Here is a 71921-nt window from a genome sequence, read left to right as displayed (position 1 = left end):
ATATAGATTATTAAACAGGAAGTTACGGCTTTTACCAACCATAAGCAACTTTGTGGGCGAACTTCCATCCACTCGTCTTTCTTAACCAAGTGGCGACACCATTTCTGTTTGTTTGCTGCTGTTCTTTTAACTTATCAATAAAAGCTTCCCCACAAAATTATGAAAGGTTGGTAGAAGCGTACCTTCTGTTGTACAATCTTTTTTTTTCTGTATTTGATATTGATATAGCATTAAAGGGTACAATAAATTTTAATATCCTTTGCCACACCGGTATAGAATGAGATTGCACTTACCAGTCCATGGACCACTGACTACAGAACCCTATCGCTACTGGTGTTTGTTATAACCCGTGGTGTGTTGATATGAGGGCACAATAAATGTGCCTTTGACAGTAGAGTGGAGTTAATAAGGTTGGCCCATCAGGACTGCGTGACATGCTTTTCTTGGGTTCCAGTACATACACGACTGTAGTTTGCCTCAATAGACCAATACTGTTTACAAACATTTAAATCACCTCTCTTTGTTAACAGCACATGTCTCCTTCTGAAAACCAGGAAGTTTGCTTCCAGACTAATTTGAAGTGTTTGATCACAAAAGGAGTTAAGTCTGTCCTATAGTGTCACTTTAAGATATTGGCAGTTACTCCTGCTAAATAAAGAGAAAATAGTGAAAAGATATTGGATAGTATTATCTTTAATCATAATTATTATTATGGGGACAATCCCAAGCATAATCCTTGTCATGAAGTTAGTGAGGTATTACTGCAAATGTTTAATTTTGCTCTGTTTCATGATGGACCTACTACTTTGAAATAAAAAAAAATAAAAAATAATAAAATGCCGGGTTTTTTTAAATCAAATTCTTCAAGTTGTTTTGTCTTGTACAGCAACGCGGTGGCGATGATGCACTTACGACAACAGAGGGCGTTATACACGAGAAACGCTCCATCGCTTAGCGAAAAGTTCCAGAACTTGGACAGTCTTGGGGAATGCCCGCACGGACATACCGGTAGCTATTATTGATTCATGCAAATTGCATTCAAAATATCAAAATGCACTGTGGAGAGCATGCACATAATATGGATGGAGAAGCTACACAGGTCCTTACAATTAAATCGTGATGCCAATTGCCCAGCAATATATACCAACCATCCTCGGGAGGCTAGAACATTCAGCCCACTGGCGTCCGGCTTAGGTCTGCATAGCTCTAGCGGCTGATCTAACTGCATGCTACCCATTTAAAATTTCATTTATTTTTCTCTGATACAGGAGAATCCCGTTATAACGAGATCGAATACAACGAGAATCCACCTATAACGAGATAAATAGTCAGGTACCAAATAAATTTGCGTGTTAGCTTATGGGGATTCGGAATTCCGGTTACTGCGAGATAATTTTCGGGCATAAAAACAAAAAAAAAACAAAAAAACAAAAAACAAAAAACAAAGACGAATTTGTGCGGATAAAGCGACAACTTTTTCTTTTGGAAACCGAACTAAACAACGCAAAATCACGCACTATTTCAAAACCAGAAAAGGTTAATTCTCCGTGAATTGTCTGAATCATCGTTGCGTGCAAGCAGAGACTTACATCTGCCAGTGCCAAACAGAACGCAATCAAGGTGACGCGCCGCAAGTTCACGAAGTCTCGAATCTTTCCGAGGGCCGTGATGGAACAGCATCGGAATATTTAGAAGCTATTGCCTTGGCTATTTATACCCATATCACAAAAGCTACAATTCTAATTAGCGTTCTTTAAAGGGGATGGATATAGTAACTGATCAGTGGGAATCAGTGGGAATGCTGGGGGAGATTGTTCCAATCCTTGTGGGATTCATTTAAGAGTACATTATATCTATTGTTGTGTGAAAAGTATTTGCTTCAGAACGGTCTCATATTCAAGTAATGTGCAGTTTAATGCCCCGTTACTGTATACAGGCATGCTAACCTGGAAACATTAAACTGCACATTACTTGAATATGAGACCATTCTGAAGCAAATAATTTTCACACAACAATAGATACGTAATGTACTCTCAAATGAATCCCACAAGGATTGGAACAATCATCCCCAGCATTCCCACTGATACCCACTCATCAGTTGCTATCCATCCCCTTTAATGGCTTAAACAAGATAAAATTGTGTACATGTATTTATGTATCCGGAATGTTAAGTTAAATTTTTCCCAAGGTACGTAACGGGAGTATCCTTTACTGTGAGCGGCAAAAGCAGCGAATTGTAAGTTTTGGGAGAAATTTTGAACATGTTCAAAATTTCTTTGCGATAAGAAAAACTGGTTGCAAATATGAAAACTGTTTTCGAGTTTGATTGCACCTGTTACAGAGCCTTGAAGAAATTTAAAATCTGCTATTATTCGCTGCTTTCTCAAACATTACTCGCTCAGTTAGATACCCATTTACGTAACTTTGATTATGAGAGAAATTGAATTAGATGTCAAAATTAAAATACGATGGGGTCGTATGCTAAAATTTGACTTAACTCAACTCTCGCTTATCGAAATACAATTACTATCTATTTCAGTAGATTTTGCAATACAGTACAGTACAGCCATTTCTTTTCCACACGCCCTCGCTCCCTCTAGCTCACTTTCGCCCCCTCTTCCCTTCTCGCTCCCCGTATTCTAATACATTTTCGCGGGATTAAATTTTCCCAAAGCACCTCTGGAATTCAATGGAAAGAGTTTAGACAAAAGCTTTCACGTGCATTTCATTTTCGCGAATCTTGGCTCATTCGAGAAACTTGTGAAATTAAAGTGCTCATGAACATGCCTCTCTTTCTTTCACCCTCCCCTATTATGTATTCTCGCCCATTAGATGCAAAGCCTTTACCATTGTTTCAATTGATTTATAACAGTGTATGTTATATATCCAGATAATCTACGTGTACTTATTTACCACTGATGCACTCTCCGTGTTGGTTGTTTACAATGTTAACACTCATAACCAAGGGCGTACCGAGGGGGGGGGGGGGGGTGTTTTGGGTGTTCAAACACCCCCCTTTACCAAAAGGGGGGTGTTTAAGGTGCAAACACCCCCCTTGGGCAAAAGGGAGGTGTTTGAGCTATTCAACACCCCTCTTCAGCAATGCTTAGATGTTGACAAAAATGAAACAAAAGCTGTCTTTACCGCTTTTATTTCCGTTTTGAATTCCGCCTTTCCTTTCTTTTACGTTCATTTTCTCTCTCTCTCTCTCTCTCTCTCTCTTCCTTGTTTTAATGTTTGTGTGGATGATGATATACATTATGGAGTTACATAATACAGAGGCGGATCCAGGAATTTCTTAAAGAGGGGGCGCGTTTACAAAATTAAACGGGGGGGGGGGGCGCACGCACCCCTCCCCCATTTTTTTTTTATTTCTTTTGTTTCAACAAAAAATAAAAGGGGGGCGTGCGCCGGTTGCGGTCCTCCCTGGATCCGCCCCTGACATAATATCATACGCACTAAAGAACTTGTGTACAGTACGTGTTAATACTACGTTACTGCACCGCGCGCGAAGCTGACGCGCAAACAGTAGACATTCCCGATCCCTGCTTTGCTTTCTGACCGAATCGCGAAGATACATTGCGCATAATGTTCACCGTTTACCGGTATTATACCGTACGCGGTACCGTAAATTATTGTGTATGATGCGTAATATTATGTGTGTACAATGCATGCTGCGCTGCAGCCTATTATAGGCACATTGCATGCTAAGTCAGTAGTATCAACTACCAACAGTGGCGTATCTGGGGGGGGGGGGGGGGGGCAAGGGGGCACGTGGAAAAAAAAAAAAAAAACGAGAAAAAAAAAAGAAGAAAAAAAATCTCGCCCGGACGGGGGGAAGGAGAATGGGGGGGGGGGGGGGCAGAAAACCAAATCAAACAAGATAAAAACAAAACATGAATTCCATGAATTCCATGTTTTGTAACGCTGAAATATAAAAATTTGCGGCTCGCTCGCTGCGCCCGCTCGCCAAAATTTATCAAAAACAAAACAAAACAAGAAGAACAAAACGTAATGATGACGTGGAAATATAAACATTTCGGCTCACTCACTCGTAGTAATTCAGAGTATTTTTCCAAGTCCTAGTTTGTTGGCATAAATGGTTATCTATGAAGCCGTCACTATATCTTGATTAGAATATTGTAAGATTTAATAACCAAAAAATGACAAGAATTCCATGTTTTGTAAGGTGAAATACAAAAATTGTCGGCTCGCTCGCTGCGCTCGCTCGCCAAAATTTATCAAAATTTATCAGATTTTATATCACCCTCAAAAAAGAGCCCTTTTAAGTGCTCGAAAAAGCATATCAAGTGGACTTTTTTTAAGTCCCTACCGGGATGGGATTGGGGTTGAACACTGTTGGTATAAATCGTTATCTATAAGACCGTCACTATGGGCCGAATGCATAAACGCTAGCAATTGCTTGTGCTAGCCTTTTACTCGAATCCGTATGCATAAAAACAAGCAATTGCTTGCAAGCAGAAGCTTTTGCTAGCAAGCACAAGCTATTGCTTGCTGCCCACAAGCAATTGCTTAGAAACCAAGCATTTGCTTAAAAACGTATGCATAAAGCATACCATTTGCTAGTTCTTGCTAGCAATTGCTTACGATTTTCCAAGCTCTGTAAAATGAGCTTGAGCTTTTGCTTAACCGGAACGTTCCCTTTTAAGTATCATTTTCATATTTATGAAAGAAAGACCACACTTGTGAAGGAGTGGTATAAATCTACAAGAAATTACTCATAAGTAGTGTAAGAAACTTTTTCATTTCAACAACGGGAATGTCCAGTGGTTAGCACGCAAAATGTCATGAAAAACAGGCAGGATGTCTGACTTCGGTGGAGAGCGAGGAGACCTCTCTCCACGTGCGATCTGGCAGATCCGGGCTGCTGTAAGCTGCAGTGATGGAATCAGCCAGTAATACATGTGTGTGTGTATGTGTCTGTGTGTGCATTCATAGCTCTTCTGCTATGTCAGGAAATGTTTCCACACACACATGCCCTTTCAAATACATGCTGCCACACTCGCCTTTGTTCTTGTGTTCGCACAGGCGTGACGTCCCTTTTGTAGAAAACGCAAGCAATTGCTTGTGCGGGACAAGCAAAAGGTATTGGCATAAGCAAAAGATTATGCATATGGATTTAAGCAATTGCTTGATCTAGACCTTTTGCTAGACGAGCTTGTGCTTTTGCTTGAAGCAATTGCTTACAAGCAATTGCTTGTTTTATGCATTCGGCCCAATATCTTGATTAGATTGTCATTCGAAGATTTAATAACCAAAAATGACAAGAATTCCATGTTTTGTAAGCTGAAATACAAAAATTTTCGGCTCGCTCGCTGCACTCGCTCGCCAAAATTCTTCAATATCTATAACATTTAAAACACCCTCAAAAGACCCCTTCTATATAAGTGCTTGAAAAAGCACATAATGTGGACTTTTTTTAAGTCCGTACCGGGATGGGGTTGGACACTGTTGGTACATTGTTATCTATAAGGCCGTCACTATGATTAGAATTGTAATTCGAAGATTTAATAACCAAAAATGACAAGAATTCCATGTTATGTATAAAGCTGAAATATAAAAATTTTCGGCTCGCTTGCTGCGCTCGCTCGCCAAAATATATCAAAATTTAGGGTAGCCTATACATTTAAATCACCCTCAAAAGACCCCTCTTAAGTGCTTCAAAAAGCATTTATCATGAGGACTTTTTTAAAGTCCCTACCGGGATGGGGTTGGGGTTGAATACTTTTTCAGAAATTAGGGGCGCAATTTTCGCGCTTGCCACGGGCGCCGTTTTCCCTAGATACGCCACTGACTACCAAGTACAGTCAGTATAGTAGCCTACTGGAAGCAGCAAGCTCTGGAAGCTCTGGGAGTAGCAAGTTACTTGCTACTCAATGTAATTAGTAATAGCACATGGACTTGGTTAACCTTTAGTAATAGTAGATATGAATCTTTTCAATGACTGAAAGTTAAAACTGAAAGATAACTGAGTGTGAGTCTACAAATTGTGGTTGGATGACTATTGCGCCTAAAATTCACTAGATATCTAGGTCTAGGAACAGTGGCGTAACTACGGGGACATGGGGGGGGGCACGTGCCCCCCCCCCCCCCCCCATCCGCTGATTAAGAAAAAAAGAAGAAAAAGAAAAGAAAGAAAAAAACCTACGAAAATGGTAATTCAAGGGTTTGTAAACTGCTTTTGAATCGATATGAAAGGATGATCAAGAAAAAAAAAGATATTTTTCTAAGATTTCTTTTAACCATATAATTAAAGAGGTATAACATTGTTCAAAAAGCCCGGAAACGACAAAAGATTGTGATTCAGCGTGATTCCTGGTTGGCATTTTGAATACAAGCAGGATATGCGCAGTGTACTCAGAATATCGGAATGGCAAAAAGAGTCGCTGCAATGTTGCGCAATGTTTGATAGGTTGTACACATTTGCTATCAAAGCTTGATCATTGATTTTGCAGTGTTGCTTTACATACTAGTCTATATTAAAATGCCTTGCATTGCCAATAATAAGACTTGACCTTGGCTATTTCCTAACTTTTCCATCTATATGAAACACACACACTCACAAACACAAACAAATTAGGGGATGCTCTATATAAAGTGCAGATTTTGGACATCCTTCTCCCGCTTGGTCACTTCGACGCCCCCTCGCTGGTCATACCTCCCCCAATCATGAACATAAACCGACACCATTGACTACCAGTGGCGGATCCAGGGGGCGCACCGGGCGTCCCCTCCCTCCAATGCGAAAAAAAAATATACATGTAGCTACAAACGACAGTTTTTGGACGGTAAAATGTCAAAATTTTCAGGCTCGCTCGCTTCGCTCGCTCGCATTTTAACCGTAATGCCATTCTCCTGATGTTACTGCCAGTAATTGCCAGCAGTTGCGCCCGATGCGCCCCCCCCCCCCCGAATTTCCAAAGCGAAAAAATATAGCTACAAACGGCAGTTTGGGGACTGTAAAATGTCAAAATTTTCAAGCTCGCTCACTTCGCTCGCTCGCATTTAATCGTTATGCAATTCTCCTGATGTTGCTGTCAGTACTTGCCAGCAGTTGCGCCCGGTGCGCCCCCTCCCCTTAATTTCTAAAGCGAAATAATATAGCTACAAACGGCAGTTTGGGGTAATGTCAAAATTTTCAAGCTCGCTCGCTTCGCTCGCTCGCATTTTATCGTTATGCAATTCTCCTGATGTTACTGTCAGTAATTGCCAGCAGTTGCGCCCGGTGCGCCCCCTCCCCTTAATTTCTAAGGCGAAAAAATATAGCTACAAACGGCAGTTTTGGGACTGTAAAATGTCAAAATTTTCAAGCTCGCTCGCATTTAATCGTTATGCAATTCTCCTGATGTTGCTGTCAGTAATTGCCAGCAGTTGCGCCCGGTGCGCCCCTCCCCTTAATTTCTAAAGCGAAAAAATATAGCTGCCAACGGCAGTTTGGGGACTTCAAATGTCAAAATTTTCAAGCTCGCTCGCATTTAATCGTTATGCCATTCTCCTGATGTTACTGCCAGCAACTGCCAGCAGTTGCACCCGGTGCAACCCCCTTAATTTCCAAAGCAAATACACACACATATATATATATATAATATATATATATATATATATATATATATGTACATATATACATATACTATTATATATAGCTACAAACGGCAGTTTGGGGACTGTAAAATGTCAACATTTTCAAGCTCGCTCGCTCCGCTCGCTCGCATTTAATTGTACAGTTATGCAATTCTGATGTTGCTTCCATGAGGTGCCCCCCCCCCCATGTCTTGACCCACGGTACGCCACTGAACACCCCCCTCTAAAAAATCCTGGGTACGCCTATGCTCATAACCGTATAACTATGTATTTTGTATTTTCATGTAGAATGATGTTTGTTATTATTCTGCAGGGCGCCTTCGGAAAGCAGTTTTGCAAAATTGAACAGGCCAACCATGCTGTACAAACTAAAATAAAGAAAATACATACATAAATATGATTTTTATGGGTTTTGTCTTGTTTGTTTATTTGGTTTTTTTGCTTCTATCAATTCAATTTGAGTAAAGTATTTCATTTTCTTTATATCAGTTGCATTTCTACGAGAAGGTAATTATGTATGTTGTATTGTCTTCTTTTATGGTATCTGCTAGTGTGGTAAAAAGAGACCCTGGCCTTACTTTGAAAAAACACGTGTTTTTCCTGAATGGAATCATTTAATCAGACTCTCTTAGATAGGTAAAATAATAATCAAAAATACAATATAAGTAATAATGATAATAATGATAACAATAATAACAGCAATATTATTATTATTATCATTATCATTATTATTATAAGAATAATAACATTAATGATAATTAATAATAATTACAATAATAAAAAAACAGTCCTCGTAGTTATCCAAGCATTGACTATGACTGTGACATCATTACAGAGCTCACAAGAAACCATTTGAACTTTATCGTTAGTAACATTTTATTCATTAAGACTTTACATTGACCACAAAATAAAAGAAAAAAGGAAATCAAATTGTATATCATACGCCAAAAAGACCAGGGTAAAAACACGCCACAATGGAAACAGAGTAGATACTGACCCAATCACAATACTATTATGTGAACGTTGAATGATTCTGATTTGAATTATTTCGAGTTCCTAAATGCTTTTACAGTAATTATTGTCTGCCTTCCTTGAAAAGTGATGAAAATGTACACTCTGTTCTGTATAGACTCTTTATACTATATAATATGTATTCCTATTTTTAGCCCGACTTATTCCCGACGAGGCAGCTGCGTTGATTGGTAGATTTGTAGGCGTTGTCATGGTAACACCGTTTCAGCAGCACGCAGCTCGTGGTGGAGTTTCATCGTGAGGTGCAATAGGAAACAATGTCGACTGGCATGGGCAATATTTCATCACTATCCTCCTAAGCTAGGTTTTTGAGTCAGGAGAATAATAATATTTTCAACAGTTTTTCTTCGTTAGTGCAGAAGAGCACTAACAAACCTGGGAAAATTAGTTTACTGAGATAACGGGCTTTGATTGGATGAATGGGTACAACGTGACACTCAATTTTATTCCCATGAATATTGCACGATCGTGCAAATATCCATACATTTTTACATGTGGAATTAATTGTTTAAACGCCATTTATTTTTATTTTTTATCATCATTTCTTTTCTACCACAAATAGTGCAAAACTTGCCATGTACCATACTTTAAAGATATTCAAATGCAACATGAATGTTTGGTTGGTTATTACCAAATAGCTATCTGCCTCACTGAGACCAAAGGTCTTGATAAAAACAAAACTTCACCTCTGCTTACAATAATATATCTGCCCTGCATTACAATCAAGTAGTGTGCGTTCTAGATCACGCACTATTTACATAATATAAGTGCCAGGTCAGTATACACAGATAATATATACAATACAGACACATTCCTCGATAACAGGTACACATACAAAAATATAATAGTATAGCTTACAAAAATATACAACCCATTATTTTCAGTTTATGTCACAAATCTCCAGTGTCTTAGTTACTTTCCTTGACTACTTTTTTTTCCCCTAACAGGTTCACCTCTCCCCTTTCCCGAAGTTCTTCAAATATTTTTGGAATGTAAATATGAGTCCTCCTTTCACAATCAATTTTACTACTGAAAATAGTTTACTCATGGTATGAAAGTTTTATCTAATCGTATCGTAATCCGATCGCAATCACGTGCGCGAGAAATAGACGTGGAGTTGTGCTAAATATATGCGTGATGATAAAGTATGTGAGAGATATTTTGAGGACAATCGGAAACTATATGACATGAAATACTATCCACCGAGAGGAATATGAATATATAATGTTCTCATGACTATGATGGCAGATTAAGTCATCAAATTGAGTACGTATCAATTTGACCATGCATGTATGTAAATCACAGCTTGTGATGTTACATAGTTGTCATAACTTGTCCTTGTTTGTTTTTAGTTTGATTCTGTGAAGAGACTGGTTATTTATTTCGGGAAAAGTGCGAATAATCTATTTCAATTAAAGCTAACTGTGATAAGACTAGCCTGTGTATATTATGCAACACGTATAATAAACCGTCACCTGTACAATAAACGCCATATGCGACTTTATTTTGTTCGTGTATACTGCGCTTGGCGGGAAAATGGTCATTCGGTTGCAAAGCATCATGGGAAATGAAAGTGTTTTTCTTCTTTATTTGAACAAATAGAAGAAAACAAAATTCACCGACAGTAACAGAATTTAAAGATGACTACATAGGCATAAAAATATCAAACATGACAGACATAATTATTCAAATCATATTCACTAAGAGATAGTTTCAGCGCTATAAAGTCGGTTTAATCCCATCATATCCAGAAGTATATCATTATAGTTTGAAGCTTATAGTGAAGGCTATAGCAACATTCCACAAAGTTTATTTGCGTTTACGTTGAGGACTGCTATTTTAGGGTTGGAACTAAGATTATCTTGTGTGGTGAAATTTAGCTTGTCAAGAGGAAATTCCTGAAATGCATATCCTTCAATTACTATCCAGTTTAAAACATATTGTGTAGGTAGCTCCACTCCTTGAATTACAACATGAATCCGGAAATGACGACACAAAGGGCATGGTTTACGAGTTTGCCCAAATGTTCTAGCGCCTACGATAACATTAGATGGGATCTCCCTCTTTACTCACCTGTCCCCATGAAACAATATGCCTATGGAGTCGATTTTGTATTAATGAAGAGATAAAACAAGTGCGTCATCTAAAATTCCTGTCCTCTTCATGGATTTAAAAATGATTTGAAAACAAAATGACCACTTAACGTCGATAAGGATGACGTCATCAAGAAATTGGTGTAAGTTCAAAAGTATTGTGTCGTCGGTTTTTCTTTTTTTTTTTAAGGCGAAAGGAATATAAAAGAGTAAAATGATAATAAAACGCCAATTGATATTACTTTTAAAGATAAAAATTGTGACAGTAAAATCGAGAAACAGACAATAATCACAGGTGGATTGGAAAAAACAAAAACAGGTTTCATCACGTCACTAACTACACGACAACTAATAAATTAGGTACAATGCCAGAAAGCAAAACAGCATAAAACAAATTGAAATACGCGAAGTATGATACCATTCCCTCGTGCTATACGAATTGCACATTCGATGATATATCGCTGCAGTCATTACGACTGTATGCGTCATATTTAGAGAAGCTTTACTATGTGCAGCTAATACATTAAAATTGAGACAAAATCAAATCGCAGGTCTTGAACACGGGTGGTGTTTCACGCGCGACTTAATGCTTACTTAATGGAACGCGGAGTGACATGGATCTAATCCGCAGAGTAGTCCTCTATCTTTACCTTTAATCGAATAGTTCAGTCCATTTTAAGCACGGGTGGATTGCATGAAGTGTGCATTGTAATCTAACCCCATGTCCGCGTGTATGGCCTTAAAATACGCATCACCTTTTGTTGCTAATTTGAAATAGACATAACGAAAGTTATTATTCACGTGAGTATAACATTTTGGAAAGTTACACTTGCAGCACATTTTCAACAAAAAAAAAAAAAAAAAGACATACCACTACAATCTTCGAATGCTACGCTAAGGTTTAACAGCAACAAAGACGTAAAACCCAATTTGATTACAATGAAAACCCGCTCGAAAATGACGAAGTCATTTTTATGAGTAAGTCGAGATATTGCAAAATGTAGGGTATATCTTTAATGAATGTGTACTATATGCAGTTTCCGTCTGCTTTAGTATATGGATGTATTTCAAGAAAAGAGAAAACTGTCATAAATTCATTTTGTCTAAATAATTGAATTGATACTATCTAGTTACAGACACAGAACAAGGGCCAATACTGACTGTGAATTTCCGTCTCTTTTTATGTTTATATACTTGCTTGTTTACCAAGATACATATTTACAACTTTATTTCAAACAATATCTAACATTTTCAGTTCGAGCACAGCCTAGTAGCAAGTAATAGGCGATAAGAAACCCCGAATAATGATAACAAACATATAAAGTGGAATATCGCAATTTTCTTCTTTTTTTTTTGACCATTTATTTTGAAGAGCGCCATCACCGTGGGTGATCCTGACGGACTGTTTCTTGTCGGCGAAAAGTGCAGTGACCTCTCCTTGGCGAATGCCCACTTGACATCAGTTGACCTCAAATTACGTTGGGTTTATTTCCTTTTGTTTATGCCTGGGTGAGAGAGAAGAGATTGAAGAGGAAAGAAACACGGTGCGTAAATACCGGATCCTGTTTGAAACAGCGCCCTGAAGTGCCCTGATCTCTGTAGTCATTCAGGAAGCATCGAGGGGCATTGATCAGCAAGATATTTCATGTTTACGTTTCTTTTGCAGTGTCGCTTAATGGACAAGTGACTTATAATAGTGTGTAAATACAGTTATGGATGATTTTGTCTCACGACTACGTTTTGCGGCTGTAAACAGACTTTCCTGTATAGATTACTGTACTTCGTTTATAAATAGGGTATAAATGCATGCATAAGAACGAAAAAAGGGCAATGAATATAGGAGCTACAGTCAAGCCTGCCTTAACGACCACCCGTATGTAAAGGCCACCTGCCGTAAACAGACAATTAAAAATCATTCACCCAAGAGAAAAGAGATATGAACGACCCTGTCTATAGCGGCAACTTGTCTACAACGGCCACTTTTTTCGTCTTCCTTTCCTGGCCGTACAGGTTTGACTGTAGGCCGATATAAAAAAAAAAGACACAAGTAAAATGTATAATTAGAGAGAGAGAGAGAGAGAAAGAGAGAGAGGAGAAGAAGAAAGAATACCAATATCGGTAAGCAATAAGCAAAATCTTTCGCTATAAATGGCAGGCCCACAGCGACACATCTTGCCGGAGTTAGTGTGTGCATGGTATAGTGAGGATAGGCCGTACCGTGGCGGATCCAGGGAGGACCGCACCGGGCGCACGCTCCCCCCTTTTGTTTTTAGTTGAAACAAAAGAAATAAAAGAAAAAACGGGGGAGGGGTGCGTGCGCCCCCCCCCCTTTATTTTTGTTAACGCGCCCCAGTATCCGCCCGAACCAGGATATATGACGAGAGAAGTGTAATCTTGTAGGATATCAGATAAACTGAAGTAATAAGTCAAACACATACAGACACACACACACACACACACACAATCATGTCGCGCGCTTATACTGTAAACACCATCACCACACACATACAGTCATACTCTACATGCGGTGCAGGTGAGTATATAGGCCTATTAATAACTCACTTTGAAAGTAAAGTAGGCTATAATTGAAAACGGCGTAGCTAATTGATTATGAATGTTGATTTTGCTTAATGAGGTAAAACGTGATGAATTGAAACGGAAACTACAATTGAGACAAATGAACATCTGTTCATGTGTGAGATTAGTGCTTTACACGTTGCATGATTGAAAAAAGGGCAAAAAAAACAAACAAACTATAGTATAGAATGATGAAATCAGTGTTAGCCTTGCAATGAAAATACATACACTTTAGAGTAACAGGAGGAAAGAAAATCAATCTATAGTTAAGTTCTAATTGTTTAGATGGTATATGGATAATATGATCATTTTCGGCAGGTGTATGATTATAATGGTGGGGATGGGGTGGGGAAAGGAGGGGTACATTAACTTTATCAGTTTCTCTATATTTCGTTACAATGCATAATAGTATACGATTTGCAGCTGTATTATGATGTGGTTTATATCATTTCATTGCCGTTGTATTGTATGCTAATTATTGCAAAATGAAACTGACACATTAGCAATAACCGAGTGTTAAATCCCAATACGGACACCACAACAAAGTATTGCTTCCGAGAGTAAAAAAGAACCGAGATCAGAGGGACTTACCATTTTGCCTTATCTCGTGTTTGTGGTGGTTTTTTCTTAGTGTTTAGTGAATCCCTGGTTATCCATAGCGTATTGATCCCCAACCATCGGAGGCTGTTGGCATATTAAAAAAGAACGAACATTTTTTGAAGATGATTTCTCCCCAAAATAAGAGATTCAAATCTTATCATCGTTTGAAATAGTCAAATTTAAAATGATTAGATTTCAGAAATCCTTGAATATTTTCGAATTTATGATAATTGTAATTTCTCGACACTTCTTGAAATGATTATTTAGTAGATATATTTTTTGTTACGGATTAAAACTTGAGTATATTACACATAACTATTCTATTCTATATTCTATCATACATAGAATAGGTGGAAATGTTATAACTTTATTAAGTTAATTAAACTAAATTGAAGTTACCGAAAAGGAACACACGAACATCACAGTAAGTGCCTATTAATGAGTGATGTGACTTACATTTCCTTATATATTATCCTGTCATAGTATTAGCCCTGGTCCCTAAGTTGGTTACTGATCTCGGAATATACAAGCTTTATATTAATCACAAGTGTTGTATGAAATAGATACATAAATGAAATGATCTTGAAAATTTTAATAATTTCATATCAGCGAAAGACTCCTTTCTTTTTTTGCTTGAAGCTTTTCCTAAAAATCTGCATTTGTTTATGATTGATTCCAAAGTCACAGATGCAAAATGTTAGCATGTAATTTGCTGACATTAAGCAGATTTTGTGTTTGGCAGCAAAAGGGTTCCTACGCCTATTATTAGATTCTTGCTAATCCATATGATTTTTAGTGATACACAATCTTGTGTCTCGAACAGCTTTGATTATCGCTAAAATCAGCTTCTACAAAATCAAAACAATATATCTCTAGGGGGTATATTTCATATTGCAGGCTTACTAAGCGTGTCAGGCATTTTGTGGCAATTGGAAAAATTGAAAAAAAGAAGATGTTAAACGCATGCGCAGTAAGCTCGTTAGTTCTAGGGTTTAAAAAAAAAACGGGGGTTGGTGAAATATTGGTCATGTTCGTGCAAGATATGAGAAATGATTACTGGTGATATAATGGCAAGGCAGCGATTAGATGTGTCAAATCTATCTATTTTTCAAATTGAAGTTCCGCACGTTTTTGACTTGGCTTTAAAAAACAACAACAAAGACATTGATCGCAAAATGAGTAATCCACCCGTGTTAAAGGGACTGTACAGTACTGGATGAGGTGGGGATTCATATTTTGAACATTCCTAAGTGAGATAATGAAAAACCTCTTATGAAATATGAAAGAGCATGTAATATTAAGAAGAAATCAACGTTTATTTGATGAAAATTGGTTTTTAAATGGCTGAGATATCCAAAAAAGTGCTAATAATAAAAGGCGACATGCCACAACTTAATTAGGATCTCTTTGTTTCACCTTGTTTTTGGATATCTCAGCCATTTCAAAGCCGATTTTCATCGAATAAACTTTTGATACCCCTTAGAACTGCATGCTCTTTGACATCTCATAGAGTGGTTTCTGAATATCTCGCAAAACGTTAAAAGCTCAATCCTCACCTCGACCAGAACTGTACACACCCTTTAAGTTTAAATATGTGTGATTAAAACTGTCGCAGCCCAGAATCAAAATAATGATGAAAATAATAATAATAATTATGATGATAACAATAATAATTACGAAGGACGGGATAATTCTAATCAGAGCTTCAGTAATTTTCCATGTTATGTAACAAGTGATGAAACAACCGATTAACTGGCTCTAAATGAATGTTTGAAAATGGCGCTTTGCCCATTTTGCGATCAGAATCTTCAAATAATCATAGCAAAAATAAGAAAACAAAACAAAAGCAAACAGAAAGCAGTGTTAAAGGAATGGTATTGCTTGTTTGAGACGGGAATTCAGGTTTAACTTTTTGCGAAATATTTAGATACAACTTATGTGAAAATAAAGAGCATAATATACAATTCTCAGAGAAACTATCATTCCTCATCAAAGTTTAAAAAAAAAAATCCGTTTGGAATGGCTGAGACATCCAAAATCAAAGTAACACAAAGCGATCCTATCATAAACGATGGGTCCCACCGTTCATTATGATTGCTCCATTTTGGATATCTCAGTCATTTCAAAACCAATTTCCATCAAATAAACGTTATATCCCTCTTTGAATTACATGCCCGTTCATATTTCATACGAGGTTTCTCATTTTCTCGCCCCCAAAAATGCAAGAAACCTGAAGTTAGGTCTCAACCAAAACTATACCATCCCTTTAAGCCTCAATCAACACTATACGATCCCTTTAGCCAATTTGGCGATCAGAATCTTCAAACATAGTAGGCCTACAGTGGACTCCTGTTGTAACGAAATCCTCGGAACCGGCAGTTTTCTTTGGTTATATCGAAATTCCATTATAACCGAACAAATAAACAACAACAAACATAGAGCTGATAATGTTGCAGTCTGAACTTTTACTTCGTTGTAACCGGAATTTCGTTGTATCCGTGTTCGTTATAATGGGAGTGCACTGTATAAGAGAACAATTATAAACACGACACAAAATGGTCTGAAAGGTTGATTTTTTTTTTCTTTTCATCAAACTCAAGTTTGCTCACCTCAGCATCGGAGTTTGGGAAACAGGCGATGATGCAGCCAACGAGTGATGCCATCATGGCCAGGGTACCACAGAGCAGAATGGCCACCAGATTCACCAGCTGGATGGGGGAACGAGACCACAGTAAGGAGGAGGAGGAGGAGGAGGAAGAGGAGGAGAAGGAAGAGGAGGAGAAGGAAGAGGAGGATGAGGAGGAGGAAGAGGAGGAAGAGGAAGAGGGGGAGGAAGAAGAGGAGGACAGAGATGAGAAGGAAATTAATACACATGAAGACTTATAACGAAAAATACAGATATCTAACGACTTCACGAATAATACTATTTGCAATTAATAATGATAACAATCTTAAAATGAAAGGGAAACTATAACAGTGACAATAATAAAAAGAACCTAATACTAATAATATCAGTATTATCATGCTGTTATTATCATTATAATGACAACTAGTTTATGTGGTAACGTCATATGCCACTATAAATTAAACTTTCTGCTAATGACACTGGTATAGGGAAAAACAAAAACAAAAACAAAAATCTCCCTCTTCATACCATATTGTCGTCCTTGAGGTTATCGAGCACAACGCTCCGGAAGAAGTCGATGTGAGCCCACAGGGTGATTCCCACGATGGCTCCGGAGATGAGGAGGCTGATGAGGTTGGTGAAGATGGCCGAGCACATGTCCTGTAGTCATGGAAACAAGGAAGACCATCATAGAAGGGCGTGGTCTTCTACAAGAGCAGCTGGTGTATCGATTTCCAACTATAGTATAGTGCTTATTAGGACATTTCGTGCAGAGGGGGAGGAAACTCTTCAACAAACACAATATAGGAATTTGCTACGGAGACTAGTCTCGTTTCCAGACCATCTGTCATAATTATCATTCTGTCATCTGTCAGCATGCACCGATTCTGTCGGCACTAATTTGCTTCAAAGAATATCAACGCCCTCTAACGACGAAAGAAGTAACAGGTTGAGCTGCGTGGTCGTGAAAAGGCGCTCCGTCGCGCGGTGCCGTTTCGCCGCCAAGGAGAAGGCATTTGTGTAAGGGACGAAGGTTGGAAAAAAAAGAGCAAAAAAATCTGGCTATCACACCATATGGAGAGCTTGCTTCCAAAAGGCACCGAAAGGCACTAAATCCATTGAAAATGATGGATTTAGCGCCTTTGGAAGCTCTTCATATGGAAACAGGAAATAAAAGAAAATAAGGGTAATGATTCTTGATGATACATACCCACATAGATTCCGTAGCAAATCTTGACGAAGGAAATCCGAGCGTAACATTCCTAAGTGCAAAGCAGATGAGCTGTAAGGACGAAGGGGGGGGGGGGGGGGGGTGGAGGGGAAAAGACGAAGGGAAAGGAGAGAGAAACAGATTAATGGTTGTGAGAACTTGAAGTCCAAAACAGAGATGCGTATAGCAGTGTAAGACACGGTGTGTAATGATATACACTGTAAAAACATCGGTGTTAGATTTAACACCACGGGTGTTAAATCTAACACCGATCACACTTCAATAAAGGACCACACCCACAGGTGTTAAAAATGCACTGTGATGGTGTTGAAAAGTGTTCACCTGACACTTCGTGGTGTTAATTTGACACTGTACCAGGTGTTATTTTGACACTGTACTCAATGGTACTGGTGTTCATTCAAAAATGACACCACATGGTGTTGATTTGATATTTGCTGGTGTTAATATCAATGGTTTTACACCCGTCCAGCTTCAATAAGGGACCACACCAGCTGGTGTTACTTTGGTGTAAATTTATTTTCACATTTTTTCAAAAATCTAGTATTTTAATGTAAAATTCTTGATCGTCTTGTTTAAATTAAAAATCAACTAGAAGTGCAGTTACTAAGAAACTCTTCAAAAAACAGTTTAAAATTTGGAAATGACACCCGTAGGTGTTAATTTAACACCATAAATGAGCACCGAAAATTTAACACCAGCTCGGTGTTCACTATTTAACACCGGACTTTTTGCAGTGTCCTCCTTTAACGGGATGAGGTTTTTGGTTCCTTTAACGGGTTTTTGGTTAAGTTATTATCTTTATCTCACAGAGACCTGTTTGATACAATGATGTGAATATCCCGTTTAAGTTACACAACATGTGCGCTTGTAAGTGATGTCTCTGAAACCTAGATCTGTCGCGAAAACTCAAACAAATTTAATGAATGAGTTGGGGGTTTAATTGCCCGATTTACTGAAGGAGAAAAATAAAGATTGGGTTTAATACCATTTTAATCCTTTGTTCAAAGTTGACCTCAATTTAGTAAGAAATCTACTTGTTCGCGAAACATCTCATGGCTAGACTCGGGTGCTAATCGGAAGTTTTGGATATTTTCGTTTCAGCAAGGCAAGAATGCATGCTGTTCCATTTCAGAATAAGACAGAAGAGATTACATTTTCGTCATTTTGTTATGTTTTGCTTTGCTTTGCTTTCAATGGAAGCAAAATTGTGAGGTGATGACATCGTCAGCTTAATCATTATTTGCACACTCGTCATCATTCTTTTCCTATAAACAACTGCTTGGAGAAAATACGAGAAACTACACAATTTCATATAACTTCCCTAAGTTTTATCCTTTTTTATTCAAATTTTCACTAAATTTCTCTTATGAATTTTAGGTATTTTCAAGTGTTCCGGAATTCCCCATTAAAGGAAACCAAAACCCATACATGAATATGGATCGAGTGAAAGCAGCAAAATCAGCAATATCAGTGAAAGTTATGCATTTCCAAAGTTTCGGGGCCGTCAACGCTGGAAAATAAGACGACCAGTAGGCCCTACTGCGTTTCACGACGTCATTATCGTCAATAGTTTAACAAAAATATCTAGAGAATTCCACAAAATTTATTTTTCGTCATTCCATCGACATGTTTCTGACATACCTCTATGTGAAGGGTAATATAATCTCCCCTACTTTCTGAAAGAGGTAAATCAAGTGCTTTTCATTATCATAGTAGATGAATAGGTGAAAATCTGTGTAGAATATTCTTTTTATTTTCTATGGACATGAACTGTAGTAGTGTATAGCGATAACGCCACGGAAACATAAATTTTGAATCTATTGTCCGACGTTCCCAAAGCTTTCAATGCTGTGTTATATTGGTATTGTTGTTTTACACTCAATCCACAATGTTTGGGTCTTGGGTTTCCTTAAAAGACAGTACTGTGTGGCTTGAAAGGAGAGAAATGTTCTCACCAGGATCCCGCCCCAGAGTGTTACAGCCCTTTGCGTCGCGAGTCCTCGCGTCTCGCCGCTCCCATTGACGTAGTACAGACCGATGAGGGCGAGAATCAATCCCATGGTGCCCAGGAACATGCCCATCTGAAAGTACGTCCTCTGTTTCGTCTGTGCGTACATGGTGGCTGGTTAGTGGTTATTATCTGCAGGTGATAGGGGAAACAAAACAAAATGTTCAAGGTTATCAGTTGAATGCCTCCACGAAAAGACAATAATTGAACTTGCACAAAGTTTTTTCAGCAACAGGAAATACGCAATGTGAAAACCACGAACACAATCACTTATACAAATTGGTCTTTTGATCATTACCGTGTATGTATGTATTAGTTGCAAAAGGCAGTAAAAAAGCTACCTCCTGCTTGACTAGCTTCTATTCCGTTACCCTACTATGTGCAAAGTTACGACGACGCCAGATCGTCTTATTTAGCATAAACTAAGTAGGACCTACAAAGATCTGCCAGGTCTTGTAAAGTGAGGGGTTCAGCACGGAGAGGTGAACTGGGTGACAGCCCGTTCACCCCCGCGTCGTGCGCGTTTCTTGCAAGGGGCAGGCTCTGTGTTCATATAAATTTAGTGAACTTGAGATCAGCAACGCGAATGCTAGACGACGCTAGGGTACCATTTAAACGTAATAGGCAAAATATAGTGTTCTGTGTTCTGCATATATGCAAAACAATTTACTGTTTCCATTGTCCAACCCGGGAGGAGGCGTGTGCGTCGTCTAAGCGTTGGCGTCGCAGATCATGCTCGCTATGCAATTTTACAAAGCGTCGCGACCATTGAACTCATTAACACGGTTCAATGGTCGCCACGCGACGTTCAGGGCAGCGCCAGGAATGACGAATTGTAGTTGAACGAGTGATTGAGGGCGCACTCGTTACTTAAGGTCAGCTTTTTGACATGCTATTTCGCAATACAGTGGACTCCCGTTGTAACGAAGTCCTTCCTGGACCGGCAGTTTTCCTTCGTTATATCGAAATTTCGTTATACCAGACCAAATAAACAACAGGAATACATAGAACGGATAAGCGGCATGAATTCTTACTTCGTTGAAACGGAATTTCGTCGTAATAATGTTCGTTATAGCGGGAGTACTCTGTATCAAACATAGACGTTTTGCGTAGCTTCTTTCACTTGAAAGTACGTCACTGTTATTATTTTTTCATGATGAATCAATCCAATCCACGTCCTGTAAGTTATCCATCGACCAATTTCCAATGAAAACACGATAACACACAAACGTAAACACACAGTTGTTGTTTCTCCACATAAAAGTGTAGAACTTGATGGGGACAGTCTGTGGATACTGTAACATATTTTCCAGCAGCCAGTAAATAACCACACAAACCAAACTCTGCGAGGTTTGTCTCGGTTTGACAGTGAACCGGAAACCGAACGCTCACCGTTTCCGACATGTGGCTGGTGCAGCCTTTGTTCGTTGACCTCATTATAGTCTTTGCCAGAATAATGTGTCCCGTTGGACACCACGTCGTACATATGGAAATCAAAATACCTCTTTACAGGACTAGTGAGATCACGATTTTCATATGCACGTTTCACGGGGTCACATCATTGTGACGTGCAAAAACAGCGCGAAGAGAACGGGAACATAACATTTTCTCCTTAAAGGGGATGGCTAGTAACTGATCAGAGGGAATCAGTGGGAATGCTGGGGGATGATTGTTCCAGTCCTTGTGGAATTCATTTAAGAGTACATTATATATATATATATATATATATATATATATATATATATATATATATTTGTGTGAAAATTGTTTGCTTCAGAATGGTCTCATATTCAAGTAATGTGCAGTTTAATGTTTCCAGGTTAGCATGCCTTTACAGTGACGGGGCGATCGTTAACTATAAACTGCACATTACTTGAATAGGAGACCATTCTGAAGCAAACAATTTTCACAAAACAATAGATATATAATGTACTCTTACATGAATCCCACAAGGATTGGAACAATCATCCCCCAGCATTCCCACTGATTCCACAAAACAATAGATCAGTTACTAGCCATCCCCTTTAAAAGCCAGCTTCGCACATTTCCTATTATACTGAAATAGTTTCTAAAAAGTTCTATTTAAAACACTCGAGAGAGTTAATATTAAATTCATCTGTATATCTCACCAAGGAGAGTAGTTTATAGTTTGTAGGTAACTGAAGTCACCGTTTGTGCAATGGAAAGATTTTAGATAGCATCTTTTCCTACGACTATTCAAAAATGTTTGGGGTGGGGCTGGGGGTAGGCCCTACTGCCAAAAAAAAAAGAAAAAAAAAGAAGAGAGAAAGAAATTATAATGTGCGTTTATTCCATAGTTTGTTATGCCTGTCACCGTCTTTACAGGAATCAAGAACACATCAGCAGAATCATATTACATGCATACAACTCGTCCTTGCATGGAATTAAGTAAAACGAAGTCACGAAGTTGTTTGAAGTGTAAGTTCGACTGCAATATTGTCTGGTTATGCAATATAGTGTGACGATTTGTACTTATGCCGTCCATGACCATGACGGAAAAGTATGTGACGTGCTTATACATTTTTTTTTTTTTTAATCTGTGGACAAGAATAGGGTTCGGCGTGTGTGCCCGTGTTCACTCCAATCTTGTCAGGTAACATTTCAACGTGACACAAAAGAAGACATGGAACTGACCGGTGTTCACGACAACAAATAAAGTGTGCACCTTGCGCAGCAGAACGGGAGCAAGCAAAACATGTCTAACCGGAAGTTGACATGAAGTGCCCCGGAAGTGAACAAGGCGAGTTCAAAATTCGTTCTCACTATTAAATGAAAACAGTGTGGTATAGGCATGACACAAAATTGCTGTAGTCATGGTAGTATCACCTTTTTTCAGACAAAAGCTTTGAGAAACCAATCGTATATTCGTGGTTTCCTTAGTTACCTGGCCACCTGACTTACAAATAACCAAATTACTTAGAAACCATCCACCTATATCAGTATAATATTATATCTTTCAGAAGTTACATCCGAGGTACACGTACGGTTGCCTTGTCAACCCACCGAGTACACTGCTTTCTTGCTTTTTTTAAAGACATGTACAGGAATGTATATCTACTCAAAGTGAACAGTTATGGTCTTGAAATACATTGCTCCCAAACATTACTACACTGATAACACCCACACGACATCCCTTCAATTTTCATAAATCCTGCGTTTTTGTTTTCGTTTGTATATTTTTAACGTTTTTCATACAGCTGTGGGTCTAGGCTACTTGTATGCATTGCATACAGTATATTATGTATTGATGGTAGAGGAGCTGTGTTTAGATGAGTGTGCTGAACTCTACTGTACCACTGTGGACACATGAACATCAATATACATACATGTAAATATCACTATTTATCCATGTATCCCAAGTTTTGTACCATTATCTTTTTTGAGGATATAGGATATATATGCATGTAGTATACATAGATACCCTGTTTTTATTGAAATGCCTGACAATACAACGGTGTACAATGTACACTATTTAGTTTCCTAAGTGGACAATTTTTGTATTCTGGATACAGGGGTGTAATAATTTGGCATTTTCTGGTGATGTATAAGTTTCGTTTGTGTGTTGTAACATGACAGGATTGGATTTCTCAGGATATTTGATTTTTTTTATCAGTATATAGGAAAGTATATGTGTTATATGTATTTCTACCCCGTGCATGTTTTATACACACACTCACATACACACACACACGCACACACATGCACACACACACACACACGGGCACAAAACAAAAACAAACACATACATGTATTTAGTTTTTTAGTGGATGATATTTACATATTGGAATATAGGGGTATAATAATCTGTCAATTTTTTGGTGATGTAAAAGTACCGGTTTGTATGTTTAAATGTACTTTATATCCCAATTTTGGCAATAGTTACGGATTTTAACATACTGTACATGTTATGTAAACTGTACGTGTATTTCCTTTATTTCATTTATCAATGTATAGACATGTATTGTTTGAATAACATCCCTGCACATGTACTGTGCATTTTCTTTCAATTGATGCAGACATGTGCGCACATGTTTCGGGACATGGAAACAGGAACTTTGATAGGATGTGTAAGTGTGTGTCTATGTCGTCTGTTTGGGTATGTGTATGTGGTATGCTTTTGCAGTGGGTGGATATGTGTCAGCAGGTATGTGTGTCAGTGTTTTGGGTGCGCAGCCGCACACTGACGCCACTGTGGGTGTGGATATGTGTAGGGGTATGTACAGCCGCGGAGCTACTATAGTAGCCCTTTGGTTCAGCTGTACACTTGTGATGTGGGCGTGTATGAGGCGTGGGTAGGTGCGGGTGTGTCTGTGTGTGTGTGTGCGTTTGTATGTGTGTGTGTGGGTGGGTGGGTGTGGGTTTACGTGTATTGTTTTTGAGTGTTGGGTGGGTGGGGTCACGAGCCATGCATGCTTTTTGCGTGTAATAAGACAAGTCATGTACATGTGCAGGGACCAAGTGCAATATTTTGATTATTACAATACGTGTACTTGCTGTACTTTGTTTAGTGTTATATGTGACCCTGCACCTCAAAACAAACAAAAAGTCGCCAGACATGAATTTTTAGTTAAGACCATATTCTGAAAGAGCAGACTTTAAGCTTTAAAGTGATGTATAACTCAAATCAAATGGACTCTCCTAACCTATCTAAATATTGGAAACTAGAAATGTCGCTACGGCGACTGGTGTATGCCTCCGCCATAATGCATGGTTCTCCTAATAGATCTATAGTACAATGGCTTGACAATGTGTGATGACAGTTTCACACAATTGGCAAAATATTAAAATGACAGGTTTGCCACAAATGTGCTGAATGTTCACTTTCCTAGAACTAGGTTTAATTGGATGAATGATTAAAACATCAGAGTGCAGGTATTTGGGGAACTGATGATTTTTACTTGACTTTTGACCCTTTTATAAGTTTATGCACTGATTAATTTTTAAAGTATTGAGAAAAAGTATAATTTCAGTATCAAATGGTAAAATAGTATTATCTAAACTTGGCCTTTGACCTTTGACCTCACAGTTCCAAAGAGAATCACTGTTAGGTAGAACATGCATAGATATGTAATTTTTATGATAATATCTTGAGTTACTTTTGAGATATGGAGGAAGAAGTGCAATTTAGCACTTTCACTTGACCTTTGACCTTTTGATCTTTTGGCAAGAAACTTCCCACAGACTATGTATTGGGTTACACATGCATACATCAAGTTAAAAAAAAATCCTTCAGGCATTGCATAAATATAAGGAAAGTAGTGATATTTTGAGGATTTGACCTTGACCTTTGACCCCCCTGACCTTTGACCCATGACCTACAACTTCCCTAGATAATCACTGCTCATCGGTACATGCATATATACTAAGTTCCATGAAGATACCTTGAACCATTTGCGAGATATGGAGAAAAACATGAAATTTCAACCTTTTTTTTTTTCACAAAATAACCTGTGACCTTTGACCTTTAACCCCGTGACCCTAAAATCCAAACAAAGTATCATCCCCCAGGATATACCCTCATGCCAAGTTTGATGCAAAACCACCTCACGGTTCTTGAGATATCGACAAAAACAAAACGGGACGGACGGACGTACGGACGGACGGACGGACGTACGGACCGACGGACGACCCGAAGAAATAATGCCTCCGGCCACTTCGTTGGCGGAGGCATAAAAAAAAAACACAAACTCAGGAAAAGTGTGAACTGAGAAAAGAGGCTCTGAAGTACAGTGTCTATCAAGCGCTTAATCTTTACCAAACCGTGCTGGCTGTGCGATGAATGGGACAAAAAACAGGAAGTAAACCACCAGAGTAACAACAATAAAAGGATTATCAGATTAAACTGAAATTAAGCATGCCTCATTAACACATTCTGTCCATAATTAATGCCAACTTTCAAAGCAGTAGCACTATCCTTTCGAAAGTTATTAGAGTTGAAAGTGAAGAGTGTGGACAAGGTTTTTCAGAAATGAAAAAGGGATTCTAAAGACACACCTAATCACACTATTCTACCAAAAATGTTCGAGATAAACTGATTAAAAAAAACACACTTTCCTGCCAGTTTTATGATACCAAATTTTAGCATAATGTATAAGAAGACCGCTCTTTCAGAAAATATGAAAAAGTCAAGTTCGGCTAGGTTGACCCATTTCACTTATTTTCAGTCCTCGCGCAAAATCAGTGTGTGCGACTTTATGTTCGTTTTGAGGTGCACGGTCACATATGTTACTTGTCTTTCAGTTATGTATACATATATATTTATTTTCCTTTATATGTGAAATTTTAATGGAGACTGTTGTAAAGATTTTTGTGCCGTAGTGCATGACAATAAACGATCTGAATCTGAATCTGAATCTACTTGTTAAGATCAAATACAAATTAATTAACGATCGAGACAGACACTATGAAGATTTAATTGTCGGCAAAAGCAACTGACCTTTGAAGATATGCATTTGCAGATAACCTTGGAAATAACATACCACAAAAATGTCTATTATTGCATTCTCTCTGTATAGTTGTGATCGTCATGCTTTGAAAAATTAGTTATTAATACCCGTGTTTCTCTTCTGGTTTTGCTCATTATTTGGTGCATACAAGATATGATTGTGCGCGTTTGAGCGTGCATGTGTGTGTTTGTGTGTGCACACATGCGTGGAACATGCATGTTTGTTTAAATAACTAATTGATCGTGTTAATGTCATAAGTGTGCGAGGTAGGTGATTTTCTTCGTTTTAATTAGATCAGCATTCTTCACGTATTGTATAACTGGAGCTCTATTTTGTGGGATTTTGCCTGCAGCAAATCATTACAGGGACTGTACAGTACTGGTTGAAGTAGGGATTCATGTTTTGAACATTCCTAAGTGAGATAATGAAAAGCCTCTTATGAAGTATGAAAGAGCATGTAATTTTAAGAAGGATTCAATGTTTATTTGATGAAAATTGGTTTTCAAATGGCTGAGATATCCAAAAAAGTGCTAATAATATAAGGCGACATGCCCCAACTTTATTAGTATCTCATTGTTTCACCTTGTTTTTGGATATCTCAGCCATTTCAAAACCGATTTTCATCGAATAAACTTTTGATACCCCTTAGAACCGCATGCTCTTTGACATCTCATAGAATGGTTTCTGAATATCTCACAAAACGTTAAAAGCTAAATCTTCACCTCGACCAGAACTGTACACACCCTTTAAAATACATGAGGATTCATCATGACATTTGACAATATTTACTGGCAACAGACCGTTTCTGTACAATAATATTTACAGAGTCGTGGATATTTGTTTTTATACAAACTGCCAACGCCAATGAAGCATTAAAGTGCTTCTTTACCCTCAGTTGCGGATCCAGGGGAGCCCACCGGGCGCGCCCCTTCTTTATTATTTTTTTTTTGTTAAAACAAAAGAAATAAAGAGGGAAAGGGGGGGGGGCGTGCGCCTCGTTTAATTTCGTAAAGGCGCCCCCTCCCCTTTACGGAATTCCTGAATCCGCCCCTGCATTAAATTCCCAAGGCAAGAAGTCCACTTACGCCTAGTTGTTGCAAGAAGGTTCAAGAGAATGGAGTCACAACTGTCTTATTTCCTTTAAACCCATAACGTTCGATGTCGCCATTCGAAAATATCTGAAGCATGTACCAAACTGGATCTGCCGTGCAGAAAGGAAGACGAAATGACTCGTGTCTCATTGCATAATTACCAGCCACTTTCTAGATACGTCTTTGTGATAGTAATTATACTTTTCGCGATCCCTACTTATAAAAGAGTTGTGATATAATAATGGTAAAGACACGGGGATATTGCGAAAAATATAACAAAAAAATAAAGACAAATAATTCACTCGGCTAGGCATGCCCGGGCACTAATCTGATTATATCTATTAGTTTTATTAGTTTTATTAGTTTTATTTGTCGGAATTATGTGGAAAGTGATAAAACTGACTTTCCTCGACACTGCTTGAGAGGTTAGTTTTAAACACTTTCATATGATACAGCTGTGACTTACACTTTTGCATATATTTTGGGACGGGCTTGACCCTGTTTTATATGCTTTGTCTTTAAGTGAGATTTCATTTTATTGAATGATAAAACAATCAAAATATAACCAATATTATGTAAACGTTCGAAACGAATCTTCAGATTGCTCAGCAAGACGGCGGCATTGAACCCCGATCATCAAAGGCAATTGACACAACTGTGCATGCGAAATTCTTTGGTACATTAAGAGAAAAGTGGCAACTGTTTAAATAATTACAGCCAGTGGGAACTCCAACTCTTTAAACATCCTTGGTTGTTGCTATCTGTAGGTACGGTATGTCGTCGGCAGTCCGGCAAGGTATGTGGTTGTAACGCACGGCTTATATAATACTTAGTACTTTTACCATTATAGTTATGGCTATGAAAGAAACGTGTTCCCATTACTATAGTCGTATACCAGTTACGCACCAAAATGATTTTTAGTCAACACCAGAATCTTAAAGATGCCGAGTCCATGGAATATTTCATTGCTAATCATACTTAATATGTCAAACCTATCTCGATCTAGTAATGATTGTACAGATTACTGATAAAATCTTAGCTATTGGTAATTCATTGTACATCACTTAACAATACCCCCTCTATGGGTAGCAGGCCAGATTTCGCATAAGTAGTCTGATCTTTCAAGGGATTAATATGCAAATGTCGTATAATGCCAAAATGCGTGTGAGACTGCATATTACGCCGACAGAATATCCAGTAATGAATGCGAGATGATACGAGCATGTGAAAAGATGTAAACGCCTATTCAAATTTATTCGAATTCGTTCAAATTCAAGGTAATTCTTGCTCTAGGTCAAAGGACTAAATGTAGACCAATATTGATTAACGCTAACTTTGTAATTTCCGGCCATTAATGATCCCAGACTATGATAAATTGACGAATGATTGAACAAAAGTTTGAAATGAAAAAAAAAATGAATTAAAAACAAACATGAATTTATCATAAAGCAAACAGGACGAGGATTGGTTCATTAAGCCTTTGTGTGTCTTATTTATTTCCTATATATCTGTAAGTATGTTCCATTTGCGCATGTTTGACTCGTTGGCAGAGAAAGGGTCTGTTTGTCTATTTGGGTTAAAGAGACGATTGCTTTGCTTCACAGTTTTGGGAACAGTTTACTGATTTTATTCTTTTCAAATACAACTCTCCACTGTCAATAGCAATGGAATGTCAGAGGGTGGGAAACGGGGGCAGTTCAAATTCTTAGCATATCACTTTTTTGTCGATTAAGCATTTTCACGGTTTCATGGTTCTTGGATTTGGCACAAAGGATATGGGCGGGAAGACTAAATCATATCCTGCGTATATTTCTGTTGTTATAGATGGATATATATATATATATATTTTTTTTTTTCTTAGAGGGAGTGGAGTGGTTTTCCCTTATGGTTCATCCACAGTTAGAAACTCATTATACAACAGTAAAGATGTCGACTAGTCTGTAACGTCCAGACTCTCTCCACAACCCCGTCGGATGAGAACAGAATGTTGATCTGTCCGGAAATGGAATCATACATATCGGCTGTCAATATTTTGTATAAAGTATTTAAACAGTTGACTGGTATCCCTTGGTACAATATTATAGAGACGAGAAAGAGAGAGAAACAACAAACAGACAAACAGATCAACAGACAAACAAATGAACACACACACACACATCACACACACGCTGGCACACTATTTGAATAAGATTGTGGATTTTTCCTCTTTATCGCCTATCCTTGCGCCCCACTCTCTCGCGCTCCCTCCATTTCTCTTTGTTTGTTTGTGTGTGTGTGTGTTTGTGTGTGTGTGTGTGTGCCAGCGCGCGCGAGAGTGTGGTAGTATTAATGTGGAGAATTAGGTTTAAAGGAAGTCAATCATGGTACCTGTATGTCAAACAGATCCTCTTCAAATTACCACAAGGCATGACCGATATTTCAATTCAATGCGTGAAATCCGAGTGAATAGCGAATTAGAGTCCCTCAGGCGATGAAGCTGTCATATCGTAGGCCAAGATATCAATCGGTCATTGATGGAAGTATCCATGATAATTATTGTGTGTGAATGCGTCACCCAAATTCAACGTTGGTACAGCCGATGAATAGGTTTATTCACCACCGGAATGTCATTACAAACACGCATTCAACAGGCACTTCCTATATATATATATATATATATATATATATATATATATATACACACATACATACATACATACATAGTATTATTATACACACGCACGACAAATATGATGATTTTTTTTTTTTTTTTTTTTTTTTTTTGTCACGCGAACAAGCTTGCGGACAAGCTTGCTCTTTTCAAGAAGCCGTGCGAAACGCTCTGTATACATTGAATGATTTGCCGCGCACAATGCGGTTTTTCGTTACAGGTGGCTGAAACTTTACAATTCCTGTAGCTTGTTATGCCTACGTACTACCTAAACGTTCAAGGTTGTGGCGATTTTTTTCTTCGTATTATCATAATCTTGCTCGTCTTTTTATTTGATCATCTTTTCTATTTGATACCTCGCATTCCATTCTGGTTGATAATCAGGGTAGATTTCAAACTGTATTCATAAGAAACGAACGATAAAAAAATCTTTACAACGGGTTGTTTGATATTTTATTATAAAAAAAAACGCACAAACGAGGCGTAAGTGGGTGTATTGTGTAACACATACACACACACACACACACACGCACACACACATACGTTCATTTTGTCCAGGAGCTTTCCATTAAACCCCAAGTAAGATGGGAATTCGGGACATAACTATTCATGTCTCTCGGTTCATGTATCCTTCGTTGATTGCGTAACTGTAAATATATTTCACGCACATACAAAACACACGCACACACAGTATAGTTGGACCACCATGAGTTGTGTATTCTCAGTACACACACGCACATACGCATAAAATACACACAAACAGACACACGCACAGGAAAAAAAATATATATATATATATATATATTAGATACCGTCACTGACAACCTGAACAAGCGTGTCAATTTTGTCATCGCATTCATCTTCATGGGTTGGCCGTGACAAATGAAAACAGGAGAATTATACTTGTACCTTTCAAAGCAACAACTCAATGGGTATTTTCCTTTTTGGCAAACCTTTCATAATCATTTCAGCAAATTTTGCTGACTTTTCACCATCAAAGATACGCAATGTAGTCACTTTGCGTTCAGATGATCGCGTATGATCGCGTATACTTTAGGTATACTTCACTACATCGTGCCCACATTAAGGCAATGTACTCACTTTTCATGTACAATTCATCACTAATCGTGCTGAAAGTTCGTGTGTATATGTTGCTAAAAGCATATTTCTGATGCACCGGCGTTGCTCTATACCCATCGCATCGTGACAGTTTGTGAAAAAGATCTACAAAACGAACGGGATGAAAGGCGATCAGATTTTCCTATTCATTCAGAGGTTATGATCGCAACAAGCAACAGGTTGTCAGCAAATTTCTTTCTCTCACTGCTCTCTTTTCTTTCTTTCTTTCTTTCTGTCTGTCTTATTAGACCGCCTGCTTTGACGTTTTTCATCGTAGATTATAACAGATGAGCCCCAAAGACCACTTGTAGGCGGTTGAGTGTCAATTCAAATCGCTTTGTGGCGTGTCTTGTTATTGGCTGTTCTGATGAGGCGTGTAATGGCCATCGTACGTTTCTGGGCTGGGCTCGTAATAGTGTTGAGAATGATAAAGCGGGTAAACTGTGTGAGATATACCTTAAACGGAGTTTACGCGCCTGATATTGTCATATTTTCTGCCTTCTCCATTTCCATCCTTCTCACAACCCCACATCTCTCTCTCTCTCTCTCTCTCTCTCTCTCCCTCCTCCTCTCTTTCTCAAATTCTCCTAATATTGAAACAGTATCTGCTTTCCTGAACAAAATGTTAATGAACTTGATCTGGAACGAGCTATTCCGAAAGTTTGATGAACTTTTTGTTCTTTCCCCAAGCGTTCACAGTGCCTATAAGATCTCGCCCAACATGTGTGAAACTCGACAGCAGTAGTCAATAGCATGGGACTGCATGCACTGCAGGGTAACCGACATTTATATTTTGTCTGCAAGCAAAGGAAAGAGAATCATGTATATGAGTGCGAGCGGAGGTTATTGTGTTGGACCCTCGCTGAAGCTCTGAGCTAGCGACGGGTTCACCAGGGTTGCGGCGTTCAGTCCTTAGAGGAAGCCCGAAGCCCGTGAATGGCACCAGGAATAGACCAACTGTTAACTGGTTGTTTTTATTTCCAGGCGCTAACCTTTCGACTTCAAGAAAAGTGATAGACAGGATACACACACACGCACACACACACATAATATTTGGCTAAAGTTAACGCGGAATATGGAGTACATTATCTTGTAACTCCACGGGCATTGCGCACCAATGTGCATCAGTAGATTTTTGTTATGTCATGTATGTCGGTTAAGTACTGTCATCAACTTGTTATGAACAGCATCTCAGTGGCATCTTCAGGCCATGATCAATGGAGGGGTTAGTAGCTAGACCAGTTGCAGGACCTCCCTATTAGTGTATTCAAATTAATCGATTTGGGAGTCCTACGGATATACCAGTTCTCAGTCATTGCTATGTCGTGCAAGCCTTCGGCAAAAATTGTGTGTGTGTGTGTGTGTGTTGATTGTTTAAGATTCAAGTTTTGTTGTAAATACGCACAAAGTTTGAACATGTTCGTAACACGATCTTGCTCTTCGTTCGATGGCAGGGCTTCTTCATGAGTTAGAAGCTTTTATCTCATTCATATCAAAACAACTAATGCACTATAAAGAAACCTAAAGAAAGAAAGTACTATAGGCCTATAACAGGCCTTCATTGCAGGAAATGAACCCTGAACTTCGCCCATAAATGCTACACGTCAAAACACATCCGCTGAACTAGACAGAGATGTACCACCCATCTTTGTCAGTCGCCATATGATTGCATTCGTAACACCGAAGTTAAGCAGAGTTTGGTACACTATAGGTACAAGTGTATTTGAATCTGATACAGTGGTACACTGAGGCTCAGTGGTTAAAACTTCGGACTCCTAACGTCTCTAGGATTCAGGTTCGAGACCGATGGGAAAAGCCATGGTTGTCCCAAGGCAGGGCAATAAATCTTTGTCTGGCCACTCGAGTGTAAATGCCGAAAAAGGCTGCCAGTCCTGCGAATGAGACACTTTTCCTATTTGATTTGTTTTCTACTGGTATCATGTCATTGTATGTGACATTGAACTGTTGGAAAAGAACACAGTGTCCCACAGTGTGAAACAATGTGAAACACAGTGTGAGCACATTGTGAATATTGTGAAATCTCTTCACATTCTTAAATTCGAGCATTTTAACATTGCGAACACAGTGTGAATCATCCATTCAAAGTGTGAAACAGAACATTGCTATGTGAACACTCAGTGAAAATCCACACCACAGTGTGAAATCATCTTCACACACTGAAATTCGAGAGTTTTCATTTAGCAATGTGAGCACATCATGGACACACTACGGGACACTGCGTTCTTAAAGGGATCGTATAGTTTTGGTCGAGACCTAATTTCAGGTGTCTAACATTTTTTGTGAGATAATGAGAAACTTCTTATGAAATATGAAAGAGCATGTAATTCCATGAGGAATTCAACGTTTATTTGATGAAAATTGGTTTTGAAATGGCTGAGATATCCAAAACAGAGCGATTCCAGTAAGTGTTGGACCCACACTCTATGACGATCGCTTTGTTTTAGTTTGTTTTTGGATGTTTTAGTCATTCTAAATCCGATTTTCATCGAATAAACTTTTAATTTCTCTTAAAATGGTATGCTCTGTACTATATAAGTGTTTTCTTGGTATCTTGCAAAAAGTTAAAAGCCCAATTCTCATCTCCACCAATACTGTACCATCCCTTTAATCCGGCGGGGGTATTCGAACTCACCCTCCACAGCAAAAGGAGGTGTCATGTTGGTGTTCCAATCTGCAACACTGTATGTATGCGATGTATTTGCCTATAATATATCTGTTAGTGGTGGGTGGGATGGCCATCGAGGGACTTATTCAACGCACTTATTCAACAGGTATAGCGCAGACACTTGGGGATGGGGTGCGGAATAGCACCCATTACCTAACCTCATCAAACCCGTGTAAAATGATAATGGAAAAAAAAAAATATTTGACCTCTGAACAGAACCGGCACATCGGCTTATCTCGAATAAAAGTATTATTTTTTCTACCCCATGGCTACCTTGATTTTATTATAGACAGCCTTCAAAATACCAACTCAACTACGTCGGGATAATCCGATAAAGTACTGCGCGGATCCAAACCTTTTGTCTAACTCAGTGTGGAACCAGATATTATTGTTCTTTGTAGAGGCATACTTTGGCCTTTTCGTTTGGTGGGAAAAAATAATAAGACAGCACAAATTTCCCACGTCACACTGAAGGGACTCTGAACATGTATAGTACGTCAGGGAGACTGGCGGACTGATATGTGATACTATCGCTACTATAATGTATAAATGAATAATCTCTTCATTTGATCAACTTCTATACAACACCAAATTATGTGAATGCAATATATGCTTATAAATATATGTATTATATACATATATGTTTCATATTTTCTTCAGGCTGTCGTTCCATCCAGCCATTGGCTTATAAACAACACCTCCATTTTGAATTACTCAAATCGATGGATCTTCACCATTCTGTCATCACACAGTATAGTGTGTGTAATTCTAGTTTTAATATGTTTGTATGTGTGTACCGGTGGTACACCTGGAAGTTTTTGTAACAACGGGGGAAAAAAACGACTGAATTTCATTTGCAATATGCTCAGTGCAGAATATATAAATGAATAAAATCTTAATCTTGCCGTTCTCGCTCGAATAATCTTCAATCCTATTCAAGCAAGTTATTAATATGTGACTTGATGTTGGATCAGAGTTTAGAGAACTGCTCAGGGATGGTGTCATAACTCAATGATCATACACAAATAGAGGGAGAGAGAGAAATAGAAAGAAAGAAAGATAGCAGGTGAGATAAGAGAGAATATAAATAGGAAGGAAAACTTTTTTTTTCCGTCACAGCAGGAGCTTTCAGCAGCTCTACACCAAGTTATTATAAGAGCGTGCGTGAACTCTTACGCAAACACAACAGTTACTCGGGTATATCACAGTGAGTCGGTACAATATAATATGTCGGATCATTTATCTCTCGCTGATGTGAACACCGTAGAGTTCAATGTACCATCGGTACTCGAAGAGTGGCGGATACAGGGAGGACCGGCGCACGCCCCCTTTACTTTATTTTATTTTGTTGTTGTTGAAACAAAAGAAATAAAAAGAAAAAAAAATTGGGAGGGGTGCATGTGCCCCACTTTAATTTTGTAAACGCGCTCCCTCTTTACAGAATTCCTGGATCTGCCCCTGCTCGAATACGAAGAAAACAACTGCATCACAAAGAAGTAGAAACACATCAACATATTGCAATTTACGGGATAGACGTGTCTACCTGTTAACCCTTTCTGTCCCATTGAGTTAGACGTGCACAAAGTTGACACACATATACCTGCATGTGGACAGGAAGTCGGCCTGGTACGCGGAGGGTTAAAACAAGTTAACTCGACCAGCTACTACTTAAAGCCACTCACATCAGTACAAAGTTACATCACTTTGTCATGAATGAGCTGGGATTACTAACAAGTGAGGATTTCAACAAAAGTATTATTCCACCGTTAAGTAATGTTATGCCTCTATACACGACGATTATATAGAATCACGAGGAAATTTAGTGGAACCGCGGCTACCCCACTGTGACGGAATCATGATAATCTTATGTACAACGATCAATTCGCTGATGTCTCTACACTGGCACGGATAAACTAAGAAGATAGCCCCATTGACACACAGATTGCACTATCATTCTTAAGGAATAAGGATTAAGGAAAGGAAAGGAAGGGAAATAAAGGAAAGGAAATAAGGATTTGTCATTAAGTTACTGTTGTCAACAAACAAGTTCTGAATGAAATCCCGGAATGACGAGATTCGATATAACGACATTTCTCTGTTCGGTCACCAGCGGAAAGAATTCATTTCAAGATGTCTTTCATGTTTACCTCTCACTAGCCGTTGTTATTTATTTATGTCTTACTATAATTGGTATACAATCTTACCTGAATCTTTTGATTTCTATTTCATTGATCATTCATTCATGTACCTGTGATATAACAAATTCCCTGATTAGAAGAACAACATTTCTGTATCACTTAAAGATCTCTTCATGCCGATTTTCCTCCGTAATACAAAATGCTCGTGTGCTTTGAAACGACAGTGACACGTAGGTACCTAGGCATGTAAGTAGTAAAAAGAAGAAAGAAGAAGAAGGAGAAGAAGAAGAAGAAAGAAGAAGAAAGAAGAAGAAGAAGAAGAAGAAGAAGAAGAAGAAGAAGAAGAAGAAGAAGAAGAAGAAGAAGAGATACAGTAATTTGTCTATTACACACGTACGTATAACATGGACAACAACGACAACGCGAAACATTGCATGTTGGTGGATTAAGCCGCCGGAAACACCAACTCCATCGCTCCGGAACACGCATCTGATTGTAAAGTTACATTGGTTTTGGGCTACATGATAACAAGTTCGTCATTAGAAGGGTAATTCCCTATGCCACCACAGCGAGGACAGGCGGGCTCTACAGAGCTATATAGCTCTGCTTGAGATCAATGTTATTGGTGGAGGGTTAAATAATGATAGCCCAAATTTGCCAAGGTTAACATCCTAACATAAACATCACGGCCTAAATCATTCACCGCTTCAGAGAATCGAAAACAATGCAGGCTAGAGTTCGCATAATAACGCTCAAATCAAACTACAAACTTAATGTGTCCACTTTATTTTTGTTAAAGAGCTTGTTGATGTCGAATTTTTGCAACCGAAATTTCCCCTTGCAAAAACGATGATGTATCATTTGGGGGGGGGGGGGGGGAGGGGGGACAAATATAAATGGAGGATATCCAATCATCCAAGCATTCATTTGGATTACGATGTAGCAAGTCCATGGGAGTAGTCATTTTATTTGTATAATACCACAAAGAAAACGTGCTGTATTCCACTAAATTACTTTTCACTTTCACTTGAGAAGGCGATTGTAAGCTAGAAATATAAGCCTACATTTAGAAACTCACAAGTGCGGGTATTTCTTAAATGTAAAAACGAAACAAAAAAAAAAACACGCCGAAATTAAGCGTGTATAGCAGTTTGACAAGATAAGGGGCACGGGAGAAGAGGGGAGTCAGTGTGATTGGGAATGGAACGTGGCGCCTCTTTCTTTGATGTCGTTTTGGGCGTTACCCGTTTTTCTCCACATATAAATACACACACAGATACCACTGGCGTTGTACCCCTCCTAAGTCTGTGGGCTTGTATTTGGGTGGTGGTATTACCCCTTCAAACTGTTATGATTCATGCAACGGAATTCGGGCGCGCTCAAAAGGGGAAAGATCAACTTTTTTTTTCTGTATGGGGGACCGGCTGAGAAATTACGCAACATGGGGTGTTAAGCCGTATTAAAAGGTCACGATAAACTTTCAGCATTGTCTCCATTCACGGAGTATCCCCGCCCTTCCCACACACACGTACTAACAAATGGAAGTTCAAGGGGAGATAAAGTAAAGAATGGTAGAAAAAAAGGGGGGGCATATCCTTGGTTGAAGAGAGAATGCATGAATAGCTGTTCATTGAATAGTTCTTCAAACAGCTCAGTATAGAAGGCATTGACTCCAGGAAATAAAAGCAGTCTCATGCAGAAGTTTTACCTTGCGACTTGGACCTCCGACGAGTACGTGTGAAATGTCCACACTGGGACAAATTACCCTTGTCCCTTTCAAATGAATTGGAGTCTACTGCTGTTGACAATCCACGTGATTTTACTGCCGTACGGTCTCTGACCCATCACGATGTCAGACCCATCACGATGTCAGACCCATCATGATGTCATTCACCCTTTCTGTCCCAATGAGTCTAATGTGCACTAATTTCACACATAAACCTATGGAGAATTATTATGATGTGGCAAGCAGAGGGTTAAAAAAAAAACGCTACAAATTGCTGCCGACTCGAACAGTCCTACAACTATAATCACACTAAAAACAAACTATTCGATCGTATTTCAATAATCTATGTGCTCTACCAGTGTACGTACGTACCAGTGTATGATGTACACACACACACACACACGCGCGCGCGCGCACACACACACACACACACACACACACACACATTTAAAGTCCGTTGGGATATCATACATGACACAAATCAAACTTCTGATTTCCAATGAAAGGGATGAATAGCATTTTAGCTTCATTATAGCTATGTAATAGTATTGCCTGATTATTGCAACAACAACAAATTAAATGGCAATGACCGCATTTCGTTTATTTCATTCCAAAGATGACATTAATAGCGAATGTTCTTGGTCAGATCAACGTGAATCCAAACTAGTATAAGACAATTACTTTATCCTCACATCTTATTTGCATACAGCGTGATTGCAATAAAAATATTCACCATGTCGTAAACACGAAGAAACTTATTGAAATTTCAGGAACTATATCTTAATTCAAGTTCGTGTCATCAGACACTTTGGACAGTTTCGTTTTGCTTAATAATTACTGGTGTCTATTTGTCAGTCAACCTAAACATCGAGGGGTATTCCACTTTCGACAAAAGGATGATGAATTATGTCTCATCATTAAATGTCTTTGATGGTTTGCATACGAAAGCGAAAAGACGGCAGCCAGGCATGTTAAAAAAGACACTCGACCTCCCACCACTATAAAACCAAACCATTAATGATCTGCTTATATCTGTACACAAGTGACAGCTGGCCGAGTACGATGGATACTTCCTCTGAAAGCTGAAGGGTGCATATTGCTTTGTATTGATTGAGCTTCTGGCATGCAGCCTATTTGGAGAACACTAATTCTACACGGTGATAGAGACAGACGAGTCCATAAGGAAAACTAATCCACGTTCCGAACCAACATGGAAAATTACGCAGTATACATAATAACTAACCCATCTTAGATCAACAGTATTTACGGTTAAATGATTTGAAATTATGGATATTGCCGGAGACTACAACAGTCGACAAGGGCTATTGCTATAATAATTCGTTGTTTGAAAAGAGTTTACAAGATTCGGTCCATACATACAAGGCAGATTATTACTGCAGCGTCTATATGCCACCACAATATTACCTATTCAGTCTACATAGGTCCCCCTTTTTAAGACAGACGACTGGAAAGCTGAATTTTCATGAATTGCAGCAAATCATAACAGTACATGTACCGACTATGTACTATACAATCATGTATCAACAATATCAGTATTTGTCGATTCAAACGTGTAACATTCAATCTAAAAAGATACGTCGAAGTGCCTTTTTCCGCGAGTAGAATACATGTTAGTCCTCCCTGCGATTATGAAATGGGGGGGGGGGACCTAAAGGTTGTGTTCTGGTCTGTAAGTAACCTGACATTCTGTGATATAGATGATAATTATAGTGTTGTATATCAATGTAATGTAACACAGTATCAGCTAAGTATGTTATCATCATGCATGCGGCAATATGCGCGCGGCCGGCGAGGGCAGAGAGCGTACACGGAAGACTGTGAATGTTCTATCCCAAATCAGAATCCTAAATCTGAAGAGTTCGAAAAGAACAGTGTCATGGAATGTGCTCTTTGAAAACATTCCTTGCAAACATGAAAACACGTAATGATAACAACGCTATTCCGCTGGCCCATTATAGAGGTTACACGTACGTGATGGGAAAACGAAAGCTAGATTCACGTTGGTGATCAGGGAAGTGTTTTGACCAAAGGTATTGCATCCTCAGAGAGTTTTGTTTTTATTCGCTGTTATTTTGAAACAGAATTTTCTATTCATGCTAGTTGTGTTATTTAGTAAAACGACAACTTCTACCCCACTTTTCTAGCTTGCTTGTGCGAAGTCTTTCGGCGATTATCTAACGTGGTAATAAAACACATCAATATATGAATGAAAGACGCAGTTTACCACTACCATACTACTATTGCGGCTTTTGCAGAATAGATGACCACAATAACATTCTTTTTCTCGAAGTATATATTCATAATGTACTTATACAATAACTTGGAAGTAGGATATAGCTGAGAATAGATACAAGAGTTTTCAACTCATTTTGTGCATAATATCGAAACCGACGCAAGAGTAATAATCATTGATAATTTCGGAGACACAGGACGATGCGAGTTCGTGACAGACCGTTCAAAGATAAAGAGTTAAAAAGGGGGATGGGTGGGTGAGTGACACAGATGATTGGAAAAGGCTAACATCCGGTCACGTGGTATTGCATCATCGGTGCGGTCATGATTTCAATGTAATGTGGTAGATGTATATACAGTGTTTATCTGGTCTACCTCATTATTATCATTCAACATTATACCTCTAGGTAAAACTAATTCAATTTTCAAATTTGGCGTATAGAACATTACTTTTGTTATACTTGGAATGCTTGCCGTAAACATTGACAAGCGTATGTGAGTTGCTTCGGGTGTGGTTATTTTTCTTGCTGATGGCCACATATCTATTGTGATGAGTTTTCGGGAAGTATTTGGGAAGAGCTATTTAGGGTTGAGTCATTCGCTTATAAAAAAAAAAAAAAAAAAAAAAAAAAATCCCTTCTTTGTGTCCTATGATAATGCATCATTCTGATGTTTGTTTCAGTCTAGCCATGCATGTAAAAACATATTTGGGATGGCTATAATTTTGAGTAACTTTTGTCAAATTTTGCAAATAAAGGAGAAAATTATGCAACATTTTTTTTTTCGGTCACACAGCGTGTCATTGACGCTCGAGGGAGGGTAAAATTTCTTTATTCACTATATATTATCCTATTCCAAAGAGGGGCAGCAAGGTGCATCAAAACATTATTTCTGTCTTTGCTGAAGCCTTCTGGGACTCACGAATACCATCCTGGGGACCGCTGAATAGTTTTATAATCTCACATTTATTAGGTATCCCCTCAAATAAGGTAGGGAAAGAAAGAGACAGTGAAATAATTAATGGGTTTTAATCAGACTGGCAGACAGACGACAGACCCCCATTGCATGGTTGGGTTCTATTGAAAGACGTGTATACCGGTAACCTTCCGATCGTGTCCTCGATACCTGGAGACCCGCCGAACTGCACCAACGCTTTTTCAAAACCCACCTGGTCTGGAGTAAACAGATCGAAAGCGAGAAGAAAGATGCGGTTATCGTCTGACCTCAACCGGAGGTTAAACCGCTTAAGACCAAAATGGCGGCCAGTCGCAAGAGTTGAAAGAGAGAAGTGGAGAACTCATCCTTTCCTTGATATTTCTATATCCAAGGGGCATTCCAGACAATTCATATTTCATATCATGTACAGTAGGACTATGCATGAATCGATATCGCCATGTATGGATTTGTGGAATTCATTGTGGTCCTTGAGCAGAGAAACCAGTACAGTAGCCCTATTCACTCTGAAACCCAAAACATACCACACTGCGTAAGGATAATGACACAATAAGGCTCATACATTTCCTGAATGTAGCAGTATAATTCCATTATAGAAATGATACCACCTGCTAAACAAGTTCATCCGTGTAGAATTTATGTATGCTTTTGTCTTTTGTTCTGCTTCGCGCTGAGCGTCCAATCATGGACTCTCATGTGAAGCTGTAACACGCCATTTTCCTTCAGTGCGATTTGTTATAAATTTTGAAAAGATTCGTATCCCTCATCCTAACCACTATAAACTTCGAAACTCTGTGCCTCGCATACCTCGGTAACCAATATCATCATAGACGTTCAAATGAAGAAGTCTAAAAACAATATGGAGGTCTCCTTTAAAGTGTTCGACTTACGCCCAATTGAAGTTCGCGATTAAAAACGATCTTACTATACCATCTTCATCTGTAGGCCTACTTACTTCGCAATATGTTACGGGAACTATACGTAAGACACATTCCTTTTTTTTTTCTAGACGCATTGTATGCTATTGTCTAAAATACCATACATAGGTAGATAATCTTAACAAAATAGTTTGGATAAGCAGCTTGAAAACTGCCGTTGGGGCTTGATTGGAGGCTATGTGCTGTGACTGAGCCTGATATACTGGTACACAGGTAAGTGTTGTAACCACAGGCAGGGGTTCCTGGCTTTGTCTATTCCCACCTCGATCCCTGGTCGAACTACGCAACAATATAATACAATGTATACTTCGCAGTTTGTAATGGGTGTCCGTTCTTCCTGTTTCGCCGACTGAATCTGGTTGTGTTTCCAATCATAACAATAAGAGTGTCGACTCAAACACCAATCCAACTACACTTTAAGCAATCATTTAAAGGGACTGTACAGTATTAGTTGAGGTAGGGATTCATGTTTTGAACATTCCAAAGTGAGATAATGAAAAGCCTCTTATGAAATATGAAAGAGCATATAATTCTAAGAAGGATTCAACGTTTATTTGATGAAAATTGGTTTTCAAATGGCTGAGATATCAAAAAAAAAAGTGCTAATAATAAAAGGCGACATGCCCCAACTTTATTAGTATCTCTTTGTTTAACCTTGTTTTTGGATATCTCGGCCATTTCAAAACCGATTTTCATCGAATAAACTTTTGATACCCCTTAGAACTGTATGCTCTTTGACATCTCATAGAGTGGTTTCTGAATATCTCACAAAATGTTAAAAGCTAAATCTTCACCCCGACCAGAACTGTACACACCCTTTAACCCTTTGAGTGACGATTGACGCAGAAAACTCCATAGGCCTATACGTCACTGTATACCTTGTCGTAGGTCCATGACCTTGTACACACTGTTCAATTAAAATCTATGACACACGTGGGAAAGGGTTAATACCGCCTTCTCTCAATATTGCCAATACACATTAAGATACACATTAAGAAATCAAGAGTGCTTGATTGTGTGTTTAAATGAACAAACAAAAACTTATATGGCATTTGAGGGATTAGGCCTATACGTATATGTGTGCGTATAGGATGTGTTTGTGTGGTATGTGTTTGTATGTGAGTGTGCGTGTGTGTGAACGGGTGATGATGATTACGTGAGGTCACGTGGATCGTGGCTGTAGATCGCAAAACGCTACCTTCGAACATTAATTTTGCCCACACGAGGATTGGAGATAAGCATTTTCATATTAATTTATCAAAAATGAAAACACGAGCTACACAAACAGGACAATGACCGTTCGAAGAACACGAGACTACCTCCCCCCCCCCAAAAAAAAAGTGTTATGAAAATAAAGTAAATCATGAATACAAATTTGCCCCGTATACTAGTATACCTGAACTAGTAATCGAATACAACCTCAAACGAACACGCAAATTGTTCGGTTTAATGACAAGTTAATGATTTCATCATCTCACAACTTTAAATGTCAGTCAACCATAGGCCTACTCTGTTTCAGGAACTTTACACGATGTGTGCAACGCTATACTGTTGTCCGAGCCAATCGGGACTCAAAGCACGCAAAAGGTTCTTGATATTGTCGCCAATTTGAGATCGTCTCCGTAGTATCCTCGCTGATAGATTATACAAGAAAAAAATTTGATACCGTTTTCTCTGATTGTCATCACTCCACCTAAATGATGTTACATAATAAGATTGGAAGCAGTGGTATAGTCGGCCTATCTGCACTGTGTGACGCGCAACTTGCATTTTCTTCACCAAGTCGAGGAAATCATTATCTGTGGCTTCTATAGTGCCTTGTATATTTCTTGTTCTATTACACTTGCAAGCGTTTCATATACAATGGAAATGAAAACCCCACTTTCATTTTAACCAGTCGTTCCCTGCTGAAAAGAACACAGTTTTTTAAAGCGTGTTCACAGTGTGTTCACATTAAAGTCGACTATGAAAACGCTCGAATCTAACCGTGTGAAGAGGATTTCACACTGTGCTCACAATGTGTTCACACACAGTGTTTCACATAGTGTTTCACACTGTGGGACACTGTGTTCTTTCGAACAGCGTTGTTGTTAATATTGTATACATTACTTTGAGTCCGTTGCAGGATGTTCCAAAGCCTTTAGTTTAAATTGCTTAAGTTGTAACTGATCCTCGTATTGGAAAAAACATTCAGATGAAAATAGCGCCTGCTTGTCTACAACTTGGCAAAAGATATACGCAGTGAGAAGAATCAAAGGTGAAAATTTCCAGATGACAATAAAGATAACTTCGGCAGCAAAAATTCCTCAACTAGTCCCAGACTACAGTCTTGATGGTTTGTAATAAATCAACAGTCCAGCTTATACAGTATCCAGATACAATATTCAATATATATACAATATTCAGTGCAGATATCGAGTCCATAGAAAACTTATCAAAAATCGGAGTTAACGGGTTAACACTACCGTCTTGTTCGTCGCGACGAAACGCCTTAACGATACAGGCATCTTATCATTATCAAGGCAACGTTTCTTACCTAATTCGAACGTTTTTCCTCGGAACACAAACCGGTCAGTTTTCAGTACAAACAAGCCCCACCTTCGACAAACATCGAGGATAACTCGCATGGGGTATATGACCAGCGGAGTGGACAAGGTCACACTTTCATCTTTGGTGATACTTCTTACCCCTTGTCGAGTATTGTACATCCTACGAGGTCAGTTTGTCCTGCACGCAGTAGGATGAGGTCACGGTCATAGCAGTTCGTGTGCAGGGCTACATGCACCGTTTGACCGGTTGTATTCCTTTGTTTTATATTTCCTGTATTCCAATATCTATGAGCGTGCCAAACTGGCTTGTACTTTTTGGCACCTCTATCCGATAGTCTCATTCCAGTCTGATTGAGAGAAAACAAATAATACAAACATGCACATAAAATGACTCTGTATGCAGTACATTTAATACAAGAGATCTAAAGCATGCTTCAAATGAGACTATGCGGCGCCTTTCCACACTAAAAACGTCCTCCTGTTCTAGGATGTTACCATTCGTCCCATTGGTATCAAAGGGGATTTCCCGCCCTCCCTCCTTCTTGTCGAAACACAGTATCAGTGTGAGGACTTTTCATCCCTGTCCCTGTGTGTGTGCGTGCGTGCGTATGAATCATTACATAAATGAAAACTGAAAATGAATCATTACATAAATGAAAAAAAAAAATAAATTGCTTGACAGAAACCCGATGTCATAGATGATTCTAGAAGATCTTTATGAGTTATGTAAGATGTTTGTGCTGTAATGTAAAATGATAATGTAAGTTCCATATATTTTTGGAAATCATCTTATTATGATAATCTTGTGGAATACATGAACAATGCTTTCATTACATGTTTAATTCCCATGATACGGTCCGGTTTGTGATTGGCATTCGTACCTTGGTGTGTAAGCTACGTGGAATTGAAATGCATTGGAGGAAAAAAAAGGGAAAAATAAAGGGGTAATAATGTAGCGGGCTTTCCCCTGAAGTTTCCGTGTTCTCTGGGAACAATTGGCGTGTATAATGCTCACCACTTCCAGACCGCCCCTCCTTCCTTGTTTAAATCAAAACAAATACATCGAACACATTTTTGTTCCTTTTTCAAACTCGTTCTTCCTCGAAATTTGAAAACACGTAGACCCTATACGTGAACCGTGGGAAACAATTCATACCCAGTGAGTCAGACTACTTACTAGCGTAAGGGGACTTTTGATGTGTAGGCCTAATGCTCTGCAATCGAATGCGTGTGTGTTCCACAATGAAGTTGAAAACAACTATCTGTTGTCCCCGTAAAGTGAGACTGAAACAGAGACACGACTCTAGCTGATACCATATATTCTTACAGGGGTGATTTGAGTTACACTCTGAACTTGAAATTAAAGCGAACACTCAAGCGTTCTTCTAAAGGGTCGCGGTGCACTATCGCATATAGAATGTTCAATCGTGACAGGTTGACAAGACCGCATCGGAAGCGAAGTGAACAGTATGTTTAAATATATAGGCCCTACGAAAGATAACAGGTAATCTGTGACCATATCCCTGAATATTATATGAACACGACGTTGTCAATGACACAATTATATTGCGTGATGAGATATATGTATGTACATGTATGTATAGACAGATGGATAGAGAATGTATTATAATATATATAGAGAGAGATAGAGATATAGAGATGCATAGATTAACAGATATGTATGTACATATATGTATAGAAAGATATATATATATATATATATATATATATATATATATATATATATATGGATAGATATGTATCACAATATATAGAGAGATAGAGATAGATGGACAGATATGACGAGAGATAGAGATAAATAGATAAATAAACAAATAGATAGATAGACACAGAGTGAGATATAGGTAGATAAATGGATAGAGAAAGAGAGAGATATATATATTTATAGAGGGAGATTGAGAGAGAGAGAATGAATACATAATAATATATTGAAAGAAACAACAGACACTTAAGATTGCTTAAACCGGTAGCTCGATAATACGCTCATCACCACTTAAGGATTATTTGTGTAGTACGTGCAGATATCCATATACACGGTCTGCTGGAGTTAAAGTGCACGCATTACAATGTTATTATAACTCGTTTGCTCTTTGGGCAAGCTGGCATCATTATTACGTCATTTATGTCATTAACTATTATGCGTGTAGTTGCGACTAATGTCACACTCTTTTGAAAAAAAAATGCAATGCTTTCCATGCTATAGCTTTCCTCTTGCACGATTTCAATGAAAACTGGTTCCATTATTTTTAATTTCACTCTTTTTCACTGAAGCCAACTTTACTATATTGAGATTACCCATCGCACATAAATCGGACATAAGCATTTTGATGGAAATGTTTACTGAATTTTATGTTAAAGTCAGCCACCTTAAATGATATTCTTTTACTTCATTATTTCTGGATTTTATTCTGTAAGTTCTGGCAACGTAGTGGGTAGATGATCTTATTCTCTTTTACTAACAAAGTGGTTTTTTTTTTTCCCCATGACAACGTTAGTTATTTGGCTTCTTATCATTGCCCGTGCTCAAGGATGTAACAATACTGTACAGAATATTTTACTGTAAACAAGCTGAGCAAACACGGTTGCTATGGTTACAATGTTTCTTGGCACACCTTCTTGCATGTCAATCCTATATACAAATACGATTAGAAGGAAGCGACGGATAACAACTATGTTTGCTAATGTATTGTCATGTATGGAAAAAATGATCAGCCTCGCAATGTATCCGTATGTATATTATGTCTGAATCTACATGTATACACGCAGACAAAGCCCGGAATATTATAATAGAGATGAAAGAAACTTACTGCAAAATGCGTATAGGCTTTGGCTCCAGACGTTACAATTGTATGTGTGTTCTGTTGATAATGTCCACATGAATCATGTCGACAATATTTATAAAAACCCTCTTTACCACGGCTGAATCGAATACCAGAAGGGTGCGGTGAAAATAACAACAACAACAACAACAACAACAACAACAACAACAACAACAACAACAACAACAACAACAACAACAGCAACAACAACAACAACAACAACAACAACAAAACAAAACAAAACAAAACAAAACAGCTAGCTTCATATCTTGGACACCTTGGACGCTGTTTATGAAGTATTGATATATTTTGTCTCAGTATTGATATTTTGTATTACCCCTCCTCTTTATGTATCTTTATCTATCGTTTTTGTATCTTCGAATTGTTCTGTTTATACCAACTGTTGTGCTCTCACGGCCTCTCTGAAAAAACAGCCTCTCGGCTGATAGAAGAACAAACAAACAAAAACACACAAACAAACCTGCCTCCCATTAGGTAAGATGTCCCGCGCATGTGTGAATCAATTTGTTTTGCCTATGATAGCCTCGTCGTATTATAGGATTAGTTATTTTTGTTGCTTTTTTTTTGTCTTTCAAACTAAAGCGTTTTAGCTCTTTGGACATTTGAAAATGCGCCCACTTTGTGGGAGGAGTCAGCATTGTTGTTGTTGTTGTTTTTCCTAAGCTAACAGCAGCGATTTGACAAATAATGCGTTGTATACCTTACATTTTTTTCTTCTTTAAGATACAATAGCATACCTTTCCTCATGCATGTATAAGGTTATAACCACACCTGGTTTCAGGTTGACATGAGAAATATAATAATCACCAGCCTGTCGTGGTGTTGTTTATTGTTGGTTTCTTTGTTTGCTTTGCGTTCATTTCTTTAGGAATTCTTTCGAAACTTTCGTTTTCTCCTCTAACCGGTCAGGCACCGCACATGACAAATAGATGATGATTGTGATGATGATGATAATAGAGGTAGTATGGTATATGTATAGAAGCATAGTAGTAGTATAGGTGGTAGAAATAGAAGCAGCAGCAGTAGTAGAAGTAGAAATAGAAGCAGCAGTAGCACTGTATGGCGATCAAGATATAAACAAATTTCTAGGAGTTGTCCTATCTCTATATCCTTTCTCTGCACTGGAAAGAACCTGCAGTGTCCCACAGTGTGAACAAATTGTGACCACACTGTGAAATCTCTTCACACTGTTAACTTCGAGCGTTTTAACGTCGTGAACACATTATGAATCATCAATATATTCAAGCAGAACATCACTATGAGAACATTGTAAAAAAAAAAAACCTTCCCACTGTGTGAAGTCATCTTTACACTGTTAAACTTGACCGTACTCACATTAATAGCCGACTATTTGAACACATTGTGAACACACTGTGGGGCACTGTGTTCTTTCCAGTAGGGTTCGTTTCCACCCAGATGAAAATTCCACTTAAAATCCAACGTTTGCCATAAATATGCTGCATAATCCACAGGAAAGTGTGGACAGCACAGAGTTTGAAAATGGAAGTTTTTTTTAATCAATTGCTTAAAAAATAATTTATCAAGCTGAAGGAGGTATTGATGACAATCATAATTATAGAACGGATTGTCTTGACGCACGAAAGATTTGATGCCAATACTCATTTTCTGATGAAACAAAAAGCAAAATAAAAACAGTTATTCACGGTTTCGATGTCAGAAAGTTGTTATTGCACTACACATAAGTTAATGAGTCCGATTCACAACCATACTTATATTTTCTTTGGGAACATCGATATTATTTCCTTATCGAAAATAGAAATACGCTGGTTTATGTTGGAGCCCACTGATTCAAAACAAATCATTCATCCAACACGTTTTTGGAGCAAACCAGGAAGAAACAAAACCAACAACATCGGCACCCCCCCTCCCCCACGACATAAAGATTATGAAAGGCTAAGGCCATACTTTTACAAGTAAGACGCCCATTATATACCACACTTGCCAAGACGTGAATGACCATTATTAAAACTATGCACAAATAGTGATTTTTGTTTACACCAATGAAGAACTGAATTATCTATTTTCTTTGGCTAATTGGGATATACACGAAATCCTGTATCTGCGTCTGATGTTTGAACATGGATATGGAATCGCTGTAGAAATCACACAAGCATTAGAATCGACCATACAATGTTGATTTTATGGTGGGGGAGGGATTGGGGAGGAATAGCATGCTTATCCAGAATTGGGGAACTTAAAGGAAATGCACTAAAGCATTTTTTTTTTTTTCGCCACATAACAAGATTCCAGAAGAGAAATTAGTGAGAAATTAGAGGAAAAATTTGACGAGTATCAAGAAAGTCAGAACTTCTTCAGTGTCCGTCGGTCAACGCACTTCCTGTGTCTCTGACGTCGTAACATGTGACGTCACAAGCGTGAGATTCCTTCGTTCGTTGTGTGCTTGTGACGTCACTTACTGCAAGTCCTGGATTTCTTTAGATCTTTCCTAAAAATTATGACAAGTGTCATATATAAACATGTTATTATACTTACATATTCCCCGCTATCGAGAGGAATTTCATTAATTATTTCGTATCAGAAAAGAGCTTTTTTTCACATTCCTATACAATCGTCATAATGTATGTTGTGCATTGATTATAAAATGATATAGTGCGAATTTTGTCGCAAACAACGTCAGTGTATCGTAACTGAGAATGTATGCCTATATATCATGGTAGGCAATGAGGAATGTGTTATTTTGTTTCGTTCTTGTTGTTGTTTTGGTAACAGCGCGCAGTTTCATTTAGTTCAACCAGCAATGGATTGTTGATTAATCTCTTATGCGAACATTTTGAAAAGAAAGCAAGTTCTCTTTTGAAGTATGAGCGCCTTAGCTCTTTGTGTGGTTGTGTTAACCCTCTGTGTGTCACATTAATCATATCTGTCGATAGGTTTGTGTGTAATTTTGTGCACATTGGATTCATTGGTATAAAACGGATTTAAGTACCGACCAACACAGAAAACCCACCTGTCTAAGTCCCTATCACCGAAATGGTTGAATAGTTTATCGAAAAGGTTGAAGAGTGTATCGAAATGACGTTTGAGGGAACACAACGGTAACATCACAATGATACCACTTGCAAAGCTAACTGTCATATCTCTATCACAGTTTTAGACAACAAACCTGACAATTCCGTGGCGATAGGAAATCCAACGGAAATTCTGAGTCAGCTGCGCAAGGACTTTTTATCATAATAGACATGATAGAGATTACATCATGTCTGCGTTGGTAATCGCCTCACGCCACACCACGCATTGTACAAAGAGATTGCTCACAAAAGAGCTTAGAATAAACATGAGATGGGAATGGTATATAAGGCAAGATGACAAAGGGACGGTCAAGTATACCGGAATGTCTGGTAAGAAGGAGAAGCGCAGTGTGAAAAGCAGCTATCTCTTTTATCTTGTTGTGCTGGATGACCCATTCGTACCAGTGAGTTGTTGGTACTACTTCCACCGCAACCACAGTCATCACGACTGCGATATTCTACCACATCCGCATCATCTTACCAGAAATTACTACTATAGTGTACTACTTCTACTACTACTACTACTACTACTACTGCTGCTGCTGCTGCTGCTGCTGCTGCTGCTGCTGCTGCTACTACTACTACTGCTACTAATACTATTCATACTTCCACCTAAACAACTACCGCCTCTACTACCACTATACCGTATGTCCCAAAAAATTACAACGGGACATTCCGCAATGATAACTTTAAAAATAGTTAATAAATCCCAATACAACTTCAGGATATGAAGCTATAACTCATTGCCCATATCTTACAGAAAAACCCATTCGATTTGCTTCAGTGGTCAAAGAGAAATTAGGAATGTTGTAGAGCATGTCAAGAATCTCTTCCCTCCAAGTTTTGTCTGTTGTGTTCACACACATGAGCATTCAAGTGCTAAACTTGGAAGAATCAGACCCTCTGTGACTGCTTAACCAAATTGAATGTTTTTTTTTTGTTGCAAAATAGAGCTAGGATGTTACATTTTAAGATCCTGAAGTAGCATGTAGACAATTTTATCATATTGGGTGTTATCAATGCGAAAATGTGATTGTATTTTTATTATTATTTTTTTTTTTTGGGGGGGGGACATACTGTACTATTACTACTACTACTACTACTACTACTACTACTACTACTACTACTACTACTACTACTACTACTACTACTACTACTACTACCTACTACTACCACCACCACTCCTCCCATAAACTATTACTCCTCCTATTATGCCTACAACTATATACTGCTACCACTATACTGCTACAACTATAATATACCTGTATTCTATCACTACAACTACCGCGTGGTGATTACCATGGTTAATGGTAATGCCACTTTATATTCATAATTCTGTCTTGCTTTATCCTAATACAGTATGCTACTGTACTACTGCAATGGTTTCAGCTAATCGAAAATGATATTGTCGGACCAGTATAATTAGATTTGAAGAGCTCGCACTGAGTTTTCCATTCATGAAGTTGTCCCTGTATCATTGAGGCCGGCATTTCGACGTGTATGATAAAATGAGAAAGCTGATGCACTTATAGTAAACTGCAATTATGTAACATACCGAAACACGCACACAGATGTTGTTGACTGTGAAGATCACTACAGGCGGTCGATACCACACAGCCACGGTAGCTTCACTATTAACCCCATTAGAACTAGTTCCTCAATAAGCCATACTCATCCAATGCGCGAGCATGTTAATTTGAATGGACGGGTTGAACCACATTTCTCAGTCCACGTATTGATTATGTCGAATAGACCAAACGGCCAAACGAGATCCCAAACCCCTTCACCTAAGACAATTAGCCAATTTTGTCTCTCATGCGCTCCATTCTATAAGCATGTAAATCTAATAATGCTATAGATGATCTAAATACTCTCATATTCTTGAAAAAAAAAAACATAACGGAAACTGTTAAGCTTCTTCTTTCATACTTCATTGCCAAAACTGATTAAAGTTACGTGCAATATTTGTTTTAAAAGCTCCTCATCGGCGCACAAATATGCAAACATAATATCTGCGTTCTGGCATAGACCCCCTGAAACATGCAGGATTATACTATACAGTGTGGATCTGAACAGTTCGGGTAACCGAACATGCTGATTTCCCAGGAGTTATAAAATTTCTGAATACCCGATATCTTGTTCGCATGACAGGACGTCGTATGATTTTAAGACGACTTTCCTCAGACGCATATAGACTGATGTATAACATCTCCCTACGTATTTTGAGAACTTTACGACAACGCCCCACCGGAAATGGATATATTTACACAAACAAAAGAAACAAACAAAATATCCGACCAAAATGACACTTACTCCGCCTGAGTATCTCCGGAGATTTCGGAAGAGATAAGAATTTGTATCTGTCACAGTCTGTTAATCACAGGAGCAGGCAGAAACTAGACACAAATAGTACACTTCCTTGCGCCTCAATGAATAAAAACGCTTGAAAAAATAGCTTGAGTTTAAAATCAAGAGTGAAGCCCCTCAAATTCATGTCTTTATTGACATGGACTCGCATTTAGTTACACTTGCTGGACGTCGTTGTGACACGTTTGCTAAACACTCACGCGTGTATACTTTCAAATATTGTGATACAATAATGCATACTTACTTGTTAAGACACATACAGTATAAAAATGTGATATAATGTGACACCATGTAGTATCATAACAATAAGTGCATATATATATATATATATATACATATATATATATATATATTATATAAAAATGTGAAATAATATGACACCATGTAGTATCATAACAATAAGTGCATATATATATATATATATATGTATATAATATGTACACACAAAAAAAATCAACATTATGTGCATATACATTGCATGTATTCAGCGTTAATGCCTTCAACTGGCATATACAAATAATCATAAGCCTACAGGAGATGTCGTGTTCTTTATTTCAAGGTATACACAATATACTCTTTGAACCAATTACCACGCATTCGTCTTAAAACGAATCGGAACGAATCGGAACGAATCTGAAATTATTTTAGTTTCCATATTGTCTCTTGTCTTACAGTTTGCGTCAAGCGGTCTTAATGATGTATCGATAATGATAACGAGTTACGCAATGTGACATGGTAATGACGCGTGCTATGAACTCTGGCATAATGAAGATGATTAATGGTCCAATGACAGTCGTCTATAAAATATGACTTCTGCCACACGTATACGTCAGACTTTCATCAAATCAAAGCGGTTGAAAAGGTCACGAACGATGATAAATACAGAGCAGCATTCATTATTAAGATGATACTATCAGAAATATTCCGAAAAATGAGGTTTATTAACTCAATTCTGCATTGGGACATCAGCGCGTCACAGAAAAAAAAAAAAAAAAAAAGAGGAAGAAGAACAGGTAAAAGTTTTCTCCTCAGGGATCGGCTGCCGTGCGAATTGAGCGCTCAATGGCTAACAGCTTTTCACACATTCGCATCCCACCGACTACTGGCCACGTATCTTTTACTAGACGGTTCAAGTAGGCGACGGTGCAGATTGAAAACAACATTCCGTTACAAAAAACGATAAACGTAACTTTCTTCTGCCACCATTGAAAACAAATTAAATTGATCAACACGGAAAAAAAAAAATCTCAAGAAAGTCTATCGAACAGTAAAGGAGTGACGGGGCTTACCGATTAGTTGCAAGAAAATGACGGCAGATAATATCTCGGCAAGAAAGTCAGTGTACTGGTAGTCCCGACTTGGTGGCGTTGATACCAACTTTGAAACGCACGGAATTGGGAAGTTATATTAAACGGGTGCTCGCGAGCTCTCCGCTACCGCCACGGATTGATACGCTAGGGTGAGTTCTTCGTCACCGCACTGCGCCAACCATCCGTATTCAGCGAAACCATAGAATAAAAAAAAAAAAAAGCTGCGTATTGTTATACCAACGTTTTTGCGCTCACCTAGTAGACGACAAAGTATAGTCTTTCCTCAGCCGTTTGTTTTGTGGACATCAGTCTGTTTTGAACGTGCTGTTGGATTCGTTAGATTTTTATTTTCCTTCAATCGAAGAAAAGGAAAAACTTAATGACATCTGAGCATTCAGATGTTATCAAACAGCAATTCCATGTGGGCTCAAAGTGACCGTGCGTAGTACTGATGCGCAGTGTGATAGATTAACAGAGTGGTCGCCCATGGACTCATTTGCGAGGTGACTATAGTAACTTTGAGAGCTATAGTTCTTTTTGTGTGGGGCGTGGCTTCTTTCAGAAAGTTCATTCATCCTGCGTTTTCCACACCCAAGACAGAAATTTGCACAAGACAGACAATATCTTCGACTCTTTCATTGTGGCACTAATTAGTGCAACAAAAGGTGGAATATCTGCCCTTTTTCATGACTGGGTAAGGCTGTGGGTGGGTGGAGATTATTGTTTTCTGTCTCTTTGAAAGCTGGAAGACTGTTGATTGATGATAAGTTGGTCCAGTTGTAGGCAGGGATTACATTCCATAACTTTTGCTTCTAATATTATAACTCTCCATTCATAACTGTTCGCTAAGTCAACATAGCCTGATCGATAGGAATTTCTTCTAAGAAAATACACAGATCAACAGTCAATTTAAATCAATATCTATTCAATGTACGTCTGTGAAACTTCAAACGGTAATTTTCGTCAGATAATATGACGAGCATACAATTAAAGTAACACAACAATAACAACAACACAGCTGGTGGATAGCCACTAAAATAATATTAACCAATGGAAACAAATAATGTAATATGAGAGAAAATTACATTCCACGAATATAAATAAAAACATACTATGCTCGGCATTATAGAACAAACACATTTTTTTTTTCTTTTTTACGATAAGATAGAAAGATGATGAAGACAATGGATCTATACTCGAACGGAAGCGCTTCGTACTCTTTTATCGTGTTTATTGTTGAGTGACAAAAACTCTTGCGAATATATCGGAATGTCGGTCTATCCTCAGAGTTTATTGTCTATGCTGAATTCAATAATGATAACTCACCTCGATTGCGAGTCAAAGAAGAGAATGCTCAGTACTACAAACATGTGTGGGCCCTATAACACACACACACACACACACACACACACACACGTATATTGCATATGTATATGTATATAAGTATGTATGTTTATATGTATATATATATATATATATATATATATATATATATACATATATATATATTATATATATATTATGTAACTTTATATTCATGTAGTGACATTCAGATACACAACACGAAAATAATTAATTAAAAACTATTAAACTGTAATTAATCAAGAAAGTTATTAACCCACTTTCTAACAGTATTTAGGTTAACAACATATATATATATATATATATATATGTATATATATATATATATATATCATTATATAGACGTAAGGCAGTAGTATTTAACGGGAGACGAAACTTCTTCTTCCTTTATTTCCTTTATTTTGTGTTCGAGCTTTTGGCCGTGTCGGCTTTCATCAGGATCTATACAAACAAAATGACAAAATAATGTGCCACTGTCAGCCACATTTACAGTGTATAACATTACTTAAATGTGTGTGAAATAACATCGCTACAAAGCAACATATCATGGCGTGTGCAATATAAAGAGCAACCGCATACACACATATCGGATATAATAATAATGTAATTATACAGAAAAGGTATACATACATTTTGCGGTGATCGAGAGGCCACTGTTAAATGATGGATTTTATGGCGTTGCGGCGAGTGTGTTGTTTAATGTTGATATCATTATGTAGATATATATATCTGATATGGAAAAGCATAAAATCGAGATGGTGGGAAGCAGAAAAGCAATAAAGATGAAGATGAAAGCGAAAAGTGATGAGGAGAAGAAGAAAGAGGAGTAGGGGATAAGCAGAAATGGGAGGGGGTGGGAGAGAAGAAAATCCAATATTATGAGAAGTCCCCTAATATGCATCATGAGTCAGCTGAAAGATCTCTCAATTCCTTGCCCCTTCATTCATTTGCTTTTGCATGCATCACGAGCCCAGGTTCATTCACAGACCTGTGACCGGAGAGCGGTGGGGATGGGGTGGAGAGAAAGTTACTTGTACATGCTGTGGAAGTTCCCCCCCCCCCCAAAAAAAAAAAAAAAAGGCCACGCATCGCTGACTTTACGCCATTCAACCAAAATTCATTAGGCTACGTCCAGCTCCCGCCCAGAAGAATAGAGCACACCCGGTCCCATTCATTAGACTCTATTGTGATGGCGATGACTTCAGTAAGGGGTGCAGGGGAGCCGCCTTCTGGGTAACAGAAACGGGCGAGGATAGACCGCATTGAACTGACCGAGGCTATAAAGCGTTACAATAGCGGTGCAATACTTCTACAGAATCAAATGTTCACCTTGTCGTCGATATCTTGTGGAATACAGGTCGTAACTTGGCGGTGAACTTCCACACTCTCATCATGCAGGTTGTTTAAGTATTGTCAAGAAGATAGAGTAATATCAGACAAGAACGGCTGCACCAGATGTTGCATGGAAAAGTTCACAGGAAAACAATTTAGGAGCTTGTGGCACCTGTGGAACGTCGAAGCTTCATGCAATTCCCTTCTGCAGTGAGAGCAGTGGAAACCACGTGTGGAAAAGATCTGATGGATGGTCATGATCAAGATGATGCCCAACTGAATACAAAAGATCACAGACTCACACTTGTTTGGTTGTTCGTTTGTTTCATTTTTTGATCCCTTAGCGATGCACACACTTTTTTTTCAAGGAGTGCACATCACTGTTTTAGAAATTATTATCACATGAACATTATAACTGTATTATTAATATCATAATATATTACTGTCATTGAAATATATCACTATTATAAAAATAGTGCACATCACTGTTTTATTATAAATAATCATTATGCTATAAAACATTGACTGTCCCATCACCTACCGTCAGAGCACATCCAATCCCAGTTTAGTTCGGAAACTGCTGTTCTTATCTCATCAAGGTCCAATCTTCAAGGAGCTTTATACCATGTGCTCCAGTCATATTGCGATGCACACAAATACTTCGCAGAAGATGCAAATTTTCGGTATGATTTCATGTCAAAAAAAAAAAAAAAAAAACCCGAAAGAATACATTGAAAATGTTAGCTTATAGTTTGGATGAATCTTCATGTAAGGACGTTACATAATCATCTCATCTAACTGCATACTTCGATAATCCTAAGAACGGCTCAACTCCAAACTTGACTATCTTGATACAAACTGAGTTTAACCTCAAAACGAATTGACTCCGTTCTTGGCAGTATTCAATACGCTTACAATTAAACCTGCTTAGACAAAGAAAATAATAAGAAAATAATTATGTCAAACTTATGTTTGATCATTGCTTCAAGAATAAATCCCTTGTTGTTCAATATATTGTGATGTAAGATTCGAAAGGTTTTATTTTGCTGTAATAAAAAAAAAATGGACGTACTTTACGTTTTGTGATCACACTCTTTCAAAAGAGATAATCTTTCAAATGACTGTTTTACATTTCGATTTCTATATGGACAGCATTTCCATAACAAAAAACTCTACATGTTAGACGTACGCTGTTTTATATTTTTCTTGAAGTTTTCTCTTGCGACATTGGTTCTTTCTTACTTTCAGGTCGGTATTCAATTGCAATTACCTTTGCCATCAAAAGCAATGAAAGTATAATATACGAAACTTACAAAATTCCATACCTTTCATACTTTACGTTTTTCAATCTCTGAGTCAATATCTATACCATTTGAATCGTTGGTTTGATCTTACTTAAAGGTACTGTTTGCCATTGGGAGCAGTGATTAAAAAATGTTCGAGCTATCACCTTGATGCGAAGGTGTATAAAATAGGTCAGTTGTATCACAACATCCTACCACATAAAATTTTCGCAAGAAAGCTTAAAATATAAAGAGATATCACTATTTTTCTCAACAAACCATAACTGTAGACGGTTTATTCTTGAAGCAATTGTTAGTATAACTTTGTTCACATTTTGTATATTTAACAACACATACAGTGAACATTGATATTTCTGATTAACATTAAATACATTGATTGTTTCTTTCTCCAACTCACATTAATTTTAGAAGTATTTTGAAGCACTAAAGCTGGGTGTTTGTTTCATCTGTAAAATGGTAAATAACGTCTTTAAGGTCAGCATGACGAGGTTCTGTTCTTTAGGTTTTCTAAGTTACATTTCGAAATAACCCACTTTACCCACAAACACATGCATACATACACACACATACACAAACAAACAAACACACAGATCTACCTTCGAGTTTTTCATTTTCCTTTCTTCGATTTATCATCAAAATCAATTTATGTTTTCTTCATGCTGTCAATTTGTTCAATTTGCCGTAAATCAAACTCTTTATAATGTGCTTCGCTTAAATTGTATTATAATGTTGAGTCAGTGTGTACTTAGCATAGAGGTCCTACATGATAATAATTATTATGATGTCATGTGGTCTTGTGGCGTTGGTGCATATTTGCAAATGATTATGTACATGTACATATCCCCTACTGTTTGCGCACGTGGTTGTGAATTTGAGATACTGTTATGCATGACATGTTAAAGTAAACATGGTTGTTATTGAACATGCTAAATTGGAGAACCAAACGTATGATTTCTATACAAAATAAACTTGATAAACTATGTAGACAAAGGCGGAAATAGGAATGTGTTAACCACAGATTGAGAATGACTGAAATTGATGTCAAAAAAAAGTAATGATAATGATATAGAAATTACCTAACCGATAATATTGCTCGTCGCCGGTACTATTAATGAAATGTCAGCTGCAAGTCCGCACAATGCACTGTTCACAGCAAACCTTTTATGGTCTATTTATCATTTACCATTGTTCTTCCCACACTCTGATGACTTAACGCATAAAAAATTCAATTCGTGCCTCGCCTGATGATCAAATGAATAACTCAACCAGACCGATAGTGCCATATAAAAATGGTACCGTTAGTCGGTATATGATACGTATCGTGACGTCCAAATAGGGGTGCGCATGAGCAGTTTATCTGTTACGTCATTGATCTTTCAAAATATTGGCATCTGATTGTTTGCTTGACTAGTTTCTGGTCATTTTAGAAACCATAGAGTTAAAACAACCTATAAACATAAACGATAGAGTGGAAACATAAACTGATAAGACTAATATATTCTTAGCAGTTAATATTAAATATTTCCTACAAACTCTATTGAGACATACATTGACAACTGAACTGAATTTGATATTGTGTGATGTACGTAAACACGCAACACACATCTATCTAGTTTAACTCCTTATGTGCCACTTTCGCACGCCCTACTCAGTCGACGGCGTGCCAACTTCGCATATATTCTGCTCAAATGCACAAACCCGCCCAAATCGATTGATAAATCGCCAAATGCCACACTGCAGTGAAAGCTTATCTCACGATTCTGTTGCTCTTATACATAGCTTGCATTTTATGGGGAGATTGACTAACAAGCGGTGTTCCCTACTCAATTTGGATGTAAATTACAAGTTTCTGTTGCTGTTTTGTGGGCAAAAGTCATGCTTTTACAGTAATGTAGCTACTGGCCATTTGATAGAAAAAGACTCATAAATTTGCCATACATAATTTATGTCAAAGCAAAGCTTGGCATTTTCTCTACAACTTTGCTGACTGCATGTCCAACCTACCAGAAATCTATAAAAGTTATATAGATTTGAAAAACAGAGGCCTTGGTAATAAGATGAATGACACGATTACAAAAGCAACAATAACAATAAAAAAAAAAAACCCAACAACAACTGCAATAACAACAATAACAATATCCATTGCTGCAGAGATGAAAACAAAGGGTCAATCCATGGTGTAAATAATCATCAGGACATTATTATAAACCCCGACCCCGAAAAAGAAAGAAAGAATATTATAGAAATGCTCATATGGGGGCGCTATATAACTTTCCTATGAAACCAACAATAAGTTACCCCACACTCACATATCTGTGTGCCTATAAATGCTTTGTTCATTAAAGACCAGCATGTGCTTGAAATGCCTTGCATATGATACGCAACTGCAAAGTCACCTCACCCTTTACTTCAATACATTGAAAAGGGAAATTCGAGTAAGGCATTTGTCTGTTTGCCAAATTATCACAGTATAGTGTAGTCTAATCCTATATTGAGAAGGTTAATTACCTAGGTTTATACGGATAGGAAGATAAGGTGTTCGTATCGTAAATCAAACTCTAGTCATTCGTCCAAATTTGGAGTGTACAATGTCATGATTTAAAAGAAGTGCACAGTCAAAACATTCGTGTACTCGACAACACATTATCTGATTCTAAATGTGATCAAAAAGTATGATGAAAAAAAAAAAGTTTGATGAAACGAATAGGAGGAACACAGCATTTCATCGTTCTAAAACAGATTACTCGAGTACGTCTAATGTAGAAGGAAGAGGATTGGAGCAAGAGCGCCATCTAGTGGTGGTGGCTATTATATTTTAGTTTCTCGCTGTCACAGTTTATTGTGACGACTTCGTATGCTCACCGCTCTGAGGCACACATCACACTTTCTATGACATTGTCGAAAAGGATTACGATCATGTTATAAGGAATTACATCGTGCTTTTTTATTTCCCCGCTAGGCGTGGAAACTAAAGGATTGATCATATGACGAGTTTGTTCGCAAAAACCGATATGTCCATTTTTGAAGATTTTGAAGTGCGGTCTCTGTCATAAAGTACAAAATAATACCTTTTAAATGATATATTGGTCACTACAAGGTACATTTTTGAAGTTATGGTCAAAAGAAGCAAATATTCTCTTATTATTCTCTTTATTTTTCTTGATCTTTAATCGCAAATATCTCCATTTGGCAAATATGGACTTATCGGTTTTTGCGAACAAACTCTTCAGTTCGAGTAAGAAATATAATGTTCTTATAAGGAGTTTGACAGCAAAACGGGCTACGCGCCATATTTCAAAAATTTTCCAAGTAAGTCCATCATCAAAAAGAGGAATATGAAACCTTTTTAGTGAAACCTCACTTGCAACAAATTAATATTCTTGATATTACGACTAAGATCTTTTTATATTTTCTTATAATTTTCCATCATCAGATAGTATGCAAATATGAGCGCAATGGACAGAATATTTCATGAGGAGAAAGATTAATGATCCATTGAACGAGGCGCAGCCGGGTTGAATGGATCAATAATTTCATCTTTCACCGAATGAAATATTCTTTCCATTGCACAATGAAAACATTTATTATTTGTTTTATATAACGCCTAAAATAGATCTTTGCCATTTGATGTTTTATGAATCTAGAAACAAGAGAGAATGATTTGTGCGGCATCTGAGCGCCATTTTCAAAAAATTCAAAGTAAGTCCATCATCAGATAGAGCAAAATTAAACCTTTCCAGTACTATCTCACTTGTGACATAACAAGGAATATTCTAGAAGTTATGATTAAAAAATTCTGTATTTCTTAATTATTTTCTATGTTTTTTTTAGCAGTTTTAGTCACAAATATCTCAACTTAACAAGAATGGAGTTAGCTCGTTTTGCGACAAAACTCCTCATATGAAAATCTGAGGTGATTACGTCAATCCCCCGCGTCCCTTTTTGTTTATCATTAATAATGTTGACATCTAATAAGATTAAACAGAAGAAGTTGCATCTTTGGGAAAACACACCTAGTGTTATAACATTACTTTGTAATAACTTAGCATCGCTGACCTCTAGGAATGTGACATCATAATTTGTAGAGTCTTCTCATGCAGCAGTGACTGCACAGAAACTCTAAAAAAGCATAACTTTTGAAAGGATTGCATGATTTTTCTCAAATTTTCGTTGATGCATTCACTCAATCCACATGTATGTTAAGTTGAACTTGTGCTTTAATTCAAGTGCGATATTGATGGGGCATTTACCATTCTATTTGTCTAATTTTACTCTTTTCATTAAAGTAAAAACGAATGAGAGGCGGAATTGCACATTATGGTGTTTAGCTTCGGGAACCAATATATTGAGAAGTAAAATTCATGAATTCGTGGATAGAAATTCTGTCGCCTCTCTTTTAGTGATCCTTTAAGAGTACCTTGTCTTTGTTGTACAGTTTTTGAGATATTAATGGACATAATTATTGATGGACTACCAAAGTTTAAGTATAATGTGTAAATTTTGAAGTGTAAGTCAAAGAGGGGGCTGAAATAATCCTTAATTCTTTGATGTGTCGTGTTTTGTTTTGATTTTTTTTTTTTCCAGCGGGGATGTTTATGCGCAAGTGCGTACTTTCCCGACGTGGGCGCGCGCACAACCTTCTCCTCACCGCTCTGCTATATAGAGAGCCGGGGGAGCCCCCTTATGCCTTTTTCCCTTCTGTCGGAAATGACAGAAGCGACCTGATTGGATGGTTCTTCGTCAAACCACGCCTTCTCTATAGTCTCGCAATCCAGACTTTCTGTCGGCGGTCAGAACTATTACCACTATAGTGTTTTAAATGGCTCTTCGAGATTCTTGTACTCCTTTGTATTCAAACCCACAGCTGAAACCATCGCTCTCTATCGGCGATGGGAACTAATTCATGCGGTACAATTTCAATGCGATTGTTTACATGTTGCACTGACTGATTGTATTTCAGTTCACAGCATTTTCCTTGATTACATTGTTTTACCGTGTTTGTGTCATTAAGTGTATTCAAGCCTTTATTGCAATTATAATTTTGTTGGAGATGGCATAAAGAGAATGACATGAAATTACATGAAATTAAAAGTATCAATTTTGTAAGTAAGGACCTCGAAATGGAAACGATCTGGTGCAAGGCAAGGACTATGTCATAGGAGAAGAAACAAATAGGTTACTAAACAAAAAAAAAAAGTTTAAAGAGTCCTATTTGCAGCGTAATTACAGTTTTAAGTTCCAAATCCATATCACATGTTTTGAAAACTGCACTACCTATACAACATAATCAATATGTAAGTACATAAACACTGAAGTTTATGTGGGCGAAATGATAATATGTTTGAGTCTATGACACAGAGGAAATCTTAAACGGCTGCGATGTATAGACTACGATCTCTCCTAATTTCCTGTTCTATGTTAAACATTTGCTGATTGGTGAAAAATGAACTTGTTAAGACACTAGGCAACCCGGAAGATAATTGTTATGCCCTCTATGCCAACGAAGATGCGAGGGAGAGACCGAAAGAAATTAATGAGAAAGTAAGAGAGAGAGAGAGGGAAGGGAGAGAGAGAGAGAGAGAAAGAGAGGAAGAAAGACGGAGAGAGAGGGAGAGAAAGAGGGGGAGTGTGTGCGCACGTGTTTCATTTCAGCACTAAGTCTTTGAATGCGCATCGGAGGGTGCCGCGGAATGAGCGCAGTTGAACGTTCTCCAGTGACCCCGCTAGTAATATAAAAACTTTTGCGCGCAGTTTTCCTTTTGTTGCGGGGAAAAAAAGTGATTCCCGGTATAGGAACCTGTGGACTTTTTGCGCAACAGGATCATTTAGGATCTGGAACGGACTGTGGAATATTACGTGGACTTTTTTACCTCTCAGGATACCTTGACCAAGGATTGCGTTCCAGTAAAGATTTGCGTTTGCATCGGTCGTCGTTTTCCCCTTTCACCGCCAGTGTGCCCTTTCGTCTCACGCTGAAACACACGCGACTGGTGAGTGCATACCTATCTATCCCTCCAAATCTGTACCCGTCAAATTAGCATCATTTCCGTGGAGGGGTCGAGAACCAGTTACCGCCTCCTCCCCCCCCCCCCATCAAATTGGCCCCCTGTGTCTTTCATACCCTTTGCGAAATCCCGACACGGGTGTTAATGAATTACTCGCCTGCATTGTCTATAGCCAGCTCTCTACAGTGGCGTCTCGGCCACGTAATTCGCTTATTCCTGTCTTTTGGCTGTTACTTCGTGAATGGACATCCGTCCTTGTGCAGTTTCCACTTTAAGCAGTATACAATGCTGAGAGGCATAAAGTGAACAGATGGCGTAAGGAAAATAATTGTAAACCAAGCAATCTTGTGTCGTTTTATACGCTACCCGTTAAACTTTAAACACACAATGTATACACACACGCAAGGTTTATCAAATGCGAAAGAGAAAAGAGAAAAATTGAAAGAGAGAGAGACACACACACACACACGCAGACAGACAGAGAAGATGGAGAAGAGGTATACAGCGGTAAAGTTTGTGTGTCCTTTTGCAACGCTAAAAATTAGATTCCTTTCATGAGCTTTGTTTTGTAGAGATAGGTATTTCAGAGTCCTCATCAGAATAGTAAGAATATGATTAATGGAAAAGTTAATGAACGTATTGCAGAGTATGAAACATTAACTGAGTATAATTATTATTATTTTCTGTTGTATAACCGAGAAAAGAGCTGGGTTTCATCATCAATCGAACTTGTAAAAAGAAATCACACAATTTCTATGAAACATAGTCATTGGCCATAACCACACTTATCGCTAATCACAGGAGAAATGATAAACGATCAAAGATTAAATCTTGCCTTCATAACTCTCCCACAGAAAAAAAAAGAAGAAAATTGATATCTTATAATATAAGAAAGAAAAAAAATTATTTCCTCACATTCAGTCATTAAAGCTAAAGCAAAAATAAGTTTTTGCGTTGAAAAGGGTAGTGATAACATCATCAAACAACACTGTGAAAGTCCGTAGTATTATAGTGGTTAGGGCAGCGGGCATCACAACATTAGATCCTCGATTCAAATCCCGCATGCTCCCCAAATATACACAGAAAATCCGCCCCATACCTCTCAACCCATGCGTATCTCATGATAATAAATGCTTGGTAATGGTAGATCCTTCTACAGGTGCAGTTAAACAAGGTTCAATGCATAGGACAGAGAGGTATAACTCGTTAATGAGCACGCTATTATTATTTTCAATTCAATTCAATTCAATTCAATTCAATTCAATTCAATTCAATTCAATTCAATTTGCTTTACTCCCATCCTGCGAAAGGTAATACGTATTATAAAGTATACATTTGATAAAATCGCATAACCATTTGTAAGAAGTACAAGTCATCAAGTAAAATACAAAAGACAAGTATGAATGAACAATGAGAGGAACAATTCAATTCAATTTTCTATTCGCCCAGTGGAAGTGAATTAAATTGAAAAAAAAAATCATAGTTTGCAAGTTGCAAGACGTGTATCACTCGACAAACAAGATTATGCCAACAATATGCAAAAAAAGAAAAAAAAATACAGAAAGGATATTATCTCTTTTATCTAGCCGTCAGTACAAGGGAAATAATTACGACAATCAGTTAGAGAAGAAAAAAAAAATGAAAATGCCCACAAATGAACAAAACTTTTTTAATGACGTTATTATATCAGTTGGAAAAGCAATAAGAATGTCACAAACTCAGCATTTTCTGTTTGATCTATAAAAAAAGCATTTCATAAGCATCAGTTTGGAGTTATATAATTATCACAATTATTTCTAACAAAGTCACCAATGGACCTATGACCTATATACATTTAAAAAAGTTATCAACTTTGTGTTTTGTCTACCAGTTGTCTATTTTCCGACAATCGCTCTATCATGCCGTCTATCTATATTAACAGTACACTTTCATTGAATCTCTCTCTCTCTCTATTATATATATATATATATATATATATATATATATATATATATATATATATACATATATATATATATTTATATATATGTATACATATATATATATATATATACATATATATATATATATATATATATACATATATATATATATATATATATATATATATGTATATATACATATATGTGTATCATATTATATAGGCCTACATATACATCAATCTGCTGAGTATGTGGGTACACAATGTATTCTTTTTTTTTTCTACAATCATGTGCAATGTAAAACTATACTATGAGTAGGGGTTTGTAATCGATGTGCTTAATGTTCTGATGTTACTGTGACCATCCTGCCTATTCTCAGAGCGAAACTGATACCGCTACTCCCTGCAATCTATTGATATCTATTGATCCTTGCAAAGACGATGCTATACATTTGGGATATTATTTTGCACGCGTTAGAATTGATTGATTATTGCGATAAAAAAATGAAAGAAACAAATGGAGACACTGGGAGTGAAAGTCTTGAGTGAAGCCTTCTAAGCACTGTGAGCTGAACTATAAAAATTATAGACTTTAAACACGTACTGGCTTTGAAAGCAAGCACGCCCTTTGTTACACTGTGTCCAACGCCATGAAACTTTGCCGATACAGGTAAAAATGATGCAACAGATTACAACATAATACGATGCCCATAATACATGAACATACAAAAAAAAAAACTATGCATATTCATAGGCTTACACACATTGCCTATTCACACAAACTAACACAGTGTGATATTGCACATCACTCATAATTATACCCTATTTGTATACACGACTTCGGCGATCTCCTAATCTCGGATATCATCGTCGGCCTCTCGCGGCTTGACGTTCAGGCACGTGTTGCGTTTCGCCAGATACATCGGGGTCGCTTCGGCGTCTGTTAAGCCGGCGTTTCCGGTGGATTTATTTGTTGCCTTCGTGAAATCAAAAGCGTATGCAGCCTGAAATTATGATCTAGGCACAAGTACAGGCGTTATGATTCATGACCTACTGATGATTAAATCACAGCAGAGGGGTATCATAGCAAGAAAAGGGAGTTTCTTTGAAAAGGAAATAAGACTATTCTCATTGCACTGAATGGTTTCAAACTACGGATAAGAGAAATCAACAGACAAGGCAGATGTGATAATATGTTCATTAGCTCACGACAGTTTTGAACCATAAAACTTTAGTGGTGTTTTACACGTTCTCTTGACATCAACATGAACCTTGGCAAACCACAAGATAGTGATACTGATGTAATGATAAAGAAGGACTTTGATGAACAGTTAATTGGGAGGGGTATCCCTACTAGAAAAAACAGTGTACCACAGAGTGTTCACAGTGTGGTCATATAGTCGACTATGTGTAAACGCGAACAGTTTAAGGATAATTTCACATTGTGGTTTGGTTTTCACAGTGTTCACATGGTACTGTTCTGTGTCACACATTGCAAATTGATGATTCACAATGTGTTCAAAACTCTCGAATTTAACAGTGTGAAGAGAATTTACATTGTGTTCACACTGTGTTTCTCACACTGTGGGACACTGTTCTTTCCAGCCGGGTCAGTGGAAAATTCGCTTTACTTTCAAACGTAGATCCCGAGTTCGAGTCCTGCTAAGTGCTTACGTCCTTGGACGAGATGTTTCTACTCATCCTGTCCCTGTTGACCCAGGCGTATAACAGGGTACCTGACAACGCCAGGGTTATAATAATGGCAGGGCCCTCTGGTCTGCTGTGTGTGTGTGTGTGTGTGTGTGTGTGTGTCTGTCTGTGCGTGTGTGTGTGTGCACGCACGTATGAAGAGTGTGCTCGCAAAATGGGTTAAGCGATTTTTAAATATAAATCTAAAGTAAGCCCAGTGTCAGATAGAGTAAAATAGATCCTTTCTAGTGATATCTCACATGTTGCATAACAAGGAATATTCTTGAAGTTATGCATAAATATCCCATAATTTCTTTATTCGCAATATATAAACAAGAATGCGCTTGACTCAGTTTGCTATCAAACGCCTTATATATCAAAATCACGTGAATAAAGTATAGATTGTATTTCTGTTCATATGAATATAAGATATAAGCATGTGAAGAGTTTCATCGAAGTTTTACCGTTTTTAAACACTTGAAGTAGGTTCATCATTATTGAGCAAAGTATATTTATTTACCTTTGCAGTAATACTTCATTTGTTGCATTGCAATTAAAGCTCCTGAAGGTATGATTAGTACTATCATATATTTTCTAGTTATTTTCTTGATTGTTTCAGTAGCTTTAATCGCAAATATCTCAAATAAACAAAAATGGAGTTACCTCATTTTGCGACCAACCTCTTCATAATTATATATATATATGAAGGGGTCGGTGCAATATAGTGCTATCCCACACAATAGTCATTTTGAGATAATCGCTGTTAAATGTTTGGAAAGTCCATACATTGTGCATTAATAAAACATGAATGCATGCATTTTTTACCATCTTATTGATTGAATTCAAATATGATATTTTCACGGATGTTAGAGTAAGGGATAGGAATTATGAAAATGTATGTAACTCAATTTTGACAAAGTGTGGGTTAGCACTATATTGCACCGACCCCTTCATATATATATATATATATATATATATATATATATGAAGAGTTTGTTTGCAAAAACCGATAAGTCCATATTTGTCAAATGGAGATATTTGCGATTAAAGGTCAAGAAAAATAAAGAGAATAATAAGAAAATTTTTGCTTCTTTTGACCATAACTTCAAAAATATACCTTTATATGTAGTGACCAATATATCATTTAAAAGGTATTATTTTGTACTTTATGACAGAGACCGTACTTCAAAATCTTCAAAAATGGACTTATCGGTTTTTGCAAACAAACTCTCCATATATATATATATATGTACTATGTGTCTATACAATATAAATGTATATTATATATAATACCAACTATAACTATAAATACATATGTATATATATATATATATATATATATATATATATATATATATATATATATATATGTATATAACACATTGGCTTTGTAATGACGTCATTGACTCAAAATTATCGCATTTGTTTGTAAGTAAACGTTCGATTTGGTATAGACAGACGTAAAAATGATCTGCTCTGTGATCTGCAACAACAACACAGCAAATCTTAATCCTGGAAATACCCGCTTCTTTTGCAGAAAGCGATTTCGCTTTCTTTCAAATAGGGCAATGCTTTTCTCTTTTTTTTTTTCACATTTTGCAAACATCCGTGAAAGCTGTTTGCTGTGACAACAGGGTATTAGTCTGTTAGTTAAGTGTGTGTCTATGTGTGTGAGTACAGGTGTTGTATTGTCAATGATATAATTTCAGTGTGCCAAAATTCCCCACTCGGAAACATTATACGTTTTTTTTTTTTTTTTTTTTTATTAATGGCAAAAGCAGTCTGCCCAAGATCTTGCTGGCATTCATTGGTGTAATAGGATCCACAAGCAAAATAACTTTAAAGGTAATAATGATAATAATAATAATAGTGATGATAATAATAACAATAATAATAATTACAGTAATAATAAGACTAATAATGATATGATGCAGTCCCAAGTGTATATTTCTGTGTTGGCACTCCGTCAGTTGTACAAGACTGACTTGGCGACAGTCATTGTGTTCGGTATGATGGTGTGCATTTAAGGACAGTGCGAATTCGAGGCGTACATTCGCCTAATAACGGATAACATTCAGCGTGTTACGTGTACTCGGTATTGTCATGATTATCTTAACGACGTGCCAAACTCATTCCAATCGATGTCTCACCGCTTGTGATCCAATCATTTTCTTTGATATCCGATGATGTTTTTCCCTGTATGTCAAGGTTGTGTCTCTGCGTGGCGTATCAGGCTCTCGCTTTTCTGACAAACTTAGTTATCTCGAAATCTGAAGAGTATTAGCTATTTCCTGCATATACCCTTCGGGGAATAGTAGTTCGGCTTAAATTGGCCGGCACCGTGATGAATACGGCATTTATTTCACACGACCTCGGACTAACTGAGCCAAGACTCGCTGCCTACCTTCTCGCCGACAGAAAGAGAGTGATCTCAACTTTTTCTCTGCTTGATCACTTAAATCATTAAGGCTTTCAAACTGATATTATTCTGTTATAAGATATTACATTTAATCTCTAGAGAGAATAGCAAGAAAGAAGAGAAGAATAAAATATTAAGAAAAAGGTGAAATAGTCCATGGATATATTATGACAAAAGTAAAAGAGATCATGACGACTTGATTCTTTAGACGGATTCATTCATAGAATTCCTTCAAACGGAAACAAAAGAAAACAAAACCAAAAACAAAACACCCAAAGCAAAATCTTGATAAAATATAGGCGTTAACAAGCACTCACTGAGCGTTTGGGTTTTAACGTTATTAAGTTTTGATTTAATCACGATAATGTGTTTATGTACACTTTTTTTTTTTGGGGGGGGGGGGCGCAAGGGGGCAAATAGACGCGGAGGATACATTCCAGTCAAGGTTTCTTTAATAGCATTAACTCTTTGCTCACCCGAATTTAAGCCAGCCCTTAAATCTGTTCGATAAAGCGATAAATCGTATAGTTATGGTTAAGATGGGTATTCAGATGTTAACCTTTAAAGGGGATGGCTAGTAACTGATCAGTGGGAATCAGTGGGAATGCTGGAGGATGGTTGTTCCAATTCTTGTGGGATTCATTTAAGAGTACATTATATATCTATTGTTGTGTGAAAACTATTTGATTCAGAATGGTCTCATATTTAAGTAATGTGCAGTTTTATGTTTCCAGGCTAGCATGCCTGTACAGTGACGGGGCATTAAACGGTACATTACTTGAATATGAGACCGTTCTGAAGCAAATAATTTTCACACAACAATAGATATATAATGTAATCTTAAATAAATCCCACAAGAATTTGAACAATCATCCCCCAGCACTCCCATTGATTCTCACTGATCAGTTACTAGCCATCCCCTTTAAAGAAAGTACAATTCTTAGAGGAATTAAAAATTCATTTGATGAACATCGGTTTTTGAAATGGATGAGCTATCCAAAAACAAAGCGGTCCTAATAAAAGTTGGGACCCATCATTATGACCTCTTTGTTTATTTTGCTTTTTGATATCTTAGCTATATCTTAATCCGACTTTCATCAAATAAACCTTTAATTCCTCGTAGGATTGTTCCCTCTCTAATATTTCATAGAATTGATTTCTAATTACACGTGTATGTCGTAAAAAGTGAAAAATATGCACACCTATCTTAACCAAAACCATAACATCTCTTTAGATTGTGAAATATATTTTATATCATATATATATAAAAAAAAAAAAACTGTAGTGAAAGATACAAAGGAAGAAGACGGAAAAAAGGGGAAAGGAAGTAAAAGACAAGAATTCACAGTTAGAGCAGCTCTTGACACCCATCCGTTGATTAATGTTTGTAGAGCAAGGTTTCTTTTTTTATGTGTATCAAATACCATTGCACCGTATATCAGTTACAACCCGCATACTAGCACACCGTTGGCGGAGGTCGTGCCAGAGTCTGCATTGTAAAGTTTTATCACGTTTCAAGTGATCTCAAGGGATAGTTTTATCAAGTGTGTGCCAGTACGCAAAAAGCAGTTGTGTGGGAGATATGCCTATGGACATTGATGGAGTTCATCATCATGACTACTGGCGTATTGCATCAATATACTACCACGGAGGGCTACATACTGTATAGATCTATACAGGATTTATAGAACAAAATATTGATGATTTCAATAATAGAAATGCTGCTTGTGCGAAATTCATGTCATATACGGAACATTGACGTCTATCATATTATAATTGATGGGTTTGTTTGCAAAAACCGATAAGTCCATTTTTGAAGATTTTGAAGTACGATCTCTGTCATAAAGTACAAAATAATACCTTTTAAATGATATATTGGTCACTACATATAAAGGTATATTTCTTAAGTTATAGTCAAAAGAAGCAAAAATTTTCTTATTATTCTCTTTATTTTTCTTGAC

The 71921-nt window shown here is 37.7% G+C and overlaps 1 protein-coding gene across 2 annotated transcripts; it reads right to left on the bottom strand.

The window, feature by feature from the left end:
- Positions 1–12080: 12080 nt before the first annotated feature.
- On the bottom strand, positions 12081–54024 carry LOC140226221 (uncharacterized). Of its 2 annotated transcripts, XM_072306708.1 has the most exons (7): positions 53908–54024; positions 19717–19901; positions 17741–17812; positions 17059–17190; positions 16514–16612; positions 13896–13988; positions 12081–12232 (listed from the first exon to the last, which is right to left on the bottom strand). In XM_072306708.1, the coding sequence occupies exons 2-6, from the start codon at positions 19876–19878 to the stop codon at positions 13932–13934; spliced, it is 522 nt and encodes a 173-aa protein (XP_072162809.1). In that variant the 5' UTR covers positions 19879–19901; positions 53908–54024; the 3' UTR covers positions 12081–12232; positions 13896–13931. The 2 variants fall into 2 exon arrangements, with proteins under 2 accessions (XP_072162809.1, XP_072162810.1); XM_072306709.1 differs by lacking the exon at positions 13896–13988.
- Positions 54025–71921: the final 17897 nt, after the last annotated feature.

Source organism: Diadema setosum, chromosome 3 (assembly GCF_964275005.1).
Source record: "Diadema setosum chromosome 3, eeDiaSeto1, whole genome shotgun sequence".
Lineage (NCBI taxonomy): Eukaryota > Metazoa > Echinodermata > Echinoidea > Diadematoida > Diadematidae > Diadema > Diadema setosum.
The sequence above is the reverse complement of the archived record's forward strand: the minus strand, read 5'-3'. Positions and strand labels throughout refer to the sequence as shown.

Coding starts and splice junctions, on each gene's coding strand:
- LOC140226221 (XM_072306708.1), bottom strand. CDS start 19,878: ATGTACGCACAGACGAAACAGAGGACGTACTTTCAGATGGGCATGTTC. Junction 17,813..19,716: donor CACTCTGGGGCGGGATCCTG/GTGAGAACATTT, acceptor TCGTCCTTACAG/CTCATCTGCTTTGCACTTAG. Junction 16,613..17,058: donor ACCTCAAGGACGACAATATG/GTATGAAGAGGG, acceptor TCCCCCATCCAG/CTGGTGAATCTGGTGGCCAT.